The following is a 60,948-nucleotide window of genomic DNA, read 5'->3' as shown; positions in this document are numbered from 1 at the left end:
TGTATGTTTATGTATAGTGCAGTTACTTTATACAGGTTAATTTTTATCATGTGTGTCATACCAAGCTACTGGATGCCTAAATTTCATTCAGGATCAATAAAGTATCTGTCTGTCTGTCTGTCTGTCTGTCTGTCTGTCTGAAAGGGCAACATGCTCTGAGAGATACACTTCATGAACTCTAAAATAAAATAATCCCAGTATATATTTTTATGGAATTATGTTACTTGAATCCAGATGACATAAGAAATATTATTAAATTAATTTAACACCACTTACTGCAGGGCACTGTTTCAGGGTTAAGAAGAATGATTTTCTCCTAAATTGCAAAAGCTAAACAGTTTTAATGTTCCACAATAACAGTCATGTTGTTTTTATTATCGCTAAACTGTAACTGGGCGGATATGGAAATATAGGGGCGGGACTAGATACGTTATTAATTTTTTATTGATGCGCAATAACCTGACTCCGCCCATTCTCGCCTGTTTGAGCAGCCTGTCGAGGTGAAATGGCTCCTCCCTCCTCATTGTAATAGAACTTTATGGAAGTGTATTAGCCCCGCCCCTGGACTGACTGCGTTCCTACTCCATTTTCCCGGGGCGGACGCACTCCGAGCGGCTGCGCGCTAATCGCACACAGCTTCGAGAGAATTATTAAATACATCCCGTTTTCGTTTGTTTTCCAGTTTCGTACAGAAATAAGGAACGTTCGGGTTTTTTTCCCCCTGAGATGGTAGATTATCACGCAGCGAATAATCCAGCCCAGTATTCTGGGCAGCAGAGCTACATGGAGCAGGAGAACGACTGGGACCGAGACCTGCTGCTCGACCCGGCCTGGGAGAAGCAGCAGAGGAAGGTGAGCGGAAATCCGGAGCAGGAATTTAGGAAACTTCGGGGATTGGGTTTGGGCCTGTGCGTCTCAGGAACGTGTATTAGAAAAGCGTTAAATGAGAGCAGGATGGTAGTTTCTCTGTTTTTATTTGGACAGATTTAAACGTTCAGCCTGTTTAAGGTAATTTTAGGTTGAAGGTTGTGTGAGAGCCTTTTTTCTTTCTTCTTCTTGGTGTGTCGTAAGCTAACAGGCTAGCAGGAAAAGTTGTGCAAAACAGGCCGTTTGTGGTTGGTTCTTCTCTGGTTTAAAACGAGTTATCACAGTTTAACGTTTTATACCGGGCCAACCCGCTTTAATGTGGAATTGTGGAATGCTAACGTTTGAAATGTGTGGAAATTGTTTAAAAAAACTCAGCTGTTGTGTTGAGGCGCAGCTCCATCTGTTCGGCTCTTCGTGGCCAGTGCGCTACATTATTCACTCTTAACATAAATCATTAGTATTGTCAGGGACCGTGTGGCCGCTTGGGCTGTTTCCGAACCTTTTGAGCTGTTCTACAGTAATGCTGTGGGGTTTATAAGCAGGAGCAGTTTGGTGTGTGACATTTAAAGCGTTTAGTGAATGTTGAGTCAGTAAGCCGGGAGTGATCTGTGACCCGGGCCGAGTGTAAGGTCCGTCTTCGGCTAACTAATAACAGAGTCGGTGTCCTACAGGTGTCCGCTGTTGTAATGAAGGTTCTCTGCGGGTTATACACGGACTGAGTGGTTATGAGCCCCCGGCTGAACTCTTTAATATCGCGATTTGAATCGGTATCGGCTCAAATTCCCGAGTTTCGTGAAAAGTGAAATGTCAATACTGTAGTCTTTAGAAAGACGAAACTAAACATGGCAGTATCTCAGTGGGTTTTATTCCACCACAGGAATCCACATGTGGCCAGAATTCCTCTCAGAAGAATCGAAGGGAAAGGCGTTCGAGCTCCGCTAGCCGCTTAGCTAATGTTAGCCAGTGTTCTGAGGAGAGCGAAATGGTTTAAATTCCTTTAACCAGTGTGACGACATACCGAACATTCACCTACAAAATGGCCGTTTTAACTTTCTCTGAACCCTCCCGAGTGTCCAGATGTGAGGCGCAGTGAGCGGAGTCTCTCCTCAGGAGGAGGCCGGAGCAGTGAGGAGGCCGACAGGAGCTCAATCATTAACAGTAAAACTTAACTCGGGCGTCGTGCGATCTGATTGGTCCAGACGCTCAGCGGGTGTGATGTGATTGGTCCAGAGTCTGTTCCACACACGGGGACTGGAGGGAACTTTTTATTCTTTACTGCACCCGGAACACCTTTCTTTCTTTCTTTCTTTCTTTCTTGTGAGTGTGTGAGAGATGCTCAAGGGTGTGTGAAGAGATTTCTCATGTGGTTACATCTCAATCATACTGAAATCACGTCATACAGAAGTTATTTTTATAGTTTGCTGAGAATTGTTAAAGTGCTGTGTGTGAAGTTGCTGTGAGGTGATGGAGAGACTTTACACCGATCAGGAGATTACCTTTAACACTGCATACATCTCTCCAAGTATGTATAAATACTAAAATTAATTTCTGTAATAAATATTACATGTTAAGCACAAAAGCAGATGCTGTGATTGTGACGTTGATCTGGATGTCACTGCTCTTCACTGTAATTGGGCCATGAAATCGCATTGTAAGCTGTGTGTGCATGCGTACACACACACACACCACATGCTGATTTTGGGCAGGGTTTAGTATGAATAGTATGTACAGAATGTCATTCTTCATGGTTGAGGCTGTGTCCCAAACCTCTGTCACAGTCGATAATAACTTACACACCATTTTGCAGTTGTTTGTTTGTTTGTTTGGGACAGAACCACGCGGTCCATGATGATCACTGTAGATGGGCATATTGGTCCTGTCTTGCGCTTTAATGTTTGTCTTGTTAATGTCAGTCCTATGTTTGTCTGTCTTTACATGGGATAGAGAGAAACGTAATTTCAATTTCCTTGTATGACGTGTGCATATGAAGAAACTGACAATAAAGCTGACTTGAACTTGATTTGAATATCAGGTGAAAGTTCAAATTCAGTCCAAATTGCTTGAAACTGCACTCACTGAATTCAGAGTCGAATGCAGAACAACAGACTTTTTACAGAATTAAAATGTTTATCCGTTCTTGAGATCTTACAAATCAAAGATTGAAAAAACAGCTTAATTTTTAGAAAACTGCCATAATATTCTGTATGAGGATCACATGGTCCAAAATGGGCCTCATTAACCAATGAGATCAAATGATTTTTCTTAATTTTTTTCTATTTTACAAGATATTTACATGGAAATTGGCAGCACATATATGGGTGTATACTGAATACAAATTTTAAAAATTAGTAAAAAAAACAATTATGCAAATAGTATTAATTATGCTAATTAGGTAAATCAGTATACTCAGTTTCATCAAATGGCTTTATTTGTGCAGTATAAAGCTGATCTTGACTCTCATTTATACATCACAAAGAAGTCAATGTTAATTATAAAATCTGCATAAATAAGCACTAAATATCATTCACATCTACCATTCTCTATCAAAATAAAGTAATAAAAGATTATTTCTAATCCCTTGTTCATGCTCTATAGGCCTTTGTATTTCTCAGTAGGGCCTACTAGTGTTTTTATATGAAAGAGAATATATATATATATATATATATATATATATATATATATATATATATATATATATATATTTATTGTGTGTGTATGTTTACCAGCTGGGAGGTCCGTATCGTGAAATACCGTGATGAGGTCTTGAAAGTACTGAATGAGGCCCTCTGGGCCGAGGTCCGTATTCAAGGCCGAGGTCGCAGTATTTCACCATATGGACCGACCTTAAGCTGGTAAATAATATATATATTTTTTCTTTACCAAATTCTAACAGAAAACGAGAGCGCCCGAAAGGGAAAACCGAGCCGCCATTTTGAATCCTCATTCATGGCTGTAATGCAAATGGCTTCCTCCTCGGTATACAAGTGCACTTCCATCACAGGAAAAAAAACCCTACAGTTTGCCGCCTATGTCGTCCCCTATTTATACAAAATTGAGTCATTGAGGATTCAGCCATGTTTTTGCTCAGCGTTAGCAACAGTTAGAGGTTTTTAGCTTTCTCCTGAAATGTTTTCTTTTATTTCTTCTTCCTCAGGGGAGTAAAACTCGCTTTCGCTGTGAAGACTGTCATTATCGCCATCCATGATGTAAAATAATGCTATTCTCCTGAGAAATGCTGGCAAACATAAGATTTTTGATATTCTTATCAATAAATCTTATTTAAAAAAAAAAAAAGAGATGTTGACAAAAAAATGCTATTATGTTTGTTGTGAATGAGCGAGTCGCCAGAGGTACGTAACTGGGGTCCGTCCTGCTCGCCAGCCAATCGGAGCGCAGGATTTGATGGAGACTGGACCGCGAAAAAATTATTTCGGTTAATATTCACAGCTTTCAAAGCTAGCCTCGAAAAAGTGTGTGAGCAACATCCCATAAACAATTCACGTTAACTCAACTGAAATTGACACTTGCGTTTCTGGACCCCCCCCCCCCCCCCCCCAAATCTCATTCTGACTACTAAGAGCTCAATATTTTTCATCAAAACAACTCATTATATTCTAAAATATTTATTTACAGGAATCAGTTTCATTTGAAAAAATAAGTGGGTAAAGCTATGAAAACTCACTTCAAAGTCTCCCGTGAATCATAACATCAAAACTAGCAGAGGGAAATTTTGCTGAATCCTTCATCAGAAACAGTGAGAGCAAGAGAACATCCCTATAAAACTGATCTGATTGATATTGACGAGTGATCCAGTGGGAAACTGATCAGGACAGACAGAGCCTGACCACTTTCCCGTGACTCCGAAAGAAAAGCGCCAGCAGTTTCCCAACGTCCCACGAGCAGAGTTTTAACTCTGTTGAACCTGCTGTTACTCTCAAAGTACTGAATAGATCTTAACCAGATACATTTCTTTGGAAAGCAGAGATTATAAGCTTTTTAATGACCATATTCACAATAGAAAATATGCAAGAGTTAAGCAATGACTCATTTGGAAACTTTGAGCGTCTGCATGCACAATTTTCACACCACGGCCAGCGAGCGTCTGATACGCCGACTGCAGAACTGAAGTGTAGTAAACCCCTTCCTCTGTGTGTGTGCACGCACGTACACTCATGTGAGCTCAGACATGTTGTCTCATGTTTGCTGAAAGTATTTCTGAGAACTCTTCACACTCCTATAAAAAAAAAAAAACAAGGCGTGTAAGGTTTAGTGTGTGAAATGGTTCAGGTTTGTCTTCAGCAATTAGGCTCTGTGTAGCTGTGGTGAGTAAGTGCGGTGTTCTCCACGGGTGCTTTTAAAGTGGCGCACTGCCACGCTATAATTCTGGCCCGCTGCCCTTCCTTTGGCCAAAAAAAAAAAGTAACTTCATCAGTGTACACCAAATAAATCATAAAGTATTTGCTTTTTTATAATTTTGTAACTATTTAACACGCAGAAGACCATTAAACGAATGCATATGGGGCGACCTGAAGTGGCCACGCGATTGCAGTAGAAAACCATCCGGCTGGCTGTGTACAGATTGTGACCCAGAGCTGTGCAGATTGAGGTCTATCCCTGCATTACACTACACGGCACCACATTACACCATACTGACGCACAGTAACGCTGGACGCTGCAGCTCGCCAGCAGCTAAATAACTTTGCGGGTGTTTGTAGCGTTATTGTGCAACGGTTATGCTGATCTTTTGCCTTTTCTGACCATACACAGTTACAGTAATCATATAACAGCACACACACTAGTTAAGTTCAGGTCTTTTATTTTACGTATCTGTGATTGTGTAGGCGAGAGCCGCATTTTCCCGTTGCTTCCCTGTGGTTGTTTACTGCAGGACTTGCGGGTTCCTGGGTCAAAGGACCCGAACGACGGAGGCTGGGGTTGCTTTGTAGTGCCAGTCTCGGGCATGCGCACCAGCTCGTGCATTGATTGATTGGAGTGGTTTCACCCAATTAACATTGTGCGTTGTAAAACATTTATGCATTTATTGTAATAGTGTATTTTGTTTATGCATGGAAGTTCACTTTTCACACACAGAAAAAAAAAAATTCAGGGATGCGCATCAGTCTCAGCTGAAATGTTAAATGAGTCTCACATTGACAGATATGTACATTAAGTTGTTTTTTTGTGTAAAATGATTTTAACAATGATTTAGCATTTCCTATCCATTTATTGGCCAGTTTCACTGTCAAAAAAGCCCAAAGTCCACCAGAGACACGCGGATAGTTACTGAGATGGACAGACCAAGACTGATGAGTGTTACATGTGTGGTCTTCCTGGTGTGTGTGTGTGTGTGTGTATTGATGTGCTGATACCAGAGTAGTTTCCCACGGTGCTTTGCATGTCGTGATGAACAAACCGCAGGCCAGTCAAACCTCTAACCAACATTTAACATGCAAACTCCTGTGAGCAGCATTCACACTGTCCACGTTATTCACACCCTCGCTCTCCCTGACTGCTGAAGGAGCCGACACCTCAATGTAACACAGCTGAAGGGTGTGTGTGTGGGTGGTTACGTCTGGGCACTATATTATTGTATATATAGTGATCTTTTTATCTTGAATATGACTGACGGACTGAGGATGGACAGATGATGTCATAAGTGTGAGTAAGAGGAAGGTGTGGGAGGGAGGGGGGTATGAAGTCACTGGTAGTGTTTTATTATACCGGTCATTACTGCACCTCCGAGAGGGAGGAGAAGGGAGACGTGCTGTTTGTGCTGATGCGCACACTTTAAAAGTGCATGTGTGAGAGACAGTGAGGACGTTTACTGTGACTGTTCACCATGTGGTCTAATCACACACGGGTTATTATGGGACTGGCAGGTAGGCAGACAAGTAAGTATAGTTACACTGACCATGAGACAGACAGGAAAATAGAACGTTGGATCAACAGAGTGACAGACAGGTGGCTGGACGGACAGATTACGACATTGTTTGAGATTGTTGCCATGGCAACAGTCTTATGTCTTTGCTTGTCTGACAGCTGTCTAACCCTTGTCTGAAAACGGGCACTCAGAGTAGTGCACTAGATGGTGAGCTCCAGAGTGTGATGGGCTTTTGCGAGATGTTTTGACACATCGCTCATGTTTTCTTACATGTGAAAAACTTGTTGTACTTGTGGCGGTGAGCGCCGTCCTGTCAGCATCAACTGTAGTGAAGTGCAACCTCATTTGTGAAGGTTTAGTTCTCTCTATCGTCACTAAGGTGTGTGTGTGTGTGTGTGTGTGTGTGTGTGTGTTGGGTAAATGTGTATTGAGTAGAGTGTCTGAGGAATGCAGTGTGTCCAACAGGCCTGTAAAACTCTGACCTTTGACTCCTGTAAAATGGATGTTCTCTGTGAAGGAAGTGTATGGTTCTGTGTTTCACATCGTGCTCTCTCTCTCTCTCTCACACACACACACACACACACACACACACACACACACACACACACACACACACACACACACAGAGGATTTAAGATAAAGCAGAAGGCTGATATGATGTACCTGTTTGTGGCTCATGTACACACAGTGAGAGCGAGTGTGAGTGCATAACTGCGAGTGTGTATTCTACACATCTGTTCTGTTGGAGTTATTAAAATGGTGTCCAGAACAGGAAACTTGTGTATCTGCGTATCAGACGGAGGGGAGCGTACGCACTGTAACAATGTTCCGTAGCCTCTTCCTGTTGAGGTTGGAGTGGGGAGTGGGGTTGGTGTTGCTTGAAAGCTACTGAAGAGCCTTCTCATGGTGCCTGAGGGTTGCAGGGTGGGTGGTGCTATTGGCAGATGATTCCTTTTTTGGTGATGGAAGCGCATCACCAGCGTGCTCTGTCATGCTGCGCTACACTTGAGGCTGTAATTCTTGACCTCTAACCAGGAAAAGACAAAGACCATGCCCTCTGACTTGGAATTCCTTCTCTGGTGCTCGGGTCTGTCTTCTAAACTCCGAGTTCAGGGAGTGACATCAAATCAATAGCGTCAGCAGGAAACGCAGCAGTGCTGCTCCTGTTTATGGTGGGGTTTACATTAGACCGTATCAGCGGATCATCAGATTAACGTTTTTAAAACGATTAGTGTGCACACAGCAACGCCAATACACGATTCGCGTGCGCACAGCAACGCCAATACACAGATGCGCTCGGCTCCGCAGGCATCCTGCGCTCCAAATCACTCCGCCCTGAACAGCGAGTGCCCTCTGGAGGGTGCGCACTCCGGCCCTGCGCAGCTCACAGAGTGCGCGAGTGAAGTGCACGAGCAGTGATTCGGGACTGAGCCGCTGTGTGTGTGATCCCAGCGCAGATCACTTACCACTTGCAAGTGGAAGGATGGCAAGCCTAAAGACAATCATAACTACACAATGGGCAGTATTTGCATCAGTATTTGCAGTATTTTCATACTTTTATACTCTTTTTAATGAAAGGTGATACAAGGCGAAAGTCCGCGCCGTTTTTCAGCAGTCGCGTCACATGACCAACGCCAGCGAATCAGGAAGGTGGATGTCAGTGACGTTGTCCAATGACGACGCCAGCTAGAGCTCAGCACAGCATATCCGCGTATTCTCAATGTTTACACAGCACCGGACCAGACACGATCTGGATTGAATACGTGGACCCTGGCGGATTCCCGTTTCCCGGCGTTTTAATGTAAACGGACAGTGCATCCGCGAAGGAAACGAGACAGATACGGTCTAATGTAAACTTGGCCTAAATGAGCTACATGACCATGTGTCAGTCTTGACAAGTCACTGTTCAGGGGAGAGTGGGGGCAGGGCGGGGAACGACGTCAGCCTGTGATTGAAAACTGAACATGTTTGTAATGAATTGTGTGTTAATACACACGCAGTTCTTTATTTGAAGTGGGTTTGGGATCCAGCCCAAACAACCATGACTCAGGGTTACTCAGGAGTGGAACAGCACAAATATTTCTCTAGAGAAACGGAAGTGTGTGTGTGTGTGTGTGTTGTGGTCTGTTAATGCTGCTTGAAATGAGGAAGTTTGTGGTCACTATGGCTAGTCATTTCCTCATTGTCCTGTGTCGGCGTATTAGACTGCACTCTATATGATTCAGAGCGCCGTGTGTCAGCGTGTGTATATGCAGCTGCATAGGGAAACTACAATATCATGTGTGTTTGTTCTATATGGAGAAATATCAGTGTTGTAATATCAGAGCTTTCAGGAAATCCTGACTGTCATTAGTTGTTTTGAATCAATCCACAGATGGGCGTGGTGATGGTGGAATGGGTGGAGTCAGCTGTGTCCATCTCATCTCATTATCTGTAGCTGCTTTATCCTGTTCTACAGGGTCGCAGGCGAGCTGGATCCTATCCCAGCTGACTACGGGCGAAAGGCGGGGTTCACCCTGGACAAGTCGCCAGGTCATCACAGGGCTGACACATAGACACAGACAACCATTCACACTCACATTCACACCTACGCTCAATTTAGCCCATGTTTACATTAGACCGTATCAGCGGATCATCAGATTAACGTTTTTAAAACGATTAGTGTGCACACAGCAACACCAATACACGATTCGCGTGCACACAGCAACACCAATACACGGATACGCTCGGCTCCGCAGGCATCCTGCGCTCCAAATCACTCCGCCCTGAACAGCGAGTGCCCTCTGGAGGGTGCGTACTCCGGCCCTGCGCAGCTCACAGAGCGCGCGAGTGAAGTGAACAAGCTGTGATTCGGGACTGAGCCGCTGTGTGTGTGATCCCAGCGCAGATCACTTACCACTTGCAAGTGGAAGGATGGCAAGCCTAAAGACAATCATAACTACACAATGGGCAGTATTTGCATCAGTATTTGCAGTATTTTCATACTTTTATACTCTTTTTAATGAAAGGTGATACAAGGCGGAAGTCCGCGCCGTTTTTCAGCAGTCGCGTCACATGACCAACGCCAGCGAATCAGGAAGGTGGATGTCACAGTGACATTGTCCAATGAGACGCCAGCTAGAGCTCAGCACAGCGTATCCGCGTATTCTCAATGTTTACACAGCACCGGAGCTGACACGATCTGGATTGAATACGTGGACCCTGGCGGATTCCCGTTTCCCGGCGTTTCCAGGCGGTTTAATGTAAACGGACAGTGCATCCGCGAAGAAAACGAGACAGATACGGTCTAACGTAAACGTAGCCTTAGAGTCACCAGTTAACCTAACCTGCATGTCTTTGGACTGTGGGGGAAACCGGAGCACCCGGAGGAAACCCACGCAGACACGGGGAGAACATGCAAACTCCACACAGAAAGGCCCTCGCCGGCCACGGGGCTCGAACCCGGACCTTCTTGCTGTGAGGCGACGGTGCTAACCACTACACCACCGTGCTGCCTGCACCTGTGTCCACTGTGAGGATAGAACAGACACAATGATGTGTAAAGTGCTGAGAGAAAGGAACCTCGTGTGGTTTAATTATGAACACAGTGAATTGAGTTTAACTTGTGAGAGAGAGAGGGAGAGACCGACATCGACACACTTCAGTATGTCTAGTATTTAAATCCACCGTTGTCCCTCGCTGAATGACGAGGCTTACGGAGTTGCTGTGGTTTACATCACAACACTGTTTTATCTGGTGTGTGTTAGAGAGTAAAGTGAGATCCTGCAGGAATAAACTGGACATTATAATAAGGTACAGTCGTTATAAAGACTCCCACTGTTTATAATTAGACTTGATTACTGTTCTGCAAATTTGTTATAGAGTAACATGATTGTCTCACTGTGTGAAAAGTGAAATGCGGGGAAACTTGCTGGTGTTCAGAACAGTTTTGCAGTCGAGTCACTAAACCTTGGGTTTGAGTCCAGTCTCGAGTCCCCAGTGTTCAAGTCCAAGTCATTAAAAAAAATTGAGGGGAGTCCACTATTGATCTGAGTCAAGTCAGATCAGAACGACACGCCAACCGCACCATTTGTTGGTGGCTGTTTGAGTGCCATGAACATTAGTTTGCTCCTGAATGACGTATGAACAGGTGAATGCACTTCTCTTTGTCAGGGAGTGTGAAGTATTCTGTCAGAGATGGTTGGGAGACGGATGGAAGTGCAGAAGGTGCGATTATTAATACAAGTGAAGACAGGTAAACAATCCAGGGGTGGGTTTCCCGAAAACCTCTAAAGGCCAAGAGTGTCTCTAATTAATTACCTCCTAAGATCTATCAAGTTAACGTGGTTTTCCTGAACATCACTGTAGCCCAGGTAGTCCTTTAGTTTGCTCTGAATTTACGAGAGACCTGGAATACTCGTTCACAACAAAGAGCGACTCGCTCACGGCCGAATACACGGACTGCGCTGCGCCTCCGAGGGACTCGGTCGCCGGGGGAGACTGAGGTTGAATCTGCTGCCGGTCTTCAGTTATTTTTCTTGTACATTGCAAGTACATAGTTACTTATTAAATAAATATACGAAAAACATTATGAATCTATTTCAAGATGGTCTGGAATCACGTATGGATATCGCAATGTCACGCTATCACAACATTTTAATCAAATTTAACTCCATAAGGTGAGTGATTATCGACTTCTCATAAATGAGACAAATTTCTGCACCTCTAACACTGTGTGCGAGAGAGAGAGAGGTTTTGATGTGTGTGTGCCCAAGGAAGTTGAACTGATGTAAATAAATAACTTTTTGTTCGTTCCCCAAGATGTGTGCAATATTTACTTTCACAATTGGGTTAGTTTCTTACATAACTTCCCTTTAATTCTACCTTTGGAATGCTAACCATTGAGGCACTGGGGTTTTTTCCATTCCCCTTATGTCACTTACGGTATTTCTATTCTGTTAGATGCTGTTTTTTAGGCATTTATTTCTTGCAGTCCTTGTTACCTACTTTTTCCCCCTCCAGCTGTATTATTATTTTAACTTGTACTGTATTGTATATTGTACTGTTATAGAGCAACTTCTGGCACAAGAATTTCCCTCAGGATTAGTGAGCTTTTTTTCTTTTATTTATATATAAATAAAAATAAGGTTGTCAATTCAACCTCCTTAGGTACACACAGATTAACGCGAGAGTCTGCTTGGCACTCGTGCAGTCCGGAGCGCACCCGACAGTCTGTCTGATGCACGTGCCAAGGTGCGCAGGTCTGACACCTCCACAAAATTCATACAAAAATTAATGTAGCTATAAATATCTTATGCCAAATTATTATGGCATGTTACAAAATAAAGAGAAAAATCTGAGTTGTCGTTTCCAATTTACAAGTCCGAATGCAGTTAATGCACGAGTCCGAGTCACGAGTCCTTAAAACTAGGGCACGAGTCGGACTCTAGTACGACAAGCCTGGTCCAGAAACTCACCTGGTCTGTTTACATGGAGATTTACACACTGTTTCTTCAGTTTCTGTCTCCAGCTATTTTAAGGATGATCACAGACGACACTGAGCAGTTCCAGAGCATGCGCTCCTCTACAGAAGATGGAAAGCTCTGGATGTGACGGAGAATTTTTTGCTTACACTTTATCTGTGTTTTGAATGGTATTACAATTAATCTGAATCTAATTAAAACTTACAGGAGAATGTCCCAGCATCATCAAACCATTTCTGTGTGCAGTCGGACACGCCTCCCAGCCAACCAATCAGTGTCTTTCTGCATGCCGTGGTTACCCATGATCCCCCGCTGTACATCATGACTCAAAAGCCCCTTAATGCAGAACTATAAACCTGACCTCACACACAGTGCTCTCTCGTTCACACACTGCTGTCTTGCGCAGAGTGATTGTCACCTCTCACAGGTAATTGTGTGTGTGTGTGTGTGTGTTGCTGTAGTGTTTCAGTATGCCCATGTCCTATTGCTCTGATTGTACGGAATCACATGACATCGGGCACTTACTTTGTGCTGTGTTCTTTACCCATAATGCACTGGTGAGTAAACACAGCTACACATGCGCTCACACACGCCTAACAGTGTTTATTTAATCTCCATGAATCATTCACGGTCACTGCTAACAGCTAAGGACACTTAAAAGTGCACACTGCAACCTGCTGTTAGTGCCACATGCCTTCATTGGTCACTAGAGCTGTGTGTGTCAGAACTGAGATTGGTGTGATGCACACCACCTTTCATTTTAAAGAAAATTCTGTTAGTTGCCTCACTTTTAATCTCTCACACGCACCAACACAAACAAACCTGACTGGAACATAACTTGGAAGTGTGTGTGTGTGTGTGTGTGTGTTGTCCCTTATCTTCTCTTCAGGAAGTGACAGAGAGAGACGGCGCCTGGGTTCTCTCTCACTCTCTGGCTATTCCACTGTTGGGGGGGGGGGGCACATTCCACTGCCACACACACACACACACACACACACACACACACACACACACAGTGGATATAACTGTTATTTCAGGGTGGGTGTAGGTTGAAAGGTGTGCCCTTTGATCACATGCTTTTTGAAGTGCACGCGCACGCATGTGTGTTTTGTTGCGTGATGGTTGCTGAACTTGTTACCTTATAAGGAAAAAGTGTGTGAGCAACAGAAAGGAAGTGGCAGTTAGTGACAATGTGGAGGAGTAAACCGGACTGACTCGCTCAGGCGCGCACACGCTAACTGTGTCTCTCCTTTTCTGAGTGGAACACACACATTTAAATGAGTGTCTCTGATCAGTGTTGTGTAAGTTAGTGAAATACAGGGAGCTGATTTGGCTGCAGTGTGTGTGTGTGTGTGGGGGGGGAGTCAGGGTGTGTGTGCTGGGTTTTTTTTTTTTGGGGGGGGGGGTCTGATGCCCCTAATTTACTCACAGCTTGCAATCACTATCATGTGGATGTGTGTAGGGCTGCAACTAACGATTATTTTGATAATCGATTAATCTATCGATTTATTTTTTCGATTAATCGATTATTAATCGGATAAAAAGGAAAAAAGCAAAATTTGATTTCCAGCATTTTATTTAATTAACCAAACTGTCTTTGTTCAAAAGTTGTTTCCAACTCATGAAAAAATTAAATGTATGCTACATTGAGTACAAAAAAAAAAAAATATTTTGTAGCAGCTGAATTAATGTAAAGAAAATAAAAATCACATAAAACAAAATCTTTTTTTATATAGTGCAACCACCATTTCTTTATATTGTTTTGTCAAACAAAATCCTATTGATGTCTTGAATTTTAAGATGGTGAACAGTTTAAATAACTGTAATGAAAAACAAATGAACATTGGGTAATGCTGTCATGTGCTGACAATAATCGGGAAGCTGCGCACATTTGTGCAGCCTGAGCGGCAGGACTGCGCAAATGTGCACAGCTTCCCGATTTAAACTGTTTTTTCCTCATCCTTATACTTCCTGTTTCATGGACTGTAACGGATTTGCTTATTTAGTTTCGCGTTAAACTGTCCCTGAATAATTGCATAAAATAATCCAAAAACTTCACAAAGTCATGTTATCCACCTGTGTCTCTGACTTAATTTCAGCTAATTATCGTCAAATATATCTACAGTTTCCGGCAGATTTGGGTCCGTTTTGACGGACAAACGCACGATTTCAGGCCAATTTAAAAATAAACTTAATGGACAGAAATGCTCTCTGTCTGTTTTCTCCAGTTTTGTTGATGGATAAGTAATACGTTAACTTACCGTGAATCTCCTTCACCCATGGCTCCAACGTGCTTCCTCTTCAGGTGCTCATTCAGCGATGTTGTGCTTCCGTGCCACGCGAGATCAACTCTGCACATTTTGCACCTAACGCTGTTCTTTGAAGGCGTTAATGTAAAGTGCTCCCATACTTTTGATGACTTGGGTTGGACATTTTTCTCTCTACTAACGTTAGCCTCCTCCGCCATTTTTCAAACGCTTCTTCCAGGTGAGCTACACAAAGCACGGCATTGGTTCGCTTCTCCTGCTTCTTCTTTTACGGCGGTCGGTATCCAGCTTAATGGTGCTTTACTGCCCCCACATTAGGGAGTAGCAACTGCACTTATGTGTATGATAATGTAGACCCAACTAATCGACTATTAAATTAGTTGCCAACTATTTTAATAATCGATTTTAATCGATTTAATCGATTAGTTGTTGCAGCCCTAGATGTGTGTAAACTATACAGTAAACTCTACAATGATTGGTTGAGGCTGTTCATCAGGCCACACCCACTAGAAACAAACCTGCAGCTCTTCAACACAACAGGATCTGATGGTACTGGTGGGTGGGGTTAGCAGCACTGTCACACGCTGGACAAGCAATTCAGTGTATAACCTTGAACACGAATGAACACAGAGCGTTTCAGAAATCTGGTCATGTCTCTGAGCTTGTGTGTAATGATGTGCTCGCTTTGACCCCATACTGGTTTCGTTAGAACCCTGGGTTCCATTAGTTCCTGCTTTGCCTGGTTCAGTGTTTGTTCTGGAATGTGGTGTAAAATGACCATGTGCTAATCTGTATAGTAACCTCAGTAACCCCTTTGTCTGACCTCAGGAGAACCCGGTTCTGCTTTCTAGGGTCTTTCGATTGGCTTCTTTCTGGTGTTATCAAAGGACATTCTCCTCACCATGGAACTTGTCCACCTTACTGTAATCTACACCTGCGCACTAGGGTGTGTCGGTTGCCCCCTAAAAATGAAGTGTTCCTCCGATCATGATGCATTTTTGTTTTTATGTTCCTTTTGGTAAGAGAAAACACACTGGGTGAAATATTTTGACAAAATTCAAAAGTTTACTGGTGGCACCAGGAGCTCAAAGTTATGGAAAAAGCTGCTATTTTATGACTTTTATGACAAAGTTTCAATCTCTTTTCATGAAACATTATGGCACCTTATAGAGTATACCAAATATCTTATGCCGCTTTTCCACTACAAACGCGGCTGAGTCGGGCTGAGCCGTGCCGTGCTGAGTCGAGCTGAGCGGGGCTGTTGGAGTTGCATTTCGACTACAACCGCGCTGAACCGTGCTGGCTGGAAGTGGGTGAACACATTGGGTGGAGTTACCAAAAGTGGGTGGACGTCACGTGATGTCGTTAAGCAGCGCAAACAGTGACCTCAGTGATCTTTTAAGCGGTAGTCTCACGACCTGGATAGTAAACAATAAACATGGAGGACATGGAGTCGTTAGTGTTGCTGGTCTTGGTGCTGTGGCTTGTTGTCACCGACAACGCCAACAGATACTGGCAAGAGCGTATAGATGAGGCGAGGCGCATAAGGCTTCATAATTCTCGTAATTCGTAATTCTTCTCCTTCCGGGTTTGCGGTGTTTACAGATCCCAGCGCGCTCGCGGGGCGTGTGTGGGCATGTGAGGACACTCCTCCTCACCAATCAGTGCACAGGGGAGTGTCTGCTCACGCCCCCAACTTCACTCGGCACGGCTTGGCTCGCTTCAGCCCCACTCCAAAACGGTGCGAGTTTTAGGGGCTAAGCAGGGCTGAAGCGAGCTGAGTCGTGCTGGTTTTTGGTAGTCGAAACGCGAGCCGTGTCGGGCTGAAGTGAGCTGAAAAAGGGTAGTGGAAAAGGGCCATTAGATACTGTAGACAGTATGTCTAGAATGTCTAAAAATATTTGGAGGTTTATTTTAGGGTGTCACTAGCATTATCTATGTGTTATAACCCTGGTTTTAAGCTTGCTGCCTATGCATATGCTAGCCCCTATACATAGTTTTCACATGACGTCACAGAGTCGGGGATTCCCTAGTGGCAGCCATCTTGCGGGTCAAGCTTACCGTACGGGTCACTGAGCACACATTGTAACACGCGAGTACAAATTCTTCAAAAGAACCCAAGCAGGCTATTTAAAGCTAGCAGTGGTGCACACCTGTTGTATTCACGGCTGTCGTAATAGGTCAGATGATGACGTCAAGTGGCGCTTTTATGGAATTCCCACTGTATGGGAGCACGAAGGCGAGCAAACAAACAAACTCGGCATACAAAGGAGAAATCTATGGCTTGCGAGAATCAACCGCAAGGATTATCAGCCTTCCAAACACAGCAAAGTCTGCTCCGATTATTTTATAAGTGGTAAGTTGTTTAAATAAACAATTGTGTTTGTTTGTTTTTGGAAACCAAAACATCGTCTAAACAATCTCTGGAGAATGCCTAACTGGAACCGCTGAGTGTACGTTTACATTGTAATATACACTTAATATCGCTCGGTACAAGGCTGCAAACGTATGATTATTACTGGCCTATAAATTGTCATATTTATCATAACAAACACAATGTAACAAACCTACATACCAGTTAATTGTATTACAACGTTTATACTGATATGGTACTGTAATACCACTAATGGATGTAAAATTTGTCTTAAATCAACTCGATATTATACTCACACATACGCACATATTTATATGCAGTGTTGAGAGCTCTAAAATTCCAATGTTTCCATACCTTGGCTGTAATTAGGACACGACGGTCACTTGTTTTTATATGGTGGACTTCACGGACCCAGCCACAGACAAAATAATCGTATGACTCCAGCGACTTGTATGCTTTGAGGTCGTCAAGTGTGTAGGCGCTTTTACTATTCATGAAATAGTGAACTATCAGGGTACGATATGGATGGCAGCCCTGCATAAGTCACTTGAAAATGCATCTTTGTCCACTTCGTAGGGGTCAATTCCCCCAATCAAGGCCAGTTTGGCTGCATACCGTTGTCATGAGATGTCGTCCAATGTATCCATATACTTCCGTTTGCTTGATTTTGCCGACATTGATCTTTATTTTAGAAAACTGACTATATATAACTTTATAAATTCATCCGAGATAACGTAGCCGGTAATGGCGATGGTCCGTTTTGTTTGCCCCACAAGATGGCGGCTGGAGGGTGTTCCCCAGAATGCCGTGACGTCAGTGAAAACTATCTATTCAATGCAAATGTTCTTAACATGATCTCTGGGTCACAAGAAATCAATAAATGGAGTTCAACATTGTGATTCAAACCTTACGCGAAAACATAAAATAAACGTATGGTTTTTTTGTTTGTTTGTTTTTTTTTGGCAAAAAATGAACCTCATGGTGCCACCGTTAGACTTTTGAATAAGGTCAAAAAATTGTACAGGATGTCTTTATTGGTGAAAAGGAACACCCAAACACAAATGCATCAGATTTTATGAAAGTGAGGGCAACTGATGCACCCTACTGCGCACTAGTAGTTATACCACGACGACCAGTGTGTGTGTTTTTTTTCCCCGTCCTATCAGAGTTCGGGTGTGATCAACATGTGTGAAATTAAGTCTGCCTCAGTGAAACATTCAGTGTGAGGATGTGAGAAGAAACTTAATGCTGCCATGTTATTCAGCTTATTGTTGCATCTTTCAAAAAAAAAAAAAAAAATCACACGCATGCAGGGTCACACGTCCACGAACCTGTGGCGCTTTGAGGTGACCATGTTCAGTGTGCATCACGATGCATTAGATTATTGGTCAGATGTTCCAGGAGTCTTCTCTTGCTCACTCACTGTCAGTTAAATTCTATTTTATAGCACTTTAAATAATGGACATTGTCACAAAGCAGCTTTACAGAAATATAAATCAGATATAGATTTTAAACATGTGAATTAATAAATTTATCCCTAATGATCAAGCCTGTGGTGATGGCGGTGGAAAAACTGACATGACATGAAGAAACCCTGAGAGGAACCAGACTCTAAATGGAATCCGTCCCCATCTGGGTGCTAACGCAGCACGATTATAAATAATTCACTTCTATAACTGTGTTCTGTAGAGTCACGGGAAATTCATTATAGTTTAACAGGAATTCTGTTTTGTTGAAGTTATAAACTGTTCGTTGATGGAGACTTGAGTGTAACCTCTTTAGGGTTCTGATGACTGTGTGGGAGGGAGTGGGTTTCAGAATAATCATGCTGTGTGTGTGTGTGTGTGTGTGTGTGTGTGTGTGTGTGTGTGTGTGTGTGTGTGTTAATAACCATGTGGTTGTCTGAGTCACTGTGAACTCTGGAGTGAGTGTTAAACCACTTGCACGTGTGTGTACACACACACGACCCCCAGCACACGGATTCACCACAGCACCGAGTATGAGACCTCTACAGACAGGAAGTGTTCTGCTGTGCTCTTTCATTTCTCTGCTTCTTTAGAACTTCACACTCTGATCATCTAAATGTTCTAGAGGTCACTTTAGACTAGAATCAGGTTCGAGCACTGGCCTTGCTCTTTACAGTGGAGAACCTGCACACTGTCTTCTGCACATCTAACAGAGATATATATGTGTGTGTGTGTGTTCTGGAGCAGGATTGTGTTCACTTCCTGTGGAACGTCCTGCTTTGACACAACCTCACCTCTGAAACAGGAAGTGCAAGTCACCTAACGGAGAGGTGAAGGTTAGGGTGTGAACAGGAAATGCAGCGGTGACGAGTCATTTCAGCGGTTAAAGTTTAAGTAAGACGCAGCTGGATTAGTGTAGTGTAAGGAACTTTAAGGTACAGGTGTGTGTGTGTGTGTTTATCTGCAGATGTTCAGAGTGCTGTATTAAAGTCTGCTGATGCAGTTATTCATCTGAACTCTGTAGAGACTGGCTTTTTTTTTTTATTTTTTTTTTTATTTTAAAACAAAGCAATGCACAGAGCTTCACCACACTCGGCTTGGGGACTTGTAGAGCTGGCATCATTAGTGGGATTAGTTTCCTCTGAGGATTCTGTTCTCTTCTACTGCAGATGATCTCTGTAGGGATATTCTGCTGCAGGCACATGGTGGCCAGTGGAAAGTTTAATAATGGCCCCTGAATCAAGGTACATGTGTGCACGTTATTAAGTCCCATCTTAAATTCCTCAGTGGCTGTTGCTTGTCGTAAGCGTGTTGGTAGGTGGCTCCACTCAGCTGCAGAAATGAGGTTTTGTAACAGTCCTTTTTAGTGATGCTGTGAGAGATGTGACCATATCCTTGTCATTTACCTTCTTGACTCTCTCTCGCTCTTTGTTAATTCAATAAGCTTTATTGTTATAACTGTACATGTACAGTTTTACCAGAGTATTACTGAAAAGATGAAACAAAGGATGAAATGTTGATCTGAACATTGAACGTCCATAAAGAAACGTGTAGATGAACAGATTAATACAAGCAGTGATTTTATCTTAAAGTAAAATGGAATTATTAAGCTGCATAAATAAGAGGATGGAAGACAAAGGTGTGTGTGTGTGTGTGTGTGTGTGTGTGTGTGTGTGTGTGTGTGTAGTAATGTCTCTTGACCTGATTTGTAGATGATCAGGATAAACTGGTGTCTGTGTGAGTGATGACGCTAACTCCATGTGGAACTGAATATCACTGTAGTGGTGTGTGTGTGTGTGTGTGTGTGTGTGGCCAATGAGGGTGAAACTGGAGCCTTTCACAATTACACAATGACAGGAAGCTGCATAAATACATCAACAAATGACACGCTGCATTCCACAGAGAGACAGGAAGTCTAAACACACACACCTTTCCTCTCCTCACTAACATGGCTGTAGGACAGTGTGTGTGCGCGTGCACACTACACATACACACACTACACATACAACACATTCCAGTATTTCACCTAAAATCACAACTCTGTAAAACTGACATCCAGGTATGGTGTGGATGGAACCGTGACTTTGAGCTCGTAGGCTTTCTCAGGGACTGTAGCTGTGCATGCCCCACCTCCAGGAAATGATATGCATATTAATTAGGTTAATATGAATAGTTAATGAAGAAGCACCTACAGAATCAGTGTGAAGAATATAAAATTTTATACATGGATCAGGGGGTACTGACTGGTAGTGTGTGTGTCTTTTACTCCAAGTGTGCGCGCACAGAGCTATATAAAGTATGCTGGGTAGTTGAAAAGTTTGTTACCTGGCAGGTGCAGCCACTCCCTGTCATGTCGACACATGTGCTTTCAGCAGCGTGTGTGTGAGACACAGAAAGAGAGAGAGAGAATGTGCTCAAAAGACTGACATTGTGTGTGAGAGGGCACATGCCTGTGTAGGGTGTGGCCACTCTGTAATACGTGACATTAGGAACTGATTTGATCACCGTTTAACCCAGTTTACAGTGTAATGTTTCAGTTGGGGTGTGTGTGTGGGTTTTTTTTTTTTAAGGACGGGCTTCATTTTGCTATAGTAGTTAAGACTAAAGCCTAGCGCACACAGGTGACTTCTCATCGCAAGTGTATTGTGATTTTCGGACGCGAGTTTCCGCTCTCGGGTAGCTGCGTGTGCGCGTTATCTGTGACCAGTGGGTGATTTGGGGAGGGGAATGCAAATCATGGAAATCACATGACTACTTTGTGGGCGGGCATTGGCTTAGCCTTTGGAGGTGATTGCTTTATCACAAAGATGCACACACGGCAATGTCTCTGCAACAAGGCAGTGACTGGCGCAAATGGCTTATTTTTTTAAAATGACCTGTATTCTTGTGTAAAATTGTTTGTTGTGAGTTTTCCATCCCACTGTCCATACCGTATCCTTACACTGCAGTACGTTACGTATCGTATGAAGTAGACGACTATAATCTTGGTAAAATCTCACACAAGGCTCTTTCAGACTGGAGGAACTTTTTCCTGGTTCTGAGACCTGTATGAAGTTCCCTGTCTGCACTGCAGGAACTGAGGATGATCGTTGTTCTTAGAACGTTGTTACCCCTTTTTGACCAACAGGGAACAGGTTCTTGAACTGGTTCTGTTCAGGATTTATTGATTCTTGGTGCCAGGTTGTGATCCAGCCCACATTTTCACCAGTTTTGAGCAGACCTGTTGTAATCGAGGAGGTCATGAACGGAGGGTGTGGCCTATACAGGAGTAAACGGTAAGAGCAAGACAGCAGAGCGCATTGATTATCTGAGATTTTTTTCTGTTATTGCATATTTTTCATTCCGTTTTTACTGAAGACGTCTCCTTTTCTGTTGCAGTCTCCATTGCTGCACTCTGCTTCCTTTCCAAACTAATGACGCACCCACTGTCACGGGTCGTGTGGGGAAAAACCTGCTATATTTCGCTTTGAGCAAACTTTTCAAGTTCTGAGTCAACTTATTTTTGGTTAAACTCTCTGAACAGTTAAATTGTGTGTGAATCAGAACAGCCTGTTCCCTGTTGGACAAAAAGGGGTATGTGAGGGACTTTTTAGCTACTACTTCAGCGTAGGTTCTCTCCCAGCTCAAGAGGAACTTTGAGTGATGTGATTTGTCGAACGTGAGCCAATGCGTCACCAGCAACTGGGATTTTTAAAACTCAGTGTAATGAGTTAGCTGCGTAAACAGCTCTTAATGTTTAGCATTCAAAAAAAAAAAAAAAATGGGGGGAGGACAAATTCACCAGTGGTGAAGTCAAGACTTAATAACGTGTATCTGTGACCGAGGAAACACGGTGGCGTTTTGGCAAAACATAAAATGTCTAAGCAAAATATAAAAATCTTCATGAGCATTTTCTGCTAATGTCACACTAGCAAGCCACCTCACATCATTTCAGTGTTCCCATCAGTGGTGCGAATGCAAACAGAAAGCCCTTGAAGGTATGTAGTTCTTGGAGATCTTCAGTGGGTAGTTCCTTTCCATGAGTCCCTAGAACTGTTTGATCCAAAAGCTCCTATAGCTGCCCAGGTCATGCACTTTTTAGACACTCCCTTACTGACTCCTTTACTGTACAGCCCTGTGTTTAACAAGAGAAAAATGTATTCGTTTTTACTTTGTTCTCTTTCCACTCCAAAGGGAGAAATGCATTTAGTTCTTTGTGTTTTTATTTCTCGAGAAAGGAGAGAATGTCGAATGTGCAGTGAACATCTGAATAGAACGCAGACTTCACCACCAAACATTAAAGTGGCACCAAACTCTGCATTGCGTTTTGTCCTGTAGATACTGATGATATAGGTCTCAATACCGTGTGTGTGTGAGACAGTGTTCTGCAGTGCGAGTTCATCAGAAAGGTGCCGTTTGCTCTACACGTTATTACTTTTAATAACTTTAAAAAAAAAAAGCGCGTCTTTATTAAACGTGTAAATGGAATTGATGGACAAATAACACTGTACACGTGTGTGTCTGTCACTGGTGGGTGCTTGTTGAACTAGACTGAAGGGACTCATTCACAAAACTCAATGAACTCTTTGTGTGTGTGTGTGTGTGTGTGTGTGTGTGTGTGTGTGTGTGTGTGTGTGTGTGTGTGTGTAAAAGGCCATGTAATATTTTCCTACCACGCTGTAACATCTGGTCTTTTTTTTTTCCATCCACTTTCCTCTGAATTCCCACAATGCACTGCTACACAAGGTCAGTGTTCGTGATGGAGAATTCCCATAATGCACTTGAGGGGAAGTGTGCTCATGTGTGTAATGATGAGGAGGACATTTGATAAACACTCACTTGGTTACCAAGAATAGTGCACTACATTGTGTGGAATAGGAAGCAATGATGCATTTAGGACACATCAGCTGTTTCTCTTTGTGGATTCGGTTTCATTAGTTGTACCTCCTCCCCGTGTCTGAGGTCACTTCCTGCTCAGCCTGTAGTTCCTCCGCATGTCTGATGTTTCTTCCTGTGTTGCAGACGTTCACAGCGTGGTGTAACTCTCACCTGCGTAAAGCTGGGACTCAGATCGAGAACATCGAGGAGGACTTCAGAGATGGCCTGAAACTCATGCTATTGCTCGAGGTCATCTCAGGTGAGGCTGAAGCTTTGCCCACTCGCTGTTTAATCTCCCAGCTTGCAGTGCTGTTGGATACTCCTCCCAGGGCCTCAGCTGACCAATTAGAGCTAAGTGTTCACTGAGCAGTGTCTAATAGCAATGTGATGTTACATGATTGTGTGTGTTGTTCATGATGTGACGTGTTGTAGCTTAATGTGTTGAATTAGCAGAATGTATTTGATGTTTTGGGAAAGTTAAGTGTGTGTGTGTGTGTGTGTGTGTGTAGGTGAGAGGTTACCCAAACCTGAGCGAGGGAAGATGAGAGTCCACAAGATCAACAATGTCAACAAAGCGCTTGACTTCATTGCCAGCAAAGGAGTCAAACTCGTGTCTATTGGAGCAGAGGGTAAACACACACACACACACACACACACACACACACACACACACCATGTGAGTAGGACATACTAAGTGCTTGTGTGGTGGTGTTGTGCATTGCACTCTGTGGAATGATGGCTCAGAGGATGGAGGCTATAAATCCCACCCCCTCACTGCTCTCTGCTTCTTTATGATTGGCTGAAATAAAATAGTTGACTTCTCTACAATGTGCTGGCAAAATATTCAGCCTCCTCTGTCTCATTCTGAGCATCACATACGTGCACACACTCGCTCTGTCGTCCTCTCTGAGAGCAATAGCTTCGCTCATGCTGGTGTGACAGTCTGGTTATCACAACACATACATGAGCTTTTAAATGTTTATTTTTACCTGCTGCTTTAATTCACCGGTGTTGTAGCTGCATTATTGTGCAAACTCACTTAACCGTAACCAGGAAAACGCACACACTCGGTCTCTGACACCCACACTAAACACAACAGCAGCTCCACTCCTCTTACAGTGCAGTAAGATGTTTAAACTGTGTGTGTGGTGTAGAAATTGTTGATGGAAATGTAAAGATGACCCTCGGTATGATCTGGACCATCATCCTCCGCTTCGCCATCCAGGACATCTCAGTAGAGGGTAAGACGCACACATACATACATTTTATTATATATAATCTATCACACACACACACACACACACACACACACACACACACACACACACACACACACACACTCTTCTCATTCCTTATCTGACTTTTCCATGGGAATCAATTACTCACCCCCCCCACCCCCCAAAAAAGCTATATCCTCGGGGGAAGCAGTGAGTGGAAAGCCGCTGCAGTGAAAACAATCCCCATGTACGTTGTGGATAAATTAGTGACAGGCTAGCTGCAACAGGAGCATGCTAACAGTGCTAATAAAATGTTAGCATGTCAGTGCTGGGCCCCTCTCACTCTGACTTGATCCTTAAACAGAACTGGTTTAATCCAGTTTACACTCTACAGCCCTGGGAAAGTGAAGTGTGCATTTCACCATGACCTCTAATGTGTGCATGTTGCTATGAGTTTTTATGTAGTCCATATTAATCCTGTAGTTTTTGGAGTGTGATGGTCGTGTCCATACTTTTGACCTTAGTGTTTTTCATTGCTGTCATTAGTGTAAACATGTCTGTCTGTCTGTCTGTCTGTCTGTCTGTCTGTCTCTCACACAGAGACCTCGGCTAAAGAAGGCTTGTTGTTGTGGTGTCAGAGGAAAACGGCTCCGTACAAAAATGTCAACGTGCAGAACTTCCACATCAGGTACTGCTTTATTCCCCTACACCATGCACCCTGTTTTTATAGTCTGTGAATGCTCACGCTAGTCCTTTCCACAGAGCCGATCAGTGCACTGTGGGATTTCAGATGTGAATATAAACCCGCTGGAATACTTCCCCCTCATCATGTGTAATGACTTGGTGTGCACTTATCTCAGTTGGTTACACATGACATGTAAAATCTCTACAGCAGTAGAGTTGATGGAATATTGTTAATTTTATTTTTTTAATTAAGCTTCTGATGGTCAGTGACACAGATTTAATGCAATGAACTGTGACGCTCACAAATCTCTAGTATTCTGTGTGGAACACTGCCCCCTGCTGACCACTGCTGGAACATGTTATTTTTATTATTATTGTTCAAAGTGTTTGTCATATGCACAGTAAGGACATGTTCTCTTGCACAATGAAATTCTTAGCTAGCTGTCCACCATGAATGACAATTACGAGTAAATAAATTGGCAGAAGAAATGATACAAAGTAAAGGCAATGTAGTGCAAAATAAAAGCCAAAAAAACCCAGTATAGTACAAAATAGGCAGTATAATACAAAAATAAGGCAATGATCGGACGTAGCAGAAAAAAAGGGCAGTAATGTGCAAACAAATGTAAACAGTCAAGGACAGTTTACAGGGAGGTAGCCCATGGCTATAGATTCCTGTCAGCTGTTCAGGAGTCTGATGATGATGGGAAAGGGAGTTCTTTAGTCATTATTATTATTATTATTATTAACCCCCCCCATCTCTCCCTCTAGCTGGAAGGATGGTTTGGCCTTTAATGCTCTCATCCACAGACACAGACCTGAACTGATCAACTATGACAAATTGCGCAAGGTGACACACAACATGCAGACTAACACACAAGCACAGATGGAGAGAGACACACAAAACACAATGGAAATGCTGTAGTGAGGTGTGTGTGTGTGTGTGTGTGTGTAGGATGATCCTGTTACCAATCTGAACAATGCCTTTGAAGTGGCTGAGAAATACCTGGACATTCCCAAGATGCTGGATGCAGAAGGTATGAACTCTTCGTTCTGTATGTGTGCATGTTTAATATGTGGTGTGTGCGCGCGCGCATGTGTGTGTGTGTGTGTGTGTGTGTGTGTGTGTGTAAAACATGTGTTTCCCCACAGACATAGTGAACACAGCTCGTCCTGATGAGAAAGCTATAATGACCTATGTGTCCAGTTTCTACCATGCCTTTTCTGGAGCACAGAAGGTACCGCCCCTGACCTTTGACCCCTAAGACCGCTCGTGACCCTTATGCTCTTTCCAGCATGGCTTTCTTTCATGTGGACGTGCTCTTTCTCACTCCTGGGGTCACAATGGTGATTTTAACAGGGCTTTTACTTTTACATGGTGTGGGGCGGGGCTGCTGCAGCTCAGGAGCCAATAAAATCCCTCACTGTCAGCTGATCTCCTAAACACCTGCATACTGAACACACTGCCTTCAGGTTGCTTTGCTTCACCGCATCTCTCTTCATCCCCTCCCCCATTTTTTTTTTCCTCCCCCCTTCCTCTCTTTCTCTTTCCTCCCCCCTTCTCTCTCTGTGCTGTGCTGTAGATATCGTTGGTACTCTCAGGCCGGATGAGAAGGCTATAATGACGTATGTCTCCTGCTTCTATCACGCCTTTTCTGGTGCTCAGAAGGTGAGGATCTCTTCCTGCCTGACCTTTGACCTTTGATCCATTAGAGGTAAAGGTCAGGCCTTTGGGCTTTCACTGCAGCTGGGCTTTCACTCACTTTGCTCTTAGTTTCCTCTGAGTTTTCTGTAGGATATTATGGATTAAACGGTTTCCCAAAGTAATGGCACCCTTCCACCTATGGAGTGCCCTTTAAATGGGTGCCAATACTTTGTGTTTTATAATAGTAAGCTAAAGACTCCTTGGTAGTCCACCCTGTTCCATGAGTGAGGGGAGACAGCCGTGATGTAATATCTGTGGGAAACTCAGTACGTTGTTGTTCCTGAGGCCCAGTGTGCATCAAGCCTGCTTCTGAAACATTATAAAAAACTATATATTAGTGTAACACTGAGTAGCGATGAACTCTGGCGTTTGGGACCGAACCAGAGGAAAGACGGAGTATAACGAGTATGGTGTGGAGTAACAGGGAGTGTTGAATGCGTTAATTGTGTTAACGGGGTTTGCTTGGGCTTGATGCACTGTTTGGAGCCCTCATTGTGTTTTATTGTTATTTATTTTATGGAAATGTTCTTTATTCCAGTGCTTAATATGAGCTCCTGAAGAGGTCAGCCCCTCGTGGTACACAAACCCAGAATGCATTTTGGTGTTTTGCTTTTTTTAAAAAAAAAAGCATGCAGTTTGTAAGGCTTTAAGCACACATCGTTCTGAGTTTAGCATCTCACTCCTTTACTAATGCTAATAGTGTTAGCATGCAGCATCGCTTACTGTTACTTTAGAAATTGAAGTGTTTGGGTTGTTCAGGAACTGTGTTCAGTAGGCATGTGCTGATATTCCACTCCGTGTGTAACACTGGCTTGTTTAATGGCTAAATAGCTCACTGTGTTCACGGAGACTTTATCCAGGGTGTAACAGCAGTTATATCGGGATCGCACTACTTTTCCTTTGAGCAGGTTTTGAAGGAAGCCGTAGCCCACAGCAGCTTGGGTTAAGAACCTGAAACGCCTTCATTCAAATAAAAGTCCAAAATAAGGGCCTTTAGAAGGCACTCGAGTTTCAACTCCTGATTGGAATATGAGCAGCGAGTATTGCAATCTCTCTGATTATCAGCACATGCCTAAGTGTTGAACACTGTGCACACACCTTAAACCACCTAAGTGACATCACCTTCCCAGATAAACCCCAGCTAACTAACACACAGTGTGTTTTATAGCAAGTGGGCAGTTAGTAAGTGTACACACTAGAGCAGATGTACCTGTGGGTCAGGTGTGTTGGCCATCCTCACCGCAGGTTACTGGTGCATGTGTGTGAGAGATGAAGAATGACAGTCATGTGCTTCACACACCACTAAAGGTTCTGCTCTCTGATAGGCCGAGACAGCAGCCAATCGCATCTGCAAAGTTCTTGCTGTCAATCAGGAGAACGAGCACCTGATGGAGGACTACGAGAAACTCGCCAGCGATGTGAGTTGAGGGTGTGTGGATGGGTATTTTGATATCATAAATCACAGGCCTGTGGTGTTCCTCACTGCGCACGTGTGTGTGTGTAGTTGTTGGAGTGGATTAGGAGGACGATCCCGTGGTTGGAGAACAGAGCTCCAGAGAAGACTATGGTGGAGATGCAGCAGAAGCTGGAGGACTTCAGAGATTATCGCAGAGTTCACAAACCTCCTAAAGTGCAGGAGAAATGTCAGCTAGAGATCAACTTCAACACACTGCAGACCAAACTGAGGCTCAGCAACCGGCCGGCCTTCATGCCCTCTGAGGGACGCATGGTGTCTGTGAGTCACACGGGCTGTACACACCTCACTACACGGGCTGTACACTGTGTAACTGATGTTTGTGTGGTCAGGATATTAACGGGGCTTGGCATAATCTGGAGGGGGCGGAGAAAGGCTACGAAGAGTGGCTACTGAACGAAATCCGCCGACTGGAGAGACTCGACCACCTCGCTGAGAAATTCCGCCAGAAAGCAGCTATACATGAGAGCTGGACTGATGGTACACGCACACAAGAGCTGGACTGATGGTGTACACCAGAGTTAGAAACTCACACAGGGTCCTTTTATTTTGAGTAAAGCAAATGTGTGTGTGTGTGTGTGTGTCTCTCTCTCTCTCTGTCTCTCTCTAGGTAAAGAGGCCATGTTGAATCAGAAGGACTATGAGACAGCTTCACTGTCTGAGATTAAAGCTCTGCTGAAGAAGCACGAGGCATTTGAAAGTGACCTCGCTGCTCACCAGGATCGCGTGGAGCAGATTGCTGCCATCGCCCAGGAGCTCAAGTACGTACGCGCACTTCCCCCATGACCGCCTCACACGCTCGTGGAGCTCTGAGAGACACAATAAACAGTGAGAGAGAGGAACATCTGCCGTTCATGGCTGTGTGTTTTTCAGTGAGCTGGACTACTATGACTCTCCGAGTGTGAATGCTCGCTGTCAGAAGATCTGTGAGCAGTGGGATGTGTTGGGAGCGCTAACGCAGAACCGTAGAGAGTCACTTGAGGTGTGTATACACGCCACGCTGCAGTCCGATAGGTGCTAATATTAATTCAAACCCTATTAAACAGCGGATTCTACACCACACCTGCAGGGGGCGCTGAAATGCAGCTTTACACACACACGAACCATTAGGCCCCTTGTTTGATGTTTCGGTTCTCGAACCTGCTGAAGGTCGTGATTTACCCCGATCGAAAAATGAGTTCCGATGGTTTTTATTTCAATGACTAACGCGCTTGAATCTCTAAAAAGATCAATAAATAACATGACTGAAAAGTTAGGATTGATGTTTGCTACGAGCCATATTTGTTGCTTGGTTCACATGCTCTCAGAAGTGTGGCATCAGATTTTATGACGTTTGAACCAATTTGCATTAACAGCTGAAGTTTATTTCCTGTGGGGCAAACGCGTATGTGGAGTAGCTACCGGAAACCTCCATGAAGTTCACGTGGTTTTTCTATGCGTTCTTCCACGATGGATACGGTAACAGTAAATGTACAAACGACAGCAAAAGCGTTCACATCATAAAGGGAAGTGAGATATTCGTGAACCTTGTATTGCAAACAAAAAATGTAGATGGTAGACGTCGAAAGTGTAAACGGGGAACGAGCACTGAACTCTGAGCAGGAGTGTGTGTTCGTAACGGAGTTCTTGATGAAATGTTTTGAGGTGGTGTTAAGAGGAGCCTGTTGATTGTGAGCAGTCGGAAGATGCAGGGGATGTTACTGAAGGCACAGCAGTGCTACACGCACCTTCCTCAGGAATCTAATCTCACAATCGGACACGGCTAAGAGTTGTTGATCAGATCATTTCAAGTTAAGACTGTACAAATATAAACCGTTCTAAATCCCCTGAAGTGAACATGAAGGCAGGGTGAGTTTATCTCATGGAAAACGTTTCACAGTTAAAGGATTTGATATTAAAAATTTAAGTAGGTTTTTTTTTCTCTCTTTTCCCACCTCTTGGAATATTATGCAAGTTTGATAAATGTGTGGTTCTTATCAAGAAGCTAACGTTCACGGTCCTTATTCACACGTTCTTGTTTTCCGAAAATTTAAATCATTTTTTCAGGTAGCATGTAAGATTTCTTATGAACTAAAATAGTAGCATTTAAACTTTTTATTTATTTATTTTTAAACCTGTGTATCACAAACTCAAATATTAACAAATTCTGTAAGTGAAATAACTCAAGAATGTGCGTGTGTAGAGGACAGAGAAGCAGCTGGAGTCGATTGATGAGCTGTATCTGGAGTACGCGAAGCGAGCAGCTCCGTTTAATAACTGGATGGAAGGAGCGATGGAAGACCTGCAGGACATGTTCATAGTGCATAACATCGAGGAGATACAGGTACCACCTGTCGGTCACTGTGTGAGACTTCTGTGCTATCTTTGTTTAGGGTCTTCTTATGGCCCATGAGCAGTTTAAGGTGACTCTCTCTCTCTCTCTCTCTCTCTCTCTTTCTGCATGTAGGGTCTGATCACAGCCCATGAGCAGTTTAAGGCGACTCTCCCAGAGGCGAATAAGGAGCGGGAGGCCATTCAGGCCATTCAGGCTGAGGTGCAGAAAATTGCACAGTATAACGGCATCAAACTGAGTGGCACCAACCCCTACACCACCATCACCCCCAGCAGCATTGACAGCAAGTGGGGCAAGGTGTGTACACGCACACGTACGTGCGTGCAGGTTTCAACAGAATAATAGCTAGTGGAGTGTGTGTGCACGCGTGAGTACATCAATGCTGTGTGTGTGTGTGTGTGTGTGTGTGTGCAGGTGCAGCAGCTGGTTCCTCAGCGTGATGAAGCCCTGCAGGAGGAACTCAGCCGCCAGCAGTCTAATGATCATCTGAGACGCCAGTTTGCCGACCAGGCCAACGTGGTGGGACCCTGGATCCAGAACAAGATGGAGGTACACACACACACACACACACCCTCCCATCATATTTTATATTTTTATGTTAAACTTTGTATACAAGTAAATTATGGTTTACATAACGTCCATTTTTGTCATGGAGAGTCATAAGCATTTTGCTGTTTGTGTGAGCGAGAGAGAGACAAATAAAATAACTCCTCCATATTTCCACTTCACTTGGAGTTTACACTATAGTCACCTGGTGTAAAGTGTGTGAAGACCCCCCCCCCCAAAGGAAAACTGATTGTTTCAGCAGGGGTTTGTTCCAGTTTCCAGAGATGGATGGAGTATTAGACACAGCTGAGCATCAGTTAAAAACAGGTCATGATAAAGACACTCCATCACTGAGTATTATCACACTTGTGAACGTGTGTGTTTTGTGCAGGAGATTGGGCGGATATCAATCGAGATGAACGGGACTCTGGAGGATCAGCTCACTCACCTGCGTCAGTATGAACAGAGCATCATCGAGTACAAACCCAACATCGAACAGCTGGAGGGAAATCATCAGCTCATCCAGGAGGCGCTCATCTTCGACAACAAGTACACCGCTTACACTATGGAGGTACTCTCTCTCTCTCTCGTCCTTTTTATCTTTGTTGGGGACATTCATTGATGCGATGCATTTCCTGTCCCCTTCCCAAAAACCTCATTCTAACCCGAACCCTAAAGCGGAGTCCGAACCCTCAAACAGCTCTTTGAGGAAGTGAGGAGCAGAAAAAATGTCTTCACTGTTTTTAATAAAAAACAAAAAAACATTCTGGTTCTCAATATATAGAGCAAGTGCACACATGTGCATGTTCACACCTTTTCTACAAATAACAGCTCTTCCTGAAGGTTGTGTCATGGATTTATAATGGATTTCTCTCTGTGTCTCTCAGCACCTGCGTGTGGGATGGGAGCAGCTCCTCACCACCATCGCTCGCACCATTAATGAGATTGAGAACCAGATTCTGACCCGCGACGCTAAAGGCATCAGTCAGGAGCAGCTCCATGAGTACAGAGCCTCCTTCAACCATTTCGACAAGGTCACACACACACACACACACACACACACACCTGCAGTACACACAGGCCGTGTTCAAGTGTTGTAACTCTAAACAATCCTGAGGCAGGTGTGAGCTAAAGCGCACTGCTTACCTGGTCCAGGTGTGGAAGGACCGTGTGTGCGAGAGAGAGAATGGGATTAAGGGATTATTCTAAGAGTACCAGAAACATGTGAAGGTGTTTTAATTGGTCCTGTCGAGTCACATGATCACTTGCTCACCTGTTCTTCAGGTCATTTCAGTCACCTTAAGTTTTTCACACATTTGGTCAGGTTTTACAGTCTAACAGAAATGAATTGTGTAAGTTTGTGAAATATTCAGCGTGCCGGCGGTGTTACCAACAGTCTGAGGAATTGCCGCCGCCCCCCAAATTAAACAACAATCCTTTTTTCCTTTAAAGTTAAACTCCATTGTTGCTCAGTAAGAGTGTTTGCTCAGGACTGGTCATGTTTTTGTTTATATTTTGATTTAAAATATTATAAAATGGCAAATAGATTGGAAAATACACTACCGTTCAAAAGTTTGGGGTCACCCAGACAATTGTGTGTTTCCCATGAAAAGTCACACTTTTATTTCCCACCATAAGTTGTAAAATGAATAGAAAATCTAGTCGAGACATTTTTCTGGCCATTTTGAGCATTTAATCGACCCCACAAATGTGATGCTCCAGAAACTCAATCTGCTCAAAGGAAGGTCAGTTTTATAGCTTCTCTAAAGAGCTCAACTGTTTTCAGCTGTGCTAACATGATTGTACAAGGGTTTTCTAATCATCCATTAGCCTTCTGAGGCAATGAGCAAACCCATTGTACCATTAGAACACTGGAGTGAGAGTTGCTGGAAATGGGCCTCTATACACCTATGGAGATATTGCACCAAAAACCACACATTTGCAGCTAGAATAGTCATTTACCACATTAGCAATGTATAGAGTGGATTTCTGATTAGTTTAAAGCGATCTTCATTGAAAAGAACAGTGCTTTTCTTTCAAAAATAAGGACATTTCAAAGTGACCCCAAACTTTTGAACGGTAGTGTAAATAATAAAATGACTGAAAGTTTTTAGACTTTAATCTGAAATAATTTAAAGGGGAACTGAAGTCATTTTTAAACTTGCTTTATTTCTTAATTAACGTGTTATTCAATAATGTTTTCAGTTTTAGTAACCTTATATCGTGACTCGTATTGGCAACTAATTGCAATTAAATTTTATACTTATCGGCCTCTTCGGTTTTTAGCCGTGTTGAATTTGGCTCGTTTGGTCCACGGCAGGCGTCTCTTATCTGCTCGAACTTCACGAGACTTGTGTGAGACTTCGAAATGTGAAGTGTTAGCCAGGCGTCAGTGCCACCATTTTGAAAACTTTTCCAAACAAGACCTTACACAAAAACCGAGATTACGTGACATTACAGTTTTTTGTTTGTCCCCCCCCCCCCCCCCCCCAAACTTTCCTGATTGCTATCAAAACAAAGAGAACTTCCAGCTTGATTACATCAGCAGTCGAAAGAGGGCGCGCGCGTTTTTTGACGACGTTGGCAGATGTTGGTCACTTTGATTTCCGCTGTATGCTTTACTTCCGTCCTACGATGTCCCGCACAGGTCTCTGCGCATCTCGTTTATAGCCGTTGTTTTGACATATGGACTGATGTATTACAGAGCAAATTTCACACACTCAGAACTTGCTATAGCAGCGACAAAATAGCGATCAAAACTGCGTTCCTATATTTAATACGACTAGAGAAATAGAATTTTGATAAATTTGCCTTCGGTTCTCCTTTAAACTGTTGGTCCATCTTCTATTACCCATCATCCCTTTTGGTTTGGTTTGACATCCATCTTGTTTGTCTCCATCCCATGCATGCTGTGATGTGACCTCCATCTGCATTGGTTCTGTGCTTCACGCGTTGTGATTGGTTGTCCTGGTGTGATGTGTCGTGTGATTGGCCGACTGCAGGACCACAGCGGTGCTTTAATGGCCGAAGAGTTCAAGGCGTGTTTGATCAGTCTTGGTTACGACGTGGAGAATGATAAGCAGGTAACGAGCACAAGGAGAGGACGTGCTGCTGCTCACCGCTGAAGGAGTGTACATGTGTTCTTATGCATTTATTTGCACCTTCAGCTGCTTGCAGCACCACCCACCCCACACTAGCCCCCTACCCCGCTCGCTACACCCCTCCTCCACCTGTTACACTGCCCCCTGTTGGCCATCTTGGCACTGATGCCTTTCTTAATGCTGCTGTTCTGTTCTCTCTGTTTTTGTCTAACCCTGCCACACCTGTCTGTCCTTCTCCATCTGTCCTGCCTGGCTCCTTCCTGTTTGTCTCCTCTTCTGTCTCACACTCTGGCTGCATCCCTTCATTTTCTCCCTCTTCACCTTCATCCCTCGCTTTCCCACCGTACAGAAGCGTACGGGGATCATGGACTCGGATGATTTCCGCGCGCTGCTCATTTCCACCGGCAACAGCCTGGTACTGCCTTATCAACCTTCTCACTCTCTATAAATGTCTCACTCTCGCTCTTTCTCTCTCATATGCTGATGTGCTGAATGCTCTCAATACTTGTTTAATTTTTTGCCTGTAATTCGACACTTTTCTGTCTTAAGTGATTTTTAAATGAGCTTCAGTTGCTCTGATGATAACTAGTCACATGACTGAGCGCGTGTGTAGGGACGCACTGATATCACTGGTGTTCATTTTCTGGGAACCGATGCCTTTAATGTTAGTGTGAAAGTTTGTGAAATAAAATGTCAGGCACCTGATCCCTGACTGGTTGTACACTCATCAGCCCATAATTATCTCTGACTGATCACATGCAGATGCCAGTACTGATGTGAAACAGATGTTCTGTATGAAATCGGTGCGTCCCTACGGATCTAAATGTTTTAACGTAGCATCCATTGTGTTAGTGTTAACCACAGACGTTTGGATTAGGTTGACCTTTTGACCCCTGTTGCCAGGGTGATGCTGAGTTTGCCCGCATCATGGGCAGTGTGGACCCCAACAATACCGGGGCCGTGACTTTCCAGGCCTTCATTGATTTCATGTCCCGGGAAACGACAGACACTGACACGGCAGATCAGGTCATCGCCTCCTTCAAGATCCTCGCTGGAGACAAGGTGTGTGTGTGTGTGTGTGTGTGTGTACTTCAACTGTTTTGGTCCATAGCACTGGTGTGACTTTTTTTTTTTATATATATATAAAGCATGTGACATCACACTGTACTGTGTGTGAGAGAGACTTTAAATTATAGATTTATGTATCTGTTAATTAAGATGGTGTTTGATGTTAAATTTTGATTTGGATCACAACCAGTAATCTGTTGAGAGATTGAGGGTGAAGTCATTCAGAGCTTTAAACCCTGATGTTGCAGACTGAACTATTTTTGTGTGTGTGTGTACAGAACTACATCACTGCGGAGGAGTTGAGGCGTGAGCTGCCCCCTGATCAGGCCGAGTACTGTATCTCTCGCATGGCACCCTACAAAGGGAGCGACGCTGTGCCTGGCGCTCTCGACTACATGTCCTTCTCCACTGCTCTCTACGGAGAGAGCGACCTCTAAAAGGGCCCTAGATCTGGCACGCTCCTCCACCTCTCCACTCCTCCATCTCCACTTCCTGTCCATCTGTCTTGCTCCAAGGAGAGGAGGAGTTTTACAGGACTTAAAGCACATCTGAGGGGCGGGGCCAGGTGTGTGTGTGTGCGCGTGTGTGTGTGGAGAGAAACAGGAAGTGACGGTTGTTCTGCAGGTAGAGAGAGATGGCTCAATCCCAATTCTTACAAACTCCTTTTCTTACAAGCTTTGCTCACTTCTTTGTAGTCCTCGAAGATAAATGGATAAAATTATTTCCTTTATAATTTAGTATTAATTTGAGATTTCTCACCAGCAGAGGTGTGTGTGTGTGTGTGGGGGTAAATCAGGACAGTAATTAATAAGAATTTGAAGTAGTTGAGCATGAACATTGGTGCTGTAGCAAATTCTGGTTTCAGCCTCGTGTCTCACTCTCGGAGAGAGAGGTGCGCGCACACACACACACACACACACACACACACACACACACCGAGTGCACATTTATTCTAACTTTACATGCTGTTTTTTTGGGTCCAGGTGAGCAGGCGGGGCTTAGAGACTGTAGGCCAATAGGAGAAAAGAAACTGGTTTAGGCTGATTGAGAGACGGGACATAATGGGCGTGTGTGCGCGAGAGCTCCACTCTGTTTATCATGTTGATTTGCTCGCTGTTGTGTGTTTCTGTGCTGTACATACTCATTGTGTTTCCACATATCACACACAGAGTAATAAACCTTGTCACAGCATCTTTACAGAAATTACATCATTAAATAAACATTGCGCTTGGCCAGGCATGTGCCGATCCATGGTAATCTTTCATATCATGATATTTGTATGTTTTTAATCACGGTTTCTGAGGACATCGCAAGTTTGTATTTAAAGAAAAAAGATTATATTCTTAAACTCCTTCAGCAGGTTTTTCACACTGGTGTGGCGTACAGAATCCTCAGGCTGTTCGTTATTCACAGAGGAATGTGTGCTTTAAATGCATCAAAATAAGGGACAGACTTTATTCCCTGAGCATGCTCCCTACTTAGGCAGCCTACAGACCCTCCCTTATTCAGGAGTAGACTGCCTAGTTAGTGAACAAGTGTTTTTCAAATTGCCCATGAGGAGAATCTTGTAAATATGGCGATTAATATTTCACAGCTGATGATCGGCACATGCCTATGCTGTCATACTGTAGGTGTGGCTGTTGGGGGCGGAGCTACATGTGATAAATTAATGCTAAAGCACAAGGCCCATGTCGTGTGCATTTCTCCTCTAGTCCACTCCTCCAGGACCGAAACGTGGTCCTGATGTCCCTCGGAGATGATTTCCTGTGAGGTGGGGGGAGGGGTGGGGGAGTGGAGTCTTGAACATTCCATTATGTCTTAATGATTAAATTGCTGTCTAATGATCTATGCAAATCATTTATTATTATTATTATTATTTACAGTGATGGGGTGACTATAACTGTACTGGTGAAATAAACGGTGAATAAACAAGTGGCAGAGGAACGCGTGTGTGTGTGTGTGTGTGTGTGTGTGTGTGTGTGTGTGTGTGTTAGAATAACTGTGGGTGTGCATGTTTTTCCCGTTCACGCTGCAGCCTGAGACTCAAATACTGTAATCAACGTCGCTTTATCACAGTTCTGTTTAAAATATTACTGAGCTGTAGAGTGAATTCTGAACATTTTTAAAAATTCTAATAAAATATAAAGAGGACAGAAAAAACCCTGAGAACAGTCTGACTGAATGAAAGACACTGAAAACACACATGTATGTGTCTGATATAATCACACACTAATGCATCTCTCACAATTACAATATCATGGAAAAGTGTTTTTTTTTTTTTTTTTTTTGTAATTTAATTCAAAAAGGTAAACTTTCTATATTCATTACATGTAAGGTGGTGATTTTTATTTTTTATTTTGATGATGGCTTATAGCTCATAAAAATCAGAAATCCAGGATCTCAAATTAGAATGTTTCCTAAGATCAATCAAAAAAGGGTTTACAATACAGCAGTGTCCCATTTCTGAAAAGCCTGTTCATTTATACACTCGGTACTTGGTTGGGGCTCCTTTACCATGAATTACTGTATCGGTGGGGCGTGGCAGGGAGATGATCAGCCTGTGGCACTGCTGAGGTGTTCTTGAAGTCCAGGTTGCTTTGATAGCAGCCTTCAGCTTGTCTATTTTTGGGTTGGATGTTTCTAATCTTCCTCTTGACAATAGCCCACAGATTCTCTCTGAGGTTCAGGTCCAGCGAGTTGGCTGCCGATCAAGCGCAGTAATATCAGGGTCAGCAAACCATTTCCTGCTGGATAAGGAAATTAGCATCTCCATAAAGCTTGTCGGGGCGGCACGGTGGTGTAGTGGTTAGCGCTGTCGCCTCACAGCAAGAAGGTCCGGGTTCGAGCCCCGTGGCCGGCGAGGGCCTTTCTGTGTGGAGTTTGCATGTTCTCCCCGTGTCCGCGTGGGTTTCCTCCGGGTGCTCCGGTTTCCCCCACAGTCCAAAGACATGCAGGTTAGGTTAACTGGTGACTCTAAATTGAGCGTAGGTGTGAATGTGAGTGTGAATGGTTGTCTGTGTCTATGTGTCAGCCCTGTGATGACCTGGCGACTTGTCCAGGGTGAACCCCGCCTTTCGCCCGTAGTCAGCTGGGATAGGCTCCAGCTCGCCTGCGACCCTGTAGAACAGGATAAAGCGGCTACAGATAATGAGATGAGATGAAGCTTGTCAGCAGCTTGAAGCATGAAGTGCTCTAAAATCTCCTGGTAGATGCTGCGTTGACTTTGGACTTGATAAAATACAGTGGACCAAAACCAGCAGATGACATGGCAATGCAAATCATCACAGACTGCAGAAACTTCACACTGGACTTCAAACCCCTTGGATTCAAAATGTACTTTCATCTGAAAAGAGGACTGTGGCCCGTTGAGCAACAGTCCAATTCTTTCTCTCCTTAGCCCGGGTAAGATGCTTCTGACCGTGTCTCTGGTTCAGGAGGAGTTTGATATGAGGAGTGGGACAGTTGTGTAGTCCCTTTCCTGAAGATGTCTGTGTGGTAGCGGCTCTTGATGCACTGACGCCTGCCTCAGTCCACTCCTTGTGAAGCTCTCCCAAGTTCTTGAATTGACTTTTCTTGACTATTCTCTCGAGGCTGGACTCAGCCTTGTTGCTTGTGCACCTTTTCCACCAGCCTTTTCAGCAATAACCTCCTGTGGATTATCCTCCTGTGGATTATCCTCCTTGTGAAGGGAGCCCATCGCCTTGGACAACTGTCAAGTTTTACTCAAACTCTAGATGAACTACTCCTATTTAGATTTATTCATTTTGCACTGTTGGCCATTATCAATTAAAATAAAACCCAAACATTTTAGTTTGTGTGCAAAAAATCTAGAATTTAAATTTTCACTTTTTTGAACTTTAATTCCAGTGTAGGTTACTGTGGGGTGTGTGTGTGTGTGTGTGTGTGTGTGTGTGTGTGTGAGAGAGACCACTAGAGGGTGATGGTGTTCTGTGCTCCAGGAGCTTTTCTTTTCCTTCGTGCCTGACTGATGTGTGATTACTGAGCTGGACCTCATCTTCTACCCAGAATGCAGAGTAGGATGGATCTCAGCCACACACGGGAACAGCGACGCCCACCCTGACCATATCCTGTGACTGTGTCCTGAATCACAAACTGCAGTGTGGGGGTTGGGGCAGATCCACTGATTACATCACTCATTTCACACGGTGCGAGCAGAGTTCTCAGCTGTGTGTGTGTGAGAGAGAGAGAGAGGTCAGAGCTCAGATGTTTCCTCGAACAGCAGCGAGACAGCCGATGTCTCACTCGGGTCATCTGTCCTCCCCATTACTGGTGTGTGTGGAATGTAAAATGAGCTGAACTGCAGAGTTCCTCAGGAACGACACACTGCTCCGAGAGAGCGACACACAGAATGCGCCTTTCGGTCAGTGTGACGCAGTCTGTTCCAGTAGGTCACCATTTTAAATATTTGGCCATAAAGAAAACAACTCGTGCTGCGTATTGTATCGCGTCTCCAGCTGAAGGCAGAAGTTTACACACTTCAGCCAAAACCATTTAAACTCAGTTTTTCAATTTCTTTACATTTTAATTCCCGAAATCATTCCCTGTCTTGAGTCAGTTCGAATAATTCTATTTTAATAAGGTGAAAAGTCCAGAATAAGAGTGTGACTGACTACAGTGGTGCTTGAAAGTTTGTGAACCCTTTAGAATTTTCTATATTTCTGCATAAATATGACCTAAAACATCATCAGATTTTCACACAAGTCCTAAAAGTAGATAAAGAGAACCCAGTTAAACAAATGAGACAAAAATATTATACTTGGTCATTTATTTATTGAGGAAAATGATCCAATATTACATATCTGTGAGTGGCAAAAGTATGTGACCCTCTAGGATTAGCAGTTAATTTGAAGGTGAAATTAGAGTCAGGTGTTTTCAATCAATGGGATGACAATCAGGTGTGAGTGGGCACCCTGTTTTATTTAAAGAACAGGGATCTATCAAAGTCTGATCTTCACAACACATGTTTGTGGAAGTGTATCATGGCACAAACAAAGGAGATTTCTGAAGATTTTCCTCAATAAATAAATGACCAAGTATAATATTTTTGTCTCATTTGTTTAACTGGGTTCTCTTTATCTACTTTTAGGACTTGTGTGAAAATCTGATGATGTTTTGGGTCATATTTATGCAGAAATATAGAAAATTCTAAAGGGTTCACAAACTTTTTTTTTTTCAAGCACTACTGTGGTTTCAGCTTTTCTTTCTTTCATCGCATTCCATTTTGGTCAGAAATTTACATACACGTTGGAATTTGGTCGTATTTGCCTTTAAATTGTTTAATTTGGGTCAGATGTGGCCTTCCACAAGCACGGTGCTGAGGTTCAGCCTGTTCCTCCAGACAGAACCGGTGTCACGGAGTCGGGTGTGTCGGCCTGCTTGCTCCCACACGCTTTCAGTCCTGCCCACCAAGTTTCTGTTGGACTGACTTGAGCCCTGAGGTATTTTTGGGATTGTTGTGCCTGAACTTTGCGTTCCTGGCTAATGTCTTGATGTAGCTTCAGTACATCTGTGTCATTTTCTGTGTCGGTACCAGCACAGCATCTCCACAATGTGATGCTACGGCCACCGTGCTTCAGTCTCACCCTTTTTCCTCCAAACAAAACCTGTGGTCATTTTGGCCAAGCAGTTAAATTTTGTTTCATCAGACCAGAGGACATTTCTCCACAAAGTAAGCTCTTTGTCTTCATGTGCACTTGTATTCTGGTGCTTTTATGGCAGTTTTGGAGCAGTAGCTTCTTCCTTGCTGAGCAGCTTTTCAGGTTCTGTAGATCTTGGACTCCTTGTGGGTCTCGATACTCGTCTACCCATTTCCTCCTGCGTCTTCACAAGGTCCTTTGCTGCTGTTCTGAGATTGATTTACACTTCTGGCAGAAAAGTATATTCATCTCTAGGAGACAGAACGCATCTTCCTGAGCAGTATGATGGCTAGGTGGCCTCATGGTGTTTTATACTTGCATACTGTTGTTTGTACAGATGAATGTTGTACCTTCAGGTGTTTTTGGAAACTGCTCCCAAGGCTGCATCATTGAATTTCGCCGTTTTGAAGTCGTCAAGGGTGACCTACGCGAATCGTGTAGATCCGAAGAGATTTTTTTTGGGGGGTGGTCAGGGTCGGGAGTTTTTTTTTTTTTTTAAATTATCATATGATTGACTTAATACGCAAACTGAGCACTTCAGAAATCGGCCCTTTAAATGACACTTGGACGGTCAGCAAATCCTCCTGGCTGCTTCGCTGCCGAGAACCAATCATATGCCAAACTGCGTTCCATTATTCCAATCATGCGCACACTCTTCACGTGTACTTGGAGTGCATGGAGAGAGCCTGTGGTTGAATTGCAAAGCTGTGAGAATGAGAAGCAGGACATATCCACCTGGGACAAGGCAGACCAGAGCGTAACTTACACATTTACCTGCATTTACCAGCGGATTGAATTTGGTGAGTAATGGTTTCAATTGTTTTCATATTTTGTGCGGTATAACAAAGTTACTGCCATTCGCTACAGCTTGCGTTGAACACTGCCAGAGCTAGCCGAAGCTCTGGTGAAAATAATAGCTCCTGTTTGCCAGATATTAAGTTAGCGTAAAGCTTGTGTAGTTAACGGTAACATAAAAGAAGAAACACAAACTTCTTTCTAATATCTCTGTAATTGGTATTTCAGGGACGTGTGAGGATAATATTCACGTGAGGGGCTGAAAAGGCTGAAGGTGAAGTGGTAAACTCTAAAACTTGTTAGCCTATGCTTTGGCCCATGCTTGAAGCCTTTTGTGACAAAATAAAAACTTGTGAACCCTGGTCTTTTTTACACTCCACTGTTTTACACGGTTATTTATTGATTCATTAAAACATAATGGTTTTGAGCCATCTAAAATAGCGAAAGCGGGCGTCTCGCGTTTACTGCCCGGGCTCCATCCATTGACAAGACGGGGGTCAATTTTTTTCAGCGCGAAATTAGAGAGAAGACAACAGGGAAGAGTGTGTCACGAAAGGCTTGCCGTGTGTTTAGACCAAAAGCCACTGAAGCTGTTGTGTAAATCGTTATGTTGATATTATTTTTAGTCGCTGCTGTAGCTTTTGTCGCCATTCTAAGTCAGCTAGCCTACTGCTGGCCATTAAAGCTTTAGGAGTTTCTGGTGTGAACACAGACCGTGAGCCAGGGCCTCAAAATATGGAAACCGTTACCGAAAAAGTGGAAAAGGCTACCATACCTTTTCTGAAAGCTTGGATTCTCAGCTTTTCAGTGATGTATGGTGGCCGTCTGACAGGAGCAGCTGTTTTGAGTTATCACACATAATGTAAACTAAGGTTGAGAAAATATTGCGTATAAATCAAGCAGAACACTGTATTCATTTTGTAATGTAAATTCCATGAAAGTTGGGACCTGATATAAATTATATGTGGTGGACATGTATTAAGGACCCTTTGAAATATCTCAATGCTGAATAACAGCTTTTTCTAAAAATGTTTTACCTCAGACTTTCAACTCGACATGTCAACAAATTAGAATCGTACACTACTGTTTCTGTCTTTGAAAAAACGCCATGTCTGTTATCAGACTGAAAATCCCCCTCCAAATCAGATAATATGGGTAAATGGTACATTTTCTGAATCCTCAGGGTCGTGCCAGTATTTCAGTGTTTGGATTTTGTTTTTTCTGGTGCTCCCTGGTGCCACAGAATGATGACTTGGGCAGAAATGGAAGGAAAATGTGTGTGATTAAAAAGTTTGAAGAGCTCCAGGGTTGGCTGTACTCATCTAAAATGCTCACAAAAGGATTTAAATGAAAGCTCAGAGTCTCCCCTTTAAAATGATGCCAAACATAACAAAAAATATTCCAATATGTCCAATATAGATTTCGGCAATATCAGTGTTCTGCTTGATTTATACACAATATTTTCTCAACCTTAGTTTACATTGTGTGATAAAACAGCTGCTCCTGTCAGACGGCCATCATACATCACTGAACAGCTGAGACTCCAAGCTTTCAGAAAAGCTATGGTAGCCTTTGCCACTTTTTCGGTAACGACCAACCCCTCTCGCTCATGGACTAACAGTAGAGAGTGGTTTACAGTTGATGCTGATGTACCACTTGCACTAATACAAACATTATCCTTAGAATGAGTGTGTTAGGGGAAGAGGACGCTGCAGCTGTTAAAGGTCCCATGGCATGAAATTTTCACTTTCTGAGGTTTTTTAACGTTAAAATGAGTTCCTCTGACCTTCTTAAGTCACCCCAGTGGCTAGAAATTTCATAATGTGTAAACCAAACTATGCCCAACATTTGAGAATGGCGCGTCAAAACGGCGCGTTGATAAGCTCTTCCCTTTACTATGTCAGCAAGGGAGATGATCCCCACGCCCCCCCTCTGGATTCCCACCCACTGTATGGATTGCCCGCCCAGCTCAAAAGTTGCTGTTTGTCCTACCAAGCCTACTGCGCATGCGCAGAACACATGACTACATTTTGTAGTGACGAGCCCATAGAAGACACAACATGGAAATTGCGCTGTACATGGATGTGACAACACAGAAAGGAGTCTGTTTTTACTGCCGACGGGAGAGCCCCTGAAGACGCAGTGGCTTAATTTTATTTACTTCAATAATACGCTGTCGAGTCTACCTAAGACGGTGTATGTTTGTCGGAAGCATTTTCCTGAGGAATGTTTCCACAACTTGGGACAGTACAGGGCAGGTTTTGCACATCAACTGTCACTGAAGCCTGGGTCCGTACCAAGCATCCCTGCCGCATCAGCCACAAACACCGAACAAGTAAGTGTAGAACTGTTCGTTTTGCCGTGTTTTAAAATCGGTGTGTTAGCCTAGCAATGGCTACATTAGCTGTGCAGCTAACCGCTTCCTGCAGTTAGCCAGGTACATGGGCTCGAGTTGTACCAATTTTTTTTTTTTTAGACAGGGCGGACAGACCAGGGCATTCGCCCGCCTGGCCATGCCCGATGAGGAGCGCTCTCGGCCAGCTTGGGAGGCAGACGGCAGTCCCTCCCCCCATGGCACGCCCCCACCGTCTACCCTTCCCCGCCTCCTGCTTCTCATTAGCAAAACAACGCACTGGGAAAAGCACTGAAATGGGGCTTTCTCCCAGGAGGCTATATCTACGTACCAAGGGTTCATTTCGAGAAAGGCTGCGGATATAACATCCGGAAACCTCCACGAGCCCGTTTAAAGCATCAACAAACCACCATGCCATGGGTCCTTTAAAAAGCTGGATGCAGGCATTAAATGCAGCTGGAAGTGGGCCTGGCTTAAGCTGGAGGGCGAGGTATCTGTGAAGGGACAAAAGGTGTCCTTTTCACATTGGGGATTTCTTTAAGAAAATTGACAGAGAGGGATGGGCCAGGTGTGTCCTCTGCCACAAGGATATAAATTATGGCCATGCAGATGTTCCAGCGGAGCGGCGTGAAATTTGGGGAGGTGGACAGAATCATGTGCCGAAATATAAATAATGCAGCAGCCACATACAAACAGAAACTGAAGGCAAAAGCAACAGAAAGACAGCTGCAGCACAGAAAATATGGCTGTCAAGAAAGTGGGAGTGCTCAGCAGGCAAAGAAGCAGGCTGCTGAAAGTGAGAAGCGGGCAAGGCTGAGGCATGTGGCCACTCGGCGTGAAGGGGCCATGGAGACTCTGGCAGCCCAGGCAAAAAGAGAGAGTGATCAGTTGGAATTGGATTTATTGGAATTGCATGTATTGTTCTCCAGTCTGGCAGGGCATACATTGATCTAAAGTCTTTATTTTTTTCAGTTTTTTTTCCTCTTTTATTATTGTTCATATGGTCTTGTACAAACAGTTTTGAACACCTCTCTGACTCATCTAACACATTTGGCTTCTGTGAAAGTAAACTTTGTTTCTAAATAAAACATGGCCAGCACAAGGGTGTGTGTGTGTGTGTGTGTGTGTGTGTGTGTGTGTGTGAGAGAGAGAGACTTGGAGTGTTTTTGGCGCCTCCTGCAGATCACTGAAACACAGTGTGGGTGGGCAGCTCAATACTGTATTTTGTTGGGTTGTACAGTGTACCAGAAGCATTTCCTCCGCACCACCAATGCCCGTCGCCCGACAATACCCCGCGCGTGCGCACCCTTCTCACCTTTTCAACCCCTGACCCATTTTCATGCCTGATCAAACATGTCCTTTTTTTTTTTCTTTTGATTTTCTTATGCTGTCAAACGAAGAGGTCAGCCTTAAAGTCCAGCCACAGCTCCACCTCCAAGTAGCCAGTTAATCAGAATTCAGTTACCTCAAGGCTTGACATGTTATGGAATTTTCCAAGCTGTTTAAAAGTACAGTTAACTTGGTGTATGTAAATTTCTGGCCCATTGATATCAATTAAACGTGAGTGTCTGTGCATATCTGTTGGAAAAATTAATCTCACACACGACGTCCTGAACAACTCACCAGCGTGAAACTGCTGCATGGTTGCAAAATAAATGTAATGATTTCAGCCTCAGCGCATGTAACCGTGTGTGTGTGTGTGTGTGTGTCCTGTTTGCAGTCTGTCAGACTTTACGTTCTTTCATTAATTGTAAAGCCACTGCTTTCTTTCATGCCGTCTGAAAGGTTCCACAGGGAGACCCTTTTTAGGAATTTATCTATCCTGTTTATTTATGGACACAATTGTTGTAATGGAGTTCTTGTAAAGAACTGAATTCTTTGTTTCTCTCCGTTCCTTTTGTACAGACAGATGAGTAGAACATTCAAGAGAACATGACATTATGACGCTTACTTCTGATGCTATAAAGCGAGCTTCGTTTCTGATTAAAGCTCCTCATTTGTTTTGTATCGAATCAAACATTTGTGTTTTTCTTGCAGCAGATCTAACAGCAGTGTGATGATTAATAATTCAGATCAGTTTAGTGTTTGATGTCCTGCAGCTTTAACCCACTGCTGGCTTTGATCTGAAATGTGGTTTTTCATGTGTTACAGTCGAACTCTGCCACACTGCGCTCTATTTATAGATTCATTAGTCATCAATAACTCATGAGACTGAACGGAGTCCCTGCTGATGGGGTGACTTAAGCAACATTTAGCCAATGACTCGATTTATAAACCCTCCAGCTGTGGCTCTGTTCATCTCCTTTAAAGCACACACTGAGGGAATGTTTCATCACCCTGAATCTCACACGTCTGTGTGTAAAGTCACTGATTCACTCACTAGTGAACGAAACACTTGCTCCTGCTCACGGTGCTGGTGGATCTCTCCGCATACAAGCAGGAAAACGGCCCAGTTACAGCGGCAGTCCATTCCAGGGCACCATGAAGAAAACCCCACACAGGGATGGCGCATCTTCATTAGTCTTTTGGAGGAGAGAGGAAACCAGAGAAACCTAGCCTCAGGATAGAAACCCAGAGCCAAGAATAACTTTCAGGAAACTAAACTTTTAAAATGGAGCATTTTGATTTGTTTGTGTTTTTGTATGAGATTCTTCATTTGTGATTTTACTAACAATTACCATTTTTAATTAATGAACACCACCTTGCACTTGTTAAACAGTCTTCAGGACGGAGTTGTTTACGGTTCTTTACAGTTTCTCAGGAACATGGTGGAACAAGCTGCAATGTTTTGTCTTATTAACTTGTTGAGAATGGAGTCTGCTGAGGGATCGAGTGTTTTATTGCTGCTGTAACGTTGCTGAGAAACACCAACAAACCTCTGTCAGGAAACTTACAGACACAGCACTGACACTGGAGACTCCTTCCTTAAACGTTACATAAACACGTTTCTTCTTCCAGAAGACTTCACCACATCTCCCATCATGTAACACTGACACAGTGCTTTAAGTGAGAGATGGTTCGAGGTGATCAGAGCTGCAGCTGCACTTTTAGTGGGAAATTGTGGATTAATAGTGTTTTATTTTGTGTTTTGAAGTGTTTATGCAGACGAATCATGAAATTTGACCTGATGGTTGGGGGGGGTTCCAGGTGTGTTTAAATAAAGCTGCAGCGTGAGTACCTGGCACCATGAGGAACGTTCTGCAGGTTCCTGTCATGGAACGCTGTAAAGATCCCAGGAACATGCCCAGGTTCAGCCTCTGGATTCAGGCACCAACACAGACATGACGAGCTTCTCACATTCAGGACTGATTCCTGCTCTGCTGGATCGGACCCCGACCTGACAGATTGACGCAGGAGACCTGAGTGAAGATTCCGAATCTCCTCCATCTGGGAAAACGGAGGAGCGCTGGACCATGACTGGCCTCGCCACGTTCCTCCTCTCCTGCTGATTCTTCCCCCTCTGTACAGAATTCAGACTTTTTCAACCTGCACCAGCTCCCTTTAGCCACCAGTGACAGGAAGTGAAGACACGCCATGTGAGGACTGGTCAGGATGTGAGACAGTCTGCAGTGTGTCATGTCTCTGTTTCAGGATGTGTGTGTGTGTGTGTGATTTCAGTCTGGTGCGAGTTTTATCAATTAATCATCATTAATACACCGTTACACGACTTTGTACCAATGAAAATTCGGCTCAGAGTTCCACAGAATCTCGAGGTCGCGACCCAGAAAACAGAATAAAAAACATCTGCAGTGAATCTGAGTGCTGATGAATAAATGGGGACAAGTCGAGTTTATTTGTGTTGTGTTTTTAACCACAGACATCATCGCAAAGCAGCTTCACAGAAAAATAAAGACTTTTAAACATGAGCTAATTTTCTCCCTACTTTAGTTAGTGTGGACAGATGTTGGTGTTTTTTACCGTCTCAGTTACGCTAACGTTGGTCTGGTGTTTGTCTCTCTGCAGGAGTGTTAAACTTTTTTTTTTATCAGAGAGAGGAATGTGGAGGAAGCTGAACTTTAGCTTATCTTCTCTCATAACCAGCACTAAATATTCGAGTTGCTCTGCCTGAACCACAGCAAACATCTGGCTCTAAATAGGTTGTATTCAGTCATGTGACTTTTGCTTGTGAGTTGACTTCTGGTGAATGAAGTGGTGATCAGACAAACCGATTCGGTTGCCATTATGTAAAGAGCGAGTGAAACCGTCTCTGACTATTTTCACAGTTTGGAGGCCAAAGCACGGTGAAGATCCCTTCAGAAAGTTACTCTGTGTGATGGGATTAGATTTTACACGCTAATTTCACTGGAACCTGACAGCAGTGACATTACTCAGCGTGGTTTTGCACACACACACACACACACAGTGTCCCAAACTGAGGCTGGAGTTGATTTCCTCAGTGCTTATTAATACAGGCTCCATGTGGGACAGCGTTCGAGTCGCTGTGGAGCTGCTGGAGTCCTGCAGCGAGTCTGAATTGTCCTGTTTGTCCTGAACAGTGAGACAGTCAGTGAGACAGTCAGTGAGACAGAGTTACAGTAGATTCACATTCTCTACATTTTTATATATATATTCATGGAGTGTAACTGTGTGTTCCAGATGGAGTCTCATGTTTATAAAAAGTGATGAAATGATTCTCCCTAAACTCCTCCATGAAGGCGTGAACACTGTCGATGCTCTGGGCTGCGTCCCAAATCGTGAAATAACAAACAAGTAGCAGTTAAAATTGCACTGATTCATAATAATAATAATAATAATGCAGCAGCTGTAGTTTTGTGTAGTTTGCTGTAAACAGGAGCAGGGGGCGTGTCTGAGGTGTAAATCAGTGGGGGGCGTGACCAAGTCGAACACACTTCTGTTTCTCTGTTGCACTTTTTCATGTCTTCATTTGACCCTGAAATCTGCTGCAGGTGAATAAACACTGATTTCCACAGAAGTGTGTGTGTGTGTGTGTGTGTGTGTGTGTGTGTGCGCTTTACAGACTGGAATGTTGAATTTTCTGCTCGCTCTGAGCTCCATGCTCCTCCAGGAATGTTCTGGATGGAGATCAGACGTGTTTCTCCCTCAGAGTGAAACTGCGCTGTGTTCAGCTCGTTAATGTCCTCATTACTCTGAAAGGGAGTTCAACTGAGCTAAAGAAAGAAGTGATGTGTGTTCAGTAAAGAGCAACTCAGCAGATATGAAGAATCTCTCATCATGAGGCGACTTTAATTACAACTTCAGTTAAACTGATGTTACTGTAAACAAAACAAAGAAATAAATGTAAAGCTGAACTCCAGCTGTGTGATTACACCTCGGCACATCAACTGGATTCATATTTTATATATTACTGTAATAACTGAATCATTTTGTAGATCACTAAAGCAAATATTTAAGAATAAAATTAATCAATTAATTATCATCAATTTCAGGGTGAAGTGGGAAACGTTTTCACCTCAAATCTCCAGAGTTCCAGTTTGATCCTGAGCTCAGAAATCTCCACTGTGTGTGTGTGTGTGTAGTGAGGGTGTAGTGTGTGTGTGTGTGTAGTGAGGGTGTAGTGTGTGTGTGTGTGTGTGTGTAGTGAGGGTGTAGTGTGTGTGTGTGTGTGTAGTGAGGGTGTAGTGTGTGTGTGTGTGTGTGTGTGTGTGTGTGAGAGAGAGAGATGTAGGTAGGATGTACATTTCTTCATACTTGGAGGTAAACAGCAGAGCAGTGACTCACCAGCTGCAGTTTGCTTTGAGGACGCTGGTTGGACCTGAAGCCGAGCTGCAGCTGGAACCTCAAGTCTGAATGAGCAGTTGATCAGAAGATCACACATACGATCACTGATCTCATAACCTTCCATGTCTCCTGGTCAGAGTGAGTGCCAGGCCTCGAGGCTACACGCAGCTGTGGGACATCACAGGGAGCTTCTCCAGCATGGAGACATCAGCATGAACTGGAGGAGCAACAAGCTGGCTGAGCTGCCTCTTTCACACACTGTTACACTCTCACACACTGTTACTCTTTTACACTCTTTCACACACTGTTACACTCTCACACACTGTTACTCTTTTACACTCTTTCACACACTGTTACACTCTCACACACTGTTACACTCTCACACACTGTTACACTCTTTCACACACTGTTACACTCTCACACACTGTTACACTCTCACACACTGTTACTCTTTTACACTCTTTCACACACTGTTACACTCTCACACTGTTACTCTTTTACACTCTTTCACACACTGTTACACTCTCACACTGTTACTCTTTTACACTTTCACACACTGTTACACTCTCACACTTACTCTTTTACACTCTTTCACACACTGTTACACTCTTTCACACTGTTACTCTTTTACACTCTTTCACACACTGTTACACTCTCACACTGTTACTCTTTTACACTCTTTCATACACTGTTACACTCTTTCACACACTGTTACACTCTCACACTGTTACTCTTTTACACTCTTTCACACACTGTTACACTCTTTCACACACTGTTACACTCACACTGTTACTCTTTTACACTCTTTCACACACTTACACTCTCACACTGTTACTCTTTTACACTCTTTCACACACTGTTACACTCACACTGTTACTCTTTTACACTCTTTCACACACTCTTACACTCTCACACACTGTTACACTCTTTCACACACTGTTACACTCTCACACTGTTACTCTTTTACACTCTTTCACACACACTCTCACACACTGTTACACTCTTTCACACTCTGTTACACTCTTTCACACTGTTACTCTTTTACACTCTTTCACACACTGTTACACTCTCACACACTGTTACACTCTTTCACACTCTGTTACACTCTTTCACGCTGTTACTCTTTTACACTCTCTCACACACTGTTACACTCTCACACTGTTACTCTTTTACACTCTTTCACACACTGTTACACTCTTTCACACTGTTACTCTTTTACACTCTTTCACACACTCTTACACACTGTTACACTCTTTCACACACTGTTACACTCTTTCACACTGTTACTCTTTTACACTCTTTCACACACTGTTACACTCTTTCACACTGTTACTCTTTTACACTCTTTCACACACTCTTACACACTGTTACACTCTTTCACACACTGTTACACTCTTTCACACTGTTACTCTTTTACACTCTTTCACACACTGTTACACTCTTTCACACTGTTACTCTTTTACACTCTTTCACACACTCTTACACACTGTTACACTCTTTCACACACTGTTACACTCTTTCACGCTGTTACTCTTTTACACTCTCTCACACACTGTTACACTCTTTCACACTGTTACTCTTTTACACTCTTTCACACACTCTTACACACTGTTACACTCTTTCACACACTGTTACACTCTTTCACACTGTTACTCTTTTACACTCTTTCACACACTGTTACACTCTTTCACACTGTTACTCTTTTACACTCTTTCACACACTGTTACACTCTCTCACAGTTACACTCTTTCACACTGTTACTCTTTTACACTCTTTCACACACTTACACTCTCACACTGTTACTCTTTTACACTCTTTCACACACTGTTACACTCTTTCACACTTACTCTTTTACACTCTTTCACACACTGTTACACTCTCACACAGTTACACTCTTTCACACACTGTTACACTCTCACACTGTTACTCTTTTACACTCTTTCACACACTGTTACACTCTCACACAGTTACACTCTTTCACACACTCTTACACTCTCACACACTGTTACACTCTTTCACACTCTGTTACACTCTTTCACACTGTTACTCTTTTACACTCTTTCACACACACTCTCACACACTGTTACACTCTTTCACACTCTGTTACACTCTTTCACGCTGTTACTCTTTTACACTCTCTCACACACTGTTACACTCTCACACACTATTACACTCTTTCACACACTGTTACACTCTTTCACACTCTGTTACACTCTTTCACACTGTTACTCTTTTACACTCTTTCACACACTGTTACACTCTCACACACTGTTACACTCTTTCACACACTGTTACACTCTTTCACACTGTTACTCTTTTACACTCTTTCACACATTGTTACACTCTTTCACACACTGTTACACTCTCACACTGTTACTCTTTTACACTCTTTCACACACTGTTACACTCTTTCACACACTGTTACACTCTCACACTGTTACACTCTTTCACACACTGTTACACTCTCACACTGTTACTCTTTTACACTCTTTCACACACTGTTACACTCTCACACTGTTACTCTTTTACACTCTTTCACACACTCTTACACTCTCTCACACTGTTACACTCTTTCACACTGTTACTCTTTTACACTCACACACTGTTACACTCTCACACTGTTACTCTTTTACACTCTTTCACACACTGTTACACTCTCACACTGTTACTCTTTTACACTCTTTCACACACTGTTACACTCTTTCACACACTGTTACACTCACACTGTTACTCTTTTACACTCTCTCACACACTGTTACACTCTCACACACTGTTACACTCTTTCACACACTGTTACACTCTTTCACACTCTGTTACACTCTTTCACACTGTTACTCTTACACTCTTTCACACACTGTTACACTCACACACTGTTACACTCTTTCACACACTGTTACACTCTTTCACACTGTTACTCTTTTACACTCTTTCACACACTGTTACACTCTCACACTGTTACTCTTTTACACTCTTTCACACATTGTTACACTCTTTCACACACTGTTACACTCTCACACTGTTACTCTTTTACACTCTTTCACACACTGTTACACTCTCACACTGTTACTCTTTTACACTCTTTCACACACTGTTACACTCTCTCACACTGTTACACTCTTTCACACACTGTTACACTCTCACACTGTTACTCTTTTACACTCTTTCACACACTCTTACACTCTCACACACTGTTACACTCTTTCACACTCTGTTACACTCTTTCACACTGTTACTCTTTTACACTTTCACACACTGTTACACTCTCACACACTGTTACACTCTTTCACACTCTGTTACACTCTTTCACGCTGTTACTCTTTTACACTCTCTCACACACTGTTACACTCTCACACACTATTACACTCTTTCACACACTGTTACACTCTTTCACACTGTTACTCTTTTACACTCTTTCACACACTGTTACACTCTTTCACACTGTTACTCTTTTACACTCTTTCACACACTGTTACACTCTCACACACTGTTACACTCTTTCACACACTGTTACACTCTCACACTGTTACTCTTTTACACTCTTTCACACACTCTTACACTCTCACACACTGTTACACTCTTTCACACTCTGTTACACTCTTTCACACTGTTACTCTTTTACACTTTCACACACTGTTACACTCTCACACACTGTTACACTCTTTCACACTCTGTTACACTCTTTCACGCTGTTACTCTTTTACACTCTTTCACACACTGTTACACTCTCACACACTGTTACACTCTTTCACACTCTGTTACACTCTTTCACACTGTTACTCTTTTACACTCTTTCACACACTGTTACACTCTTACACACTGTTACACTCTTTCACACACTGTTACACTCTCACACTGTTACTCTTTTACACTCTTTCACACACTCTTACACTCTTTCACACTCTGTTACACTCTTTCACACTGTTACTCTTTTACACTCTTTCACACACTGTTACACTCTCACACACTGTTACACTCTTTCACACTCTGTTACACTCTTTCACGCTGTTACTCTTTTACACTCTCTCACACACTGTTACTCTTTCACACACTGTTACACTCTTTCACACTTACTCTTACACTCTTTCACACACTGTTACACTCTTTCACACTGTTACTCTTTTACACTCTTTCACACACTGTTAGACCTTCACACTCTTACACTGTTACACTCTTTCACACTCTGTTACACTCTTTCACAGGCTGTTGCACTCTTTCATACACTTCAGTGTCTTTACAGTTCTAGCAGTAGCTGGACAGTCTGACATCATCACTCCAACATTAACAGCTGCAGATTTACCACCACCTAAAGCCACAGTCCCACCAAAAGGCGCACAAAAACAAGTCCCACATCTCCAGCACCGCCGGCATGACGCCGTCAGCAACATTGCTCGAGCACCACACCATGGATCCACACAGCGAGCAGAGAAGCTCCGCGACGCAGAGCGCTGATGTGTCCCAAACCGCCTGCACAGCCGCCGCAACACCACCGAGCAACATCACTCGGAACATCACACCAAGCGTTAAAGCACAGAGCGCTGGACAACCACGATGTAAATTGAGCAACAGGCTCACTGCAGTCCATAGTTGGGAGCGCAGGCATCACCCACAACGAACCAAGGCCTGGAGCGAACCGACGCCCAAAACTGGGTCTGGAGCTACACCACCACCGGCGGGCAAAACACTCAAACATCAAACTACACGAACACACAGGAAAGAAAAACCTTGAGTTTGTGACTTTGAGTTTGTGACTTCGTTATTACATTTTATGTATTAACCAATGGTTGAAACCAATGGTTTAGAACGTGTGAACATTCCACACACGTAACCATGTCAACCACTTGACTGGTGTCCGTTATTAGCAACACTTTAATCTAGCAAGCTGTATATGGCGCTCGCTCATTAAAAACTTCAATCCTAAAGCATTTATGGGTTGTATTGCTGCTTACCTCCTTCTCCAAAGGGGGGTTCAGTGGTTTGGTAGGGCGGAGGTCCCCCTGAGGCTGAATCTGTGCATATTTAGGGCACCCCATTAGTTATGAAACTGGTTATTAGCACTAGTTATTAGCACCAGCATAACGTAATATTTCATCTTGTTTATCACACAAGTCAGTTCAGTTATTAAAATGGAAAAAATGTCACTGTACAAACTGTAAAAGTGTTCTCTTGATAGGCTAATCCAACCACGTTCATACTGTTCATTTACCATTCGCTAATATTTTGAACACACATGTGAGCGATAGCGACCTTTCTTTGGGAAAAACTGAGTGACCAGTTGCCTGTCTCTCCGGTCCCTCTCAGCTTTCAGCTGCCTTTCTTTACGTTTTTGACAGCCAGTCTTCATATTTAGCGATCATAGACTGTACGCACTCCACTGCTGGCTGGCTGCTGCACCGCAACACAGCAGCAAGTAGCGTTGCACTGATCAGCACACAGATTTAACGCATCGCGCTTCTACCAGAACTGGACCGTACCATTTCGCAAAAGGGGGAGGGTTAAATGACAATATGTTGAAGAACTCAAGAAATAGACAACCTTGTTCAATTAGCTCATTTTACCAGATGGAATATTGCATTGTTGTTATTTCAAAAGTCTTATTAAAATCATTAAAAGCATATTATCAGCCCCTTAAAGGGCCCCATGGCAGTGCTGGGCCCCTAGAATTGTTCTAACCTTTCCCCCCCTGGCAGCGCCCATGGCTGGGACTGCGGAATAGAAGGCTGTGAGTCCGGAATAAAAGGCTGGGAGTCTGGAATAAAAGGCTGGGACTGCGGAATAAAAGGCTGGGACTGCGGAATAAAAGGCTGGGACTGCGGAATAAAAGGCTCGGATTCCGGAATAAAAGGCTGGAAGTGCGGTATAAAAGGCTGGTAGTGCGGAATAAAAGGCTGGGAGTCAGGAATAAAAGGCTGGGAGTCCGGAATAAAAGGCTGGGAGAGCGGAATAAAAGGCTGGGAGTCTGGAATAAAAGGCTGGGAGTCCGGAATTAAAGGCGGGGAGTGCGGAATAAAAGGCAGGGAGTCTGGAATAAAAGGCTGGGAGTCTGGAATAAAAGGCGGGGAGTGCGGAATAAAAGGCTGGGAGTCCGCAATTAAAGGCTGGGAGTCCGGAATAAAAGGCGGGGAGTCTGGAATAAAAGGCTGGGAGTGTGGAATAAAAGGCTGGGAGTCCGGAATAAAAGGCGGGGAGTCTGGAATAAAAGGCTGGGAGTCTGGAATTAAAGGCGGGGAGTGGGGAATAAAAGGCTGGGAGTCCGCAATTAAAGGCTGGGAGTCCGGAATAAAAGGTGTGGAGTGCGGAATAAAAGGCTGGGAGTCTGGAATAAAAGGCTGGGAGTCCGGAATTAAAGGCGGGGAGTCTGGAATAAAAGGCTGGGAGTGCGGAATAAAAGGCGGGGAGAGCGGAATAAAAGGCTGGGAGTGCGGAATAAAAGGCGGGGAGAGCGGAATAAAAGGCTGGGAGTCCGGAATAAAAGGCTGGGAGTCTGGAATAAAAGGTGGGGAGTGCGGAATAAAAGGCTGGGAGTCTGCAATTAAAGGCGGGGAGTCTGGAATAAAAGGCTGGGAGTCCAGAATTAAAGGCTGGGAGTCTGGAATAAAAGGCTGGGAGTCCAGAATTAAAGGCTGGGAGTCTGCAATTAAAGGCGGGGAGTCTGGAATAAAAGGCTGGGAGTCCAGAATTAAAGGCTGGGAGTCTGGAATAAAAGGCTGGGAGTCCAGAATTAAAGGCTGGGAGTCTGGAATAAAAGGCTGGGAGTCCGGAATAAAAGGCTGGGAGTCTGGAATAAAAGGCTGGGAGTCCAGAATTAAAGGCTGGGAGTCTGAAATAAAAGGCTGGGAGTCTGCAATTAAAGGCGGGGAGTCTGGAATAAAAGGCTGGGAGTCCAGAATTAAAGGCTGGGAGTCTGGAATAAAAGGCTGGGAGTCCAGAATTAAAGGCTGGGAGTCTGGAATAAAAGGCTGGGAGTCTGGAATAAAAGGCTGGGAGTCTGGAATAAAAGGCTGGGAGTCCAGAATTAAAGGCTGGGAGTCTGGAATAAAAGGCTGGGAGTCTGCAATTAAAGGCGGGGAGTCTGGAATAAAAGGCTGGGAGTCCAGAATTAAAGGCGGGGAGTCCGGAATAAAAGGCGGGGAGCGCGGAATAAAAGGCTGGGAGTCCAGAATAAAAGGTGGGGAGTGTGGAATAAAAGGTGGGGAGTGCGGAATAAAAGGCTGGGAGTCTGCAATTAAAGGCGGGGAGTCTGGAATAAAAGGCTGGGAGTCCAGAATTAAAGGCTGGGAGTCCGGAATAAAAGGTGGGAGTCCAGAATAAAAGGTGGGGAGTGCGGAATTAAAGGCGGGGAGTCTGGAATAAAAAGCGGGGAGCGCGGAATAAAAGGCTGGGAGTCTGGAATAAAAGGCTGGGAGTCTGGAATAAAAGGCTGGGAGTCCAGAATAAAAGGTGGGGAGTGCGGAATAAAAGGCTGGGAGTCTGCAATTAAAGGCGGGGAGTCCAGAATTAAAGGCTGGGAGTCCGGAATAAAAGGCAGGAGTCCAGAATAAAAGGTGGGGAGTGCGGAATTAAAGGCGGGGAGTCTGGAATAAAAGGCGGGGAGCGCGGAATAAAAGGCTGGGAGTCTGGAATAAAAGGCTGGGAGTCCGGAATTAAAGGCTGGGAGTCTGGAATAAAAGGCTGGGAGTCTGGAATAAAAGGCTGGGAGTCCAGAATTAAAGGCGGGGAGTCCAGAATTAAAGGCTGGGAGTCTGGAATAAAAGGCTGGGAGTCCAGAATTAAAGGCTGGGAGTCCGGAATAAAAGGCTGGGAGTCCGGAATAAAAGGCTGGGAGTCTGGAATAAAAGGCTGGGAGTCTGGAATAAAAGGCTGGGAGTCTGGAATAAAAGGCTGGGAGTCTGGAATAAAAGGCTGGGAGTGTGGAATAAAAGGCTGGGAGTCCGGAATTAAAGGCTGGGAGTCTGGAATAAAAGGCTGGGAGTCTGGAATAAAAGGCTGGGAGTCTGGAATAAAAGGCTGGGAGTCTGGAATAAAAGGCTGGGAGTGTGGAATAAAAGGCTGGGAGTCTGGAATAAAAGGCTGGGAGTCCGGAATTAAAGGCTGGGAGTCTGGAATAAAAGGCTGGGAGTCTGGAATAAAAGGCTGGGAGTCTGGAATAAAAGGCTGGGAGTGTGGAATAAAAGGCTGGGAGTCTGGAATAAAAGGCTGGGAGTCCGGAATTAAAGGCTGGGAGTCTGGAATAAAAGGCTGGGAGTCTGGAATAAAAGGCTGGGAGTCCGGAATTAAAGGCGGGGAGTCCAGAATTAAAGGCTGGGAGTCTGGAATAAAAGGCTGGGAGTCCAGAATTAAAGGCTGGGAGTCTGGAATAAAAGGCTGGGAGTCTGGAATAAAAGGCTGGGAGTCTGGAATAAAAGGCTGGGAGTCCAGAATTAAAGGCTGGGAGTCTGGAATAAAAGGCTGGGAGTCTGGAATAAAAGGCTGGGAGTCTGGAATAAAAGGCTGGGAGTGTGGAATAAAAGGCTGGGAGTCTGGAATAAAAGGCTGGGAGTCCGGAATTAAAGGCTGGGAGTCTGGAATAAAAGGCTGGGAGTCTGGAATAAAAGGCTGGGAGTCCAGAATTAAAGGCGGGGAGTCCAGAATTAAAGGCTGGGAGTCTGGAATAAAAGGCTGGGAGTCCAGAATTAAAGGCTGGGAGTCTGGAATAAAAGTCTGGGAGTCTGGAATAAAAGGCTGGGAGTCTGGAATAAAAGGCTGGGAGTCTGGAATTAAAGGCTGGGAGTCTGGAATAAAAGGCTGGGAGTCTGGAATAAAAGGCTGGGAGTCTGGAATAAAAGGCTGGGAGTCTGGAATAAAAGGCTGGGAGTCTGGAATTAAAGGCTGGGAGTCTGGAATAAAAGGCTGGGAGTCTGGAATAAAAGGCTGGGAGTCTGGAATAAAAGGCGGGGAGTCTGGAATAAAAGGCGGGGAGAGCGGGGATGTTCTGGGCCTGAACTGGGTCTGCTTTTTTCATGCACTCTGGTGTGTGTGCATGCGCGCGCATACGGTATGTCTGCTGTTCCGGATGGCCATATATGGTAAAAAGGGGGAATTTCTTATGATCTTTTGTCTTCTGACTGAGGCTCCGCTCACTGCCTTACTTGTCCATGGAGGGGCGTGGCTAATGAGCTGGAGGAGAGTTTGGTTCCTGTAAATCAGAGAATAAAACCCTGAACACTGCAGTTTACACTGCGTCAGAACTTCATACTCACCACTCTCTCACTCATCACCACTCTCTCTCACCCATCACCACTCTCTCTCACCCATCACCACTCTCTCTCACCCACCCCGTGTTCATCTCCAACCTGAACAGAGCAATGAGGATCTCAGTGCGGCTCTTTCTCCTGATCTTCTTCAGCTCAGTGTCTGGTAAGAGCGCACACACACACACACACACACACACACACACACACACACACACACACACACACACACACCACGAAGAATAGTTTACTGACTCAGTAAAGAACATGAACGTGTTATTTCAGTTCTGTAGTTGTTTATAACACTGCTGGAGTTAAAGGCAGTCACAGCAGCAGCTTTATATCTCTATAAATACACAAATACAGCTTCATTACGTCATGGGTTCATCATCAGATCTTCCTGAAGACTCTACTTTCAGTCAGTGTGTTCCAGATCTGTGATTAGGTTGGGCTAAAATCTGAAAATAAAAGTCTCTTAATATAAAGCATGTGGTATAAAAGCTGTACAAAATAAAAACCTGTTAATTACAGATAAATAATCCTATAAAAGTCAGGAGAGTATCAGCTGTAGCCCTGTGGCTCTTCTCTCAGCTTCTGTGTGTGTGTGAAGCTTCTCACTTCAGTTCTGCAGATGAAAGCTCACTCCAGACTCTGTGACGAGTTTCACTGAGAAAAAAAAGTTTTATTCCTGAAGCTCTTCGCAGTAAACACACAGTTTGATTACAATTAAACTCTTTAAACCATGTTAAAATAAAGACTAACAGGAAGAGTCACAGAGTCTCACACTGAAAATATTTATTTTATTTGATGTTATTTTATCTCCTGCCCTCAGGTGATGCCCCTCTGCCCCGAGCTCAGAATGTGACCTGGACATCACTGAACTTTAAAACCATCTTGACGTGGCGCTCCGTCTCTGAAAACACACACACTGTCGAGTTCTCCCAGTAAATCTGTTTATCTCTCTCCCTCAACACACACTGTTCGTTATTTAGCTTGTCAGTGGTTAGTCTCACCTCTTACACACACACACACACACACACACACACACACACACACACACACACAGTTATGAGTGTACAAAAATATCACTATTTCGATTCGTCATTTTTTTAAACTTTGCCCAGTTTGATATCAGTCTTTGAGGCCAATGTGCATTTTTTAGTGAAGAGTTTTCTAGGTTCATTTTGGCTCTGATTAAACATCGCAAGAGAATAAAATGAACAGGTTCTGACTTGTATTAAAGGAAATTACTACTTTTAGAGTTTCATTATTTTTTAAATTATTATTACTTCAGATGTTGCTCTCTCGGTTAACTTTTGCTATACAGTATTTCATTCCTACTGAATCAAATCAAATCAGCCCACCAGTACCGTTAACAAAGTTTGACTTTGACTATTCAGACCATACAACAAGCAGTGCATGGCTGAAAGAAATTACGTTTCACACATTATTATTAATAGTGTGTGTGTGTGTGTGTGTGTGTGTGTGTGTGTGTGTGTGTGTGTGTGTGTGTTCTCAGGGTGGGGAAAGACAGACAGAGGAATCCTTACTGCATCCAGATCTCTCACCCGGAGTGTGACCTCACAGGTTATCTCCATTACCTTAAAGCCACCTACACTGCAGATGTACTGACTGAGATCATGACCTTTGACCCCATGGAGCTTCCATCCACTCAGTCTGAAAGATTCTGCCCTTATAAAGACAGTCAGTGTGATTATTACACTCTTCCCCTCCGTCTGTGTGTGTGTGTGTGTGTGTGTGTGTGTAACTCATGGGTAATGTTAGGTGTGTGTGTGTGTTTCAGCTGTAATTGGAGCTCCACAGTTCAATGTAACATTGGATGAGAACGATACAATTGTGCTGCACATCACTGACCAGCAGACGGCGCTGTACAGAGACGGACGCCATCTCACTC

The 60,948-nt window shown here is 43.7% G+C and overlaps 2 protein-coding genes across 3 annotated transcripts in view; both read left to right on the top strand.

The window, feature by feature from the left end:
- The first annotated feature begins 570 nt into the window (after nucleotides 1–570).
- Nucleotides 571–37,245, top strand: LOC132871946 (alpha-actinin-4). 2 transcript variants are annotated; one of them, XM_060906598.1, is made up of 21 exons: nucleotides 571–852; nucleotides 23,319–23,433; nucleotides 23,684–23,803; nucleotides 24,329–24,415; nucleotides 24,992–25,079; nucleotides 25,847–25,925; nucleotides 26,031–26,112; nucleotides 26,659–26,744; nucleotides 28,106–28,198; nucleotides 28,285–28,515; nucleotides 28,587–28,734; nucleotides 28,865–29,015; nucleotides 29,128–29,236; nucleotides 30,437–30,577; nucleotides 30,701–30,883; nucleotides 31,001–31,135; nucleotides 31,524–31,703; nucleotides 32,020–32,166; nucleotides 34,135–34,215; nucleotides 35,137–35,295; nucleotides 35,580–37,245. In XM_060906598.1, the coding sequence occupies exons 1-21, from the start codon at nucleotides 727–729 to the stop codon at nucleotides 35,736–35,738; spliced, it is 2,700 nt and encodes an 899-aa protein (XP_060762581.1). In that variant the 5' UTR covers nucleotides 571–726; the 3' UTR covers nucleotides 35,739–37,245. The 2 variants fall into 2 exon arrangements, with proteins under 2 accessions (XP_060762581.1, XP_060762580.1); XM_060906597.1 differs by lacking the exon at nucleotides 26,659–26,744 and adding an exon at nucleotides 26,228–26,313.
- Nucleotides 37,246–58,985: 21,740 nt separating this feature from the next.
- The window catches only part of LOC132871389 (tissue factor-like), a 5,152-nt gene continuing 3,189 nt past the window's right edge, over nucleotides 58,986–60,948 (top strand). The window contains exons 1-4 of the mRNA XM_060905509.1: nucleotides 58,986–59,199; nucleotides 59,866–59,977; nucleotides 60,553–60,737; nucleotides 60,838–60,948. The exon at nucleotides 60,838–60,948 is cut by the window's right edge and continues 68 nt beyond it. Of these exons, the coding sequence (XP_060761492.1) occupies nucleotides 59,148–59,199; nucleotides 59,866–59,977; nucleotides 60,553–60,737; nucleotides 60,838–60,948 (460 nt within the window). The 5' untranslated portion in view covers nucleotides 58,986–59,147. The remainder of the gene's footprint in view (nucleotides 59,200–59,865; nucleotides 59,978–60,552; nucleotides 60,738–60,837) is intronic.

The sequence above is a fragment of the Neoarius graeffei genome, chromosome 23 (assembly GCF_027579695.1).
Source record: "Neoarius graeffei isolate fNeoGra1 chromosome 23, fNeoGra1.pri, whole genome shotgun sequence".
In the NCBI taxonomy this organism is placed as follows: domain Eukaryota; kingdom Metazoa; phylum Chordata; class Actinopteri; order Siluriformes; family Ariidae; genus Neoarius; species Neoarius graeffei.
Note: the sequence above shows the minus strand (reverse complement) of the source record. Positions and strands in the feature narration are given on the sequence as shown.

What these genes read in the sequence shown, in the direction of transcription:
- LOC132871946 (XM_060906598.1), top strand. Translation starts at nt 727, where the DNA reads ATGGTAGATTATCACGCAGCGAATAATCCAGCCCAGTATTCTGGGCAG. An exon ending in ATAACATCGAGGAGATACAG is followed by an intron (nt 30,578 to 30,700) that starts GTACCACCTGTC and finishes TTCTGCATGTAG; the next exon opens with GGTCTGATCACAGCCCATGA. An exon ending in ACACCGCTTACACTATGGAG is followed by an intron (nt 31,704 to 32,019) that starts GTACTCTCTCTC and finishes TGTGTCTCTCAG; the next exon opens with CACCTGCGTGTGGGATGGGA.